This window comes from Leptidea sinapis, chromosome 42, assembly GCF_905404315.1.
Source record: "Leptidea sinapis chromosome 42, ilLepSina1.1, whole genome shotgun sequence".
NCBI lineage: Eukaryota > Metazoa > Arthropoda > Insecta > Lepidoptera > Pieridae > Leptidea > Leptidea sinapis.
In genome coordinates, this window is record NC_066306.1 from 333,505 (window position 1) to 405,593 (window position 72,089).

Consider the following 72,089-nt stretch of genomic DNA (forward strand, 5'->3'; position numbering starts at 1 on the left):
TTTTTTTACGACGCAATCGCCTCAGAATCGAGCTAGATTATTATATATTTAGCTTTGCATTTCTTAATGTTACTGCGGTTATTAACGATATTATTTAGAAATAGAGTATAATTATTCAAACTATTGAACACTATCAAATGAGGTTGTAGGTTTGCCAAAAACGGCTGCCTTTTTTTTAATGGAAAAGGAGGACAAACGAGGGTCACCTGGTGTTAAGGAGACACATTTTATAGAGAGAATTTTAAAAGAAGGTTAATTATTAGCTTTTGGCTGAATTACAATTTGACAATGGACATTCGAGTTTAAAGTATTTGCAAGCTTATTTCAAAATCGCTTTACCAGTGGGAGGCTCCTTTGCACAGGATACCGGCTAGATTATGATGCCGGTACCACAACGGCGCCTATTTCTTCCGTGAAGCAGTAATGTGTAAGCATTACTGTGTTTCGGTCTGAAGGGCACCGTAGCTAGTGAAATTACTGGGCAAATGAGACTTAACATCTTATGTCTCAAGGTGACGAGCGCAGTTGTAGTGCCGCTCGAAATTTTTGGGGGTTTTCAAGAATCCTGAGCGGCACTGCATTGTAATGAGCAGGGCATATCAATTACCATCAGCTGAACGTCCTGCTCGTCTCGTCCCTTATTTTGATAAAAAAAACATTACGGGAAAAAGGTACTAAAACTTTGGCACCTGCAAATTTACTAGAAAAATATAATAAACGTACCGATCGAGTTACTAAGCCCGTTACAAAAGTTTGTGATAAAAATTAATGTTTTATTCTCAGGGCTTCGTTGAGAGTGTCACTTAATCCTCGTACAGTGCAGCGGTAATTACCGACGCGGGCCGGTGTATAATAAACTCATCAGTAGTGGAGGTCTGGTGGAATATGGTCTAATGTGCTCCATTAGTTGAGGATCTGTCGAGTGACTCTCACAGATATAGAACCAAGTCATTAACAACTACATTATAGTAAGAAAACAATTTACCGAAGCTTTTAATAAAAATGTAATTGTAACCAATCAAATCAAAATCACTTTAATCATATTGTTCAAAGAAATGATAAATGAATGTTAAAAGTAATGTACATATTATTGTTATTATTTACCCACCATTTCGGGAAAGGTCGAGTTTTAATAAGTATAAGTGGCGGGAAGAAGTGAAAAATTTAAATCAAATCAAAATCACTTAATTCATGTAGGTCACGGAAACGACTCTGATGAATGTCAAAAAAAACCTTTTTCTTATTGAATCTACCACTACTTCGTAAAGGGTTGAGCTAATGAGAAGAAGTAGCAAGAAACTCATTGACACTCTTTTAAATCTACATTTACAGTTTCATCAATTTACAAATGATTTTAATTGCAATATAATATGTAAATTGATGCAACAAAAATACTCAAATTTAAATTACATTACGGTATTTTATTTAAATTTGTTTATTTTTCTTTTTTTTTTCATCTCATTTAGACTAACCCTTTGGATTACTGTTAAAATTCAAATACAAGTTTGAGAGTTTTACCGAAAGATTAACTCTATATTTCTCCGTTCGCCTATTATTCATAGAGGATGTAAATACTACGTCATATATTATCCACCAAAGAGGTCTGATCTCAGTTTACTAATTATTGACTGAGAAATTGGTTTATAATTAGTAAAAATATTATCAATACAGCTTTTGCTGGTTACTTTAGGAAGTTCTAAGAATATATATAACATGATAAATTATATGATTTTAAAAAAAGATCTGAATCTAATACGCGAACGATTATAAATATTATATTATATATTTGTATTTTAAATATACTAAAAAACTTTAACTTTAAAAAATAAAATAGAAAAATCACACTTCGCGAAACATTTAATTGATACAGGTCACTCACTCGGAAACAATAATAACTTTAATATTTTACATACATGTGAAAAAGGATTTCGCTTAAATGTGTAAGAGCAATTAGAAATAATAAAACACAAAAATAACAATATGTTTACATTGTTGAATGAACAAACAAGTTTAGTCCCATCACCTTTGTTACGTGTCTCTTCCGGGGGTAATACGTCACAACAGTCGACCAATCACAGCGCGTCATTTCATGGGACGAGGGTATAAAAGAGCGGCTTCCGGCTCATTTGATTCAGTCTCGTGCCAGATTTTGGCGAGACAACACGTCCTGAGGATGCCTCGTGTAGAGGCGAAACACGTGTCGAATTGTTTTAAAGACAAATATTGGCGGAATTAACACTAAAGAAAACTTAAATAATTTGTATAATTATGGATTTCCGCAAAGTAACGCCTAATTCAATAAATAAAATAGAGTTGCAGATGACAGCATCATACAAGTAGCACCCATGCAGCATGACGCATGGACCAACCATCGCCAACCTCTAGAACACATTTTCAGGTTTATCAATTTTTTGTATTGCATAACTTATCTATATATTACAGTACCGAGGTATTAAAAACTTACTAAATATTCAGTGTTATAGTAAAAAGTACTAAACCGACAACATAATAGTAAAGTAAGACAAAAAAGCAAAGTTAGCCTGTCCAAGTGTACCAATACTGCTAATATTTTGTAATTGTAATGTTTTGTATTAATTTCAATTTACTTTTTTGACTTCATCGTGTAAGGCATTTTGACGTTTGAGTATGTTTGTTGCATCACTTTACAAATAATTGAAATGATATGTAAAACAATGAAAATGTAAATCTTGATTTAAAAATGTGGCAAAGATTTTATTGCTACTTCTTCTCAGTAGCTCAACCCTTTACGAAGTAGCGGTAGATTCAATAAGAAAAACGCTTTTTTTGGACAACTATAAGTGTCATTTCCGTGACCTACATTTTGATTTGATTTGATATGAATGTTTTTCAATCTGAAAATTGTCATTTCAGCTTCAGTCCTGCCAACCTTACGTTAATCTGGTCCTATATTTATATACGATATTTCTTGAGTACCTAAATAAGGTCAAATAAAATCCAATATCTTTAAACGAGCAATTCTTGTATGTATATATTATAAATATAATCTGAATCTCGGAAACGTATCCAATGATTTTTATAAAATTTAGTATATAGGGGATTTCGGAGGCGATTTCAATTTAAAAAAAATATACTACTATAGCTACTATAACATTAGAATAAAAAGGTAAATTTCGCCACTATATACAAGACTATAATAGCTCAGATGGGGACATTGGGTGGTCCGGAAAGCAGAAGACCCCGGTTCGAATCCAGATGTCTTATAAGTTTTTTTTTTGTTCAAGCTTTGTACATTCTCAAAAATCCGAGCAAGGCTCGGTCGTATTAAGGTTTATCCATCAAAATATAGTTCTAGTATGTGTATAATTTTCTCAAATCATTCTTACTGTGATTTATTGAATCGATCATAATAGGTAACTAATTATCCAATATGGCTGAACACAGCTTCGTAAACAATGGGATCTAGGGATATCTAATAAATGAACCTCCAGATATAAATAGTTGTGAGCGCTGCAAGTGTACGATCGATAGTTCATACAGCTTTGTGGGTCACGGCTCATCCCCGACGGACTTGTCCAGCAATGGCAAACATTTTAACTCTACAAATATTAACGTCATTTACCACGGGAGGAACGCATTGACAGACACCTGTACACCTCATCGGTTATAGACTCTTCACATTTGATTAAAAATAGATCAAATAAGTCCTTGGTACTCAAATAAAATTTGAAAACAAAATTTTATGAACGATACGGGAATTGAACCCACGATCTCTCGCATTCCGTGTTTTATTTGTGTATTAATTCTGGCAGTGTGTAAAAACATAAAAAATTGTTTAGATTTGCTAGAGCGACATCTCAAGTCAATTTCCTAATATGCAAATATTGGTGTTGAGCAGGTTATCAACTGTAAAGTAGATCCTGTAGATGAAGCCACAACCTGAGAGTTGAACGAAGCATACAAGATTTTATGACGATATGTCACTCGAACGGTTAGCTCAGATGGAAGAGCACTAGCACGGAACGCGAGAGGTCGTTGGTTCGAGTCCCGCATCATTCACAAAATTATGTTTTCAAATTTTATTTGATTATTAATCCTAGATCTGAGGGTTATCACGTTAAAAACATAAGAAATTATTAAGTAATTGGTATTTAGAATTACCGTATTATCTTACTAGCACCATATAGAAAGTTACGTAAAAGCAAACACATCCGAAATACTGTTACTGATGTGTACAAGGGATATTTAACGTGAAACTCAAAGTGAGTTAATCTCAAAAAGCCTTGTTAAAACACATTTACACAATTTAGCACATTTCGATTTTATATATGTAAACAAAAACAAACTCTTTAGTATCTTTCTTATTATCTTGTAGCTTAGTGTCTTTATAACTGTAATCCTTAGACCATTTACGGCCGTTTTAATAACCTATCTATCCTTAGTTTAACTTACTAAAGGTAGACAAATCTATCCTTTTACGCTTACTTACATTTTAATAAGCTATCGACAGATAGCATTGGACTATAACTATATCAGATATATAGATAAGATATTGTCATTAAACCGTGATAACAATATATCCGTAACTGGAGATACGTTATTGAAAACGGCTGTTATACGTCTAGATAGACTATGATAGCTGTGAAAACATCGAAAAAAAAAATTAGTTTTGTATTAATTTCTATTTTGAGCAATGCACGAACACAAACACAAAATGACATACAAATCGCTAGTGTAAGACGTAGCTTGTCACGCACACTAAAGTATTAAACCTGGCCTGTCTTTATCAGTTGTCTAACAGCAAGAGACTCCATCTAGACGTTTAAATTGTCTATGCTATAACCAATCAAATTGCGAAACAAACTATTAGCTTTAAATAACTTTACAATATTGAGTCATATCTTTGCACTGACTTAAACAAATCCTTCCAAGAAGCATATGTGAGGCAGCATTCACTCAACTAGCAATCTTAGCAAATAAATGTGATGTTAACCGTCGAGGAAGCTCACATTGAGAATAAATACCAATATGCGAAGGTAGATGCGCTTGAAACCGTCCTATTTACAACTGGGAATAAGTTACAGTTACTGATACAAGCCCCGGAGTACAGTGACAAGGGAAGCGATTACAAGCTAGTAGATAAACAGCAAAGTTGGGCTTATTAGTTAAGAATCTCAATCTCAAGATAATTTTGCATGAATTGTGGTCATTATGTAACCATATAAAACACAATTTGTCAATAAATCGCCATACAAATATAAAATTTACAATACCAATACTTTTTACAATACATGTAACGACAAAGTATAAAAATTTTGCCAGCTTTCAAAGATTTCATTCTTATCCGTTTTTTCCGTTCCTCGTCTTGTTGTGAACTAAGTTGAAAAATAAAGCGATGCACAGAAACTTACATTATTTATACTTCTCGATAGATTGTGACAGTGTGTGAAAACGTCGAAAAAATTGAGGTTGACAGATAACCTGTATTTTGAGCAATGCACGCACACTTAACACAAAGTGACATGCAAGTCACGAGTGTAAGACGAAGCTTGTCACGCATACTAAAGTAAGAAACCTGGCCTGTTTTCAACGGCTCTATCTAGACGTATAAACTATCTAAGTACAGAATATAATTAGCAGCATAACTTGTTCAACCCGCTCCGCTCATCACTGTGCTCTCTGTGTAACGGTTTTATGAAGCAGATCGCAAATAGCGGCGGAGTTAGTGAGTGAGTTGCAGTTACGAGCTGGTACATACCTCCGGTATTAAGTTGGCACCGCGCGAGCTTTTTAACACCTCCTATGTGCTGTTTTATATGAGGTTCACAGTACTTTACGTTACATTGAAGGCAACGGTATTTTGATGTAGATCCACCCAAACTTATCTACGAGAAATGACGATTCTTAATGAAACAGTAAAGTATATGTACCTACCACCTAGCAACAAAATATATAGTATTGAATATTATTATTTTCCTCCAAACCGTTTAGATGTATACCAATCACTCAATACACACCAACAAGAAGCATTTATGTCAGGCAAAGCGACAAGAGAAGTTTTCTTTCCTAATCGACTTTCAAAAACGGGGAAGTCTATCAAATCGTGTGTATGTAGGTTTGTAAGCTCAGAACTACGTTGTTTACGGACCGGTCTAGAAATAATGATACAAGTCTTAGCAAAACCATTCAAATATTTTTACACATTAATTAAAGATTTTGGATTTTTTTCATGTACAAATAATTTGCACCATTTGATGAATATAAACTGACAGTAGATTACAAGTAGTGGGATAAGAGGAGGACATACAAGCTGATGTTAAGGATAGGCTGCGTGGCACGCACTCCAAAATGATTCCAGCTGATATGAGGGTGCGGCAGACCAGAGATGTCAGCAATACTCCATATTATGTGGCCGGACCTGCTCTTTGAAAAGCGCTAGAATATGGCCCAGCTTGAAGTATAACCGTGCTCTTTTTATAACACCCCGCTCCTTCGAAGCCAATGGCAAAGCTGCCTTCCGAGTGATCGCAGAGTTGGAAATCGCTCGAAATTTCGAGAATTCCCAGTATTAGACCCAGACCGATACAAGGCGAAGCATTAAGGGAAGTGTTGTCAAAGAGCGGTGATACGACAAATAGGTTTATTTTCATCTGTGATTCCTTTGAGTTTTATAAGTTTGTATGAGCGGCGGTTATCACTTACCATAAGGTGACCCCTATACCAGTGACAGGCTCCTTTGCACAGGATTCCAGCTAGATTATGGGTACCATAACGGCACCAAAGCAGTAATCTGTAAACATTGCTGTGTTTCGGTCTGAAGGGCGCTGTAGCTAGTGAAATTACTGCGCAAATGTGATTTAGCATCTTATGTCTCAAGGTGACGAGCGCAATTGTAGTTCCGCAGAAAATTTAAGGCATTACAAGAATCCGTGAGCGGCACTGCATTGTAATGGTCAGAGTGTATCAATAACCATCAGCTGAACGTCCAGCTAGTCTCGTTCCGTATTTTCATAAAAAAAACACTTTTTCGTCTTCCTATTCCATAAAACAGTTCTGTAAAATAAATTCTATTTCACAACCAATATGTAATAGAGATAAATTTGTTTCGTACATATTTATTTAACAATAATGCCTATATTTCAAGTTAACAGCTGATCGCATGCAAAATCAGTATTAAAATTACAAACCGCCACATTAAGCTTATTAGAGTTTAGGTAGAACTAGGCACCTAATTACGAGAGAACTAAAACGAAGCTAGACTACCTAACTCCTAGGTAATGAGGCGCACTCAAAGGAAGGCAGCTGGGGGGTTCCGCCCCCCCTCCCAGGGTCGGAGCGTCGCTAGTTATTTAACTGAGGCCCTGTTTGTATAACGTTCACAGTAATAGCGATAGGAATATTGCAAACGACTAATATTATAAATATTAGTTAGTTTGTTTGTTACACTTTCACACCTAAGCCACTGAACCGATTTTGATGAAATTTCATACAAAAATAGACATACGCCACGCTTAATTTATTAAGCTACCCCCGAATAAACAAATGGAGGGATTGAAATAGGAATGGAAGTTTGTATGGGAATTCGTCGTTTTCGGAGATAAAACCATAAACTTTGTATTTAATCACTTGATAAATAGTAATTTATAAACATTAAACATTGCATGGTGATGGAATAGGATATTAAGGTTCGTAGGGAAATACTATTAAAGAGACAGTCCACAATGGCAAGGGATATCCGCTGTATCATAGAAAAATGCTGCCAGCGGTGAAAACAGTAGTTTGTAGGTGTTTTAATTGAAAAGTATCCTAAAAAATTAAAATTCTACTTATAGTAAATATTCCACGTGGACAAAGTTGCGAGCAAAAGCTAGTTCTTAAATAATAATATCTTCAGTTTCTGTAATAATATCACTTTCCCCACTAGAAGACTTTATAAATATTCAACAGTAAGGCAGCTTCAAACTGAGACAGATATCACACCAAAAGCTTATAAATAAATACAAAGAGAGACTTGTAAACGACCTTTTTTTATGAAAATAATGGACGAGACGAGCATGACGTTCAGCTGATGGTAATTGATACACCATACATATTACAATACAGTGCCGCTCAGGATTCTTGAAGAACTCAAAAATTCTGAGCGGCACTACAATTCCGCTCGTACCTTGAGACATAACATGTTAAGTCTCATTTGCCCAGTAATTTTACTATCTATGGCGCCCTTCAGACCGAAAGACAGTAATGTTTACACTTTACTGCTTCGCGGCAGAAATAGGCGCTGTTGTGGTACCCATAATCTAGCAGGCTTCCTGAGCCGAGGAGCCTCCTACTGGTGAAATATAGCAGGTTTACTGTGGTTTGGTAAGTGATAGAGCAATGTAGGCGATACTAATACCATATTTATGATGCAGAAGAGGGCTATCCACACTTTTTATATCTTAAGTTCTAAAGAATCATTACTAGAAAAATTTTAACAATTTAACTCTCCTCTCAATATATTCTTGACAATGTAATATATGTATGTGGCAAAAAAAGGCAATTGAAAACTTAGATTAAATTATTCAGTTTAGTTCATAACATTTAATTTATTTTCAATAATATATTAATCAAACAAAAACACTATTTCAATAATGTACAGTTATAAAAATATTCACTGAAGATTTATGGCCCTATATAGGAGCCCCAGAGTGTCAGTACAGTCATCTAATTATGAAAGAAGATTGAGTGGCACCATAATGTCGCTGAGAGGTGTATTTTGAAGGCTTTCAGTAAAAGCTTTGTTGAAAATTCATATTAGCTGTTCACCGTGGAGCTTTCCGTAACAATAATGTCTCAATACCTATCTATGTCATGACGTGCGAATATATCAATGAAAATATAATGTAATTTCAAAGTAGAGTTTGAGTGACTCTACCTATGATTTTAATTAACAGTGTGAGTGAATTTTTAGTTTTTTTCAGTATGTTCTTAAATACAACTCATGTTTAGACATCTATATAGATGCTTTTAAATAATAATTAACAGATAATTAAGAATCAAATTGTTTTTACCAGTGAGGTTTATCATTTTAAAACTTTTGATTATTTTTTTAGTTACCTTAATGAAATTGAACTGGAAGTATTTTAAAAAGCTAGTACCCAGATAAAATGAATATAACAAGGTAATATACATAACCTGAGTACTCGTAGCCAGAAGGTCGCAGGGAGCGGCTCGGCGAGCGCTATATTTAGCACACCTTAAGAAAACATCAATCGTTTCAACACATGCGCACTATTTTTCTCGAGGCTCACTCCAGTGCGCTAATCACAGGCACCTGCAGCTCACACACGGCACGTCAGGTGCTCACCCGAACCAACCACAAATGTTGCTACACCTGCCGTTATCACAGGTGTATCCCTCGCGACCAATCATCGCGCATTTCACCTGCGCAGGTCAATAAAAAGGGCGTGGTTAGTACCTGTTACACCTGATTCGGACAGGTGAGCGGTGGTTGGTCGGAAGCCTTCCAATCGGTTGGTGGATTGTCCTCACCTGCCAGGTGAGAACAGGTATTGGTGGAGAAGTAGGTCACGCGAAGTAGGTCAGCTATGTAGCGCGCTGTATCTCCTATTGTGAGGAAATATGTGCTCGTTTTATTTACTGTCACTGCGAGTAAACGTGAATTATTACACTAGTGTGTGACACACGAATTCGTCTGGGAACAATAAAATTTTTACAGAAACTGTTTATATGAATCGTCAAAGCTATTTTACATCATTGTTGCTAAACATTATAATTTTTTAAGTAAATAATTGGTCAATTCGTATTTTATTCATTTCATATTCACTTTTTTTATATCTCAAATTGTTTGCACTCTTAAGCATAAGTTATCATTTAGAAGCCGTAAAACTTGCTCTTGATTCTCAATTTCATAAGTTTTTCTACAATTTTTGGATTCACAACTCTGAATATAAAACGAATACACATAATACCTGTATATAATGGCCGAACTATAGATGGATCGATGTTACATAGTAATCCATATTTTTATAAAATAAAGCCCGCTGAAGTTCTTGCGCCTATTCATCTCAGATCTTAGGCAGTCTATTTTGTATGGGTGGTAATTTTTGACGTACAATAAGTGATTTTGAATTAAAATATTTGAATTTAAATTTTAAGTTAAAAAATTAAAAATAGTTTCCTTTTAAACTTTATTTAAAACCTTTTTGCATGCCTTATGGGTTAGGATAAGAACACCTGTTAATCATAAACATATAAATAAATAGTTTTTAACGTATAAAAAATAAATAAATAAGTAGTTTTTCTTTTGTTTTCGTCTCCATTATTTGAATTAATATGTTTAATTTATAATTTGTACTTTCATTTTTTATTTTGTTTTTATTATAGTATTCAAGTTCACCATAATTGTCGTATACTTTAGAAGTACTAATTGTAACATAAGATTAAGAAAATTGGATTGTAAATAATGTGGTGTGCTTTAATGAATAAATAAATAAATAAATAAATAAACCAACAACACCTTATTATTACCTTATCTTGCAAATAAAGATGATTTGATTTGATGATTTCATTTTTAGTTTTGAGGTTGAAAAAACTTAATTAACTGTTGCTTTGAATTACAACTCAATATGTCGTGGACGTCGTAATGTGTTTAGGTCTCAATAAGCCCTGAATCCAGGCAGCAGCCACCTTGCTCGACCCTCCTCCGGCGGCCACGGTGGTGCATTCACCTCGGCCCGCGCTGATTGTGACGAGGGAGGAAGGGAATACTCTCTCTGTGATAGGGTGGGGGGGAGGCGAGATGTGAAAAATGGCGGTGGCTTATCTTGACTTATTTTGAAGAAGGTGATTATTTTTACGAATTACTTATCGTATTTTATGAGCAGTTCACTGCGAAACATGTAAAATTTGACGTTTGTTTCCAGTGAACTCCTAAGCTTATAGACAGATTTTAATGGGGATTACTTCATGGAGTGCAGTTTAGTCCAATATGAGAGATAGGATACTTATTATTTCGATTTGGGACCCATAATTATTTTGATTTCCAATATTTATTTTGTACGGACACATTTCATTATAACAATAGGGAGCATATTTGACGAAATAATTGACAAATTCATAAGAAACGGTGTATTGTTTATTCTATTTTACAGAACAACGTCTGTCGGGTCAGCTAGTATACATCTAATATATAAAATTCTCATGTCGCGGTGTTTGTAGTTAAACTCCTCCGAAACGGCTTGACCGATTCTCATGAAAATTTGAGTGCATATTGGGTAGGTCTGAGAATCGGAATACATCTATTTTTAATCCCCCTAAATGTTAAGGGTGGTCCACGCCAAATATTTTTTTTAATTTTTTTGACATTTTTTTTTAAATTTGTTTATGAGTCAGCATTAAAAAATTCATACACATTCAAATTTTCACCCATCTACGATCAACAGTTACTTTCGTATCGCGATTTAAATATCGGCATTACGTTTGCTGGGTCAGCTAGTATTATATAATATTAGATTAACATGATAACAGGTAATGTTGGTTAATTTCAACCAATTCTGTTTCTACTGATTAATACGTGGTATAACAATAATGATTCTGTTCTTATTCAAACGCACCGTGAAAAATGGTTGATAAACTAATTCTATGGTCTTATTTTATGGCATAACATGACAGATAATAGGAAACCGATATTAAAATCTGTACCTCAGAGTCTCTACTGATTAATACTTAATGATTTATTTATTTATGAAAATAAGCCATGACATAATAATAATAATACCGGAAGACGCAGTGTAGGTAGGGCCCCCACAAGATGGGCTAACGATCTGGTCAAGATCGCCGTAATACGTTGGATGAGGGCAGCTCAGGAGCGATCATCGTGGAAAACTTTAGGGGAGGCCTTTGTCCAGCACTGGACGTCTTCCAGCTGATGATTTAGATAAAGCCATTACAGGGCAATAAACTAACTCGCCAGGATTATCTTCACACTACACCTCTTATGCAAACCTTTACCTTTAATATTAATAAAATACTATTATTTGTATGTGCTACATATTTTCTTATTTTTTTCTTCTTTTTTCAGATGATTTTTTTAAGGAATTATATATGGTTATTACTTTATTTTAATTGGCAGGTTATCTTGATGTTAATAAGTTTATAGTGCAAGTTAAGTTATAGGCCTGCTATAAGCTTGTATGTATCCGTGTTGAAGATAAAAATATATTCGATCTGTGGGTGTTCAACTGATCGCCAACCAAATAATGCCCGATGCAAACTATATTAGTTAAGTTTCCGCACTCATGTGTAAGTAACAGCTGCATCACACCTCCAAGTTCAGTTGTTATAAGTTTAAAGTAACATCAGTCCAGAAAGTTGGAAGGTAAACAAGAGACAGTTGGCAACTTATAACAAGCGTCGCGGACGAGAGCTTGTAATATACAGACGGAACTAGCCACCACATATAGGTACAGTTCAGGATAAATACTATAAAAACGAACATCCAAGTAAGATACATCATCATAATTACATCAGAATACGTCCACTGCTGCACAAAAGCTTCTCCTACAGATTTCCACGACGATCGGTCCTGCGCTGCCCTCATCCAACGTATTCCAGCGATCTTGACCAGATTGTCGGTCCATGTTGTGGCCTACCAACACTGTGTCTTCCGGTACGTGGTCGCCATTGGAGGACTGTACAGCCCCAACGGCCATCCATCGAAATATGTGCACTACCAACTGCCACCTCGGTTTCGCAATCATTTGGGTTATGTAGGTGACTTTCGTAGTAAGAATAATTGTAGTAATTCCTGTTTATTATTCTACTTAATATATTTAAATCGGCTTATTCACGATTCATCAGTGTTGGTACTGACTAGTTTCAGATCATTTGGAGGTTTGTCCATGAGTCTTATGAGCTCGCGGTGTCGTCCCATCTATCACTACCAATTTGCGATCCTACACAGGACGGGGGGCGCGGGGTGCGCCGGCAAGATATAGAGAAGGATGAACATAATGTGGTCATGATAATTTCACATTTATTATTACATTTATTAAGTATTAACATTGTAATTTGCTCGTATTTCCCAAATTATTTAAAAAAGAATTAAGTTGTTCATATTATCAACGTTCAAGGTGTCGGTCTAGCTTTTAACTATGGCACTGTTAAGGCTATTGATATTTAGGAATTATAACCCTGTCTCATTTTTGTCTGGGTACAATCTTTTTTTTTATGGAATAGGAGGACAAACGAGCGTATGCGCGTCACCTGGTGTTAAGTGATCACCGCTGCCCACATTCTCTTGCAACACCAGAGGAATCACAAGAGCGTTGCCGGCCTTTAATCTATCGTCCCGGAAACACCGCACAAGGAAGCTCATTCCACAGCTTTGTAAATCGTGGAAGAAAGCTCCTTGAAAACCGCACTGTGGAGGACCACCACACATCTAGATGGTGGGGATGATATCCTAACTTGTTTCGTGTCGAGGTGGAATCTAATTAAAAATGATCGCATTTAAAGCCCGGTAAAAGTATTGCAATCTATTTGCTTAGCGGAATTCCATTTTCTCTGATAGCTAGGTATGACATCACGATCACTAAATACACAGTTTAATATTGACTATTTAATACAATATTATCAGTTATGAAGTAGTTTTAGGCGCCTTCTATTGCACTCCTATCTCTATGAATAACTTTAATCCTTATGAAAATATTCTTGATACTTACTAACCCGTACATGCATGTTATTATGATGGGTGACTTCAATAGAATTCATGACCTTTAAAATAATTTTCGTAAATAAAAACTGAACTCTATTGAAATTTCTGGAAGTTCCATGCCTTATGCTTGCAACGTTAGCAGGATTCCGACTCTATTTGATACAAACTTTATTTTATACTAACACCATGTTGCAAAGCGTGGACAATGACAAGCTGAAGTCTTTTTGAAGATATACTTATTTAGGCGCGTAATGAAAAAATGATGAGAGTGAAATTTTAAGATGCGCGCACATCAATGTAACACAAAAGTAACAGGGTCAAGTTGGTTTATTTTTTTTTTGGTTTCTTCGTCCATTATTAGGACAGGTAAAGTGTTCAAGCCCATACAACCGTATTCGTTATTTAATAATTAATTGTCAGAGCCATCTTTGCAAGATTTTCACAAATGTAGAATAGCAGGAGGAATAAATAATTTTAAGAATTTTTAAGGATTAGTTTGCAAGTTGTACTAAAAATATGGATGTAATCTCATGGATGCATCCGAAATGATGATTATTCACTGACCAGTTATGGAGATAACGTTTAACTTTAATACATTGACATTAATTGCACTCATTGTTCGAGACTGGCTACAGTATGCCTACTTGGGCGTAGTATTAGTTGCCGCACTTTGCGACTACGCCTGCTGTATCTAGTTGGAGCGCAGCGGAGACGAATCCTTAATTCTAGTTTATCACAATATTGTTATCATATAGATAGTATTATGTGTGCTTCAAGTTAGATATTTGTACTTAAGTTGTAGTTACTCAACAATAAAAAAACAATTGTAATAATAACATCAGAATCGTACAAAATCCTATTTACCTCGAATACAAAACTTTGACATTTTCCGAGTTTTTCAAAACTCCTCGCTGAGCCCTGAATTCATTTGGAAGTCTGTGAAAAAATGTCGCGCAGTTTTTTCATCGCTGCCGACTGAATATGAAATTCGTCGGAAAGTTAGTGTCGTCCAACTGTGGCCGTAATCACGACCAGTGGGGGCTGCAGAGGTGGACTCGAATGTATTCAAATTAAAACGTTTGTGAGTGAGATATTCACAATGTACACTTTTAATCAAATAAAGTGTGTTATAAAAATAGCCTTCTAGGGATGGTTTATAGTACTGACTTTTAGCTTAACTTGGATTTTAATCCAATTAAGAGGCTGAGTTTCTAATAGTAAGTTTTTTGACTAAATTGATTAATACCTCTAGTTAAGGTAGTGTCTTGCGTCCGTTCTTCTCTGCTCTAAAGGCGTATTTTCATAAGGGTGATAAATTTAAATAAACATTTTCATATTTTTTTTTATTAAGTGCAGGCGTTGTTTTTGACAATATTAAAGGTAATGTAAACATAAATATGTATTATATTACACAAATTAAATTTATGAACGATGCGGGATTCCAACCCGCGATCTCTCGCGTTCCGTCGGAGCGCTCTTCCGCTGAGCCAACCGTCCGAGTGACGCCACGTTTAGAAATCTTGACATGTCTTTGTTCAACTCTATTGTATATTTGTTTTGTATAGTTTTCTTCAAAATAATAAGAAAAAACTACAAATGTGTTAAAAACACTAACATGAAAAATATTTATGGAATGATATGAAGATTGAACTCTTACCAAAATGGAAGTTTTACATATTTGACAATATAGAAGAAAATGGAGATGAGTACCTAGAATAAGTTATGTATTACAACACACCATCCTAATTTTTCAAACAAACAAACAAAAATATTTTTATTTCGTAGGTAAATTGCATTACAATTGTAATATGTCATTTTTTCTTACAGCTCGTTCGGAAGACAGATTGCTCTTTTCAAAACAGAATGGTATTACAGATTCTTATTTTCAATTTTATTTTACAAATCGTTTCAATTACAATATATGCAAAATGATGCAATAAAATACACAATCGTCTGTTACTAAATGCCTTACACGAGTAAGGAAAAAAAATGATAAATTAATAAGTAAAATCATAGTTATAGTTATTGAGTACATACTTAAAGTAAAATACTGTAGATGCATCAATCCACACGTACCGTAAATTAATTTATATTAAAAAAATATAATTAAAAAAAAGACATAAATCAGATTTCCCGGTGGATGCATAATATATCCGGAGACTAAAAGTGAGCAGTTGGTATTCCCTGCGGGCAGGAGACTATCTGCGCGAGACAATCCGGAAAATTAGCCATAGCTCACACGGCTAACAAGCTACCGACCTGAGTGTAGTCTTTGTTGTTCTGTTTTGTTTGGTATTCTTTTTAGATTCAGTAAACTTGTCATTTAAACTCGGTGGGTTTGCAGTAAACATAGTTGAATTAGTGTTTTATTTAAATAATAATCCACCATCACGTGTCGCTGTAAGTTTTTTAAGTAAATTAGCTCTTTAATACGAACTATCTTACATATATGTTAGAAACAAACTTATTCTATATAAGTTGACATAATTAATAAACTTACAGACTGAAGCAGACATCCAGTGCGCTTTGAATGCGCTGTCCTGTCTGTCGGCTATCACCTTCAAAATAATATTGGGACTCCTCTCCAACATATTTTTGACGGAGGCGATTCCTTTCCGTATGATTGCGGAGAAACCATCTACACGGTTCTCCACAAACATACCGAAGGTACAATACCGTGGCAGTCCCAACATTATCCTGAAGATGTTATTATATTGGACACGGAGAGCATTAATAGATTTTTGGGTATAGTCAACCCACAAACTGCACGTGTAAAACCTCTGACAGAATGACTTGAATAACGTGATCTTTACATCTTTTGTGCATCGTGCAAATCTGCGAGCTAACATATTCCCTCTAACCGCCAACGCCCTCCGCTCGCTATCAATGTCACAATTATCCTTCATGTCTGCTGTAACCACATGACCCAAGTATGTGAACTTGTGCACCCTCACCAGCTCTGCAGCGTACAAGCTCACTGGAGGTACATAGCTTGGAGAAATTCCGCCTGCCGCAAAGACCATGAGCATGCTTTTTTTCAGATAATATTTAAGTCCATACTTTTCTGCATAGTCTTCACACACACGCAGCAAATCTCCCAGCAGACCGATGGGCTCAGCAGCACCAGGTACCGAATAGTTTCGGACCATTCGGAGGTCTTTCATCAGGGTGAGTGTGGTGGGTTCGCGATAACGTCCCACCTCTTACTTCTTCTGTAAACGTACTAAAACGTAAATAAATAACGTACTATCTTTCTAACTTGGTTGAGTGCTGATTGTTAATAATAGCAGAATGAAATAGGATGGATACGAAACACCTTTTTTTCATATTAAGTTAACTTTTAAAGGTGTTAAACTTATTAAAATACTGTTTCTCAGAACAAGTTACTAGTGTAAGTTTATAGCGACCATTAACCTATAGGTTACCTGGAAAAGATCACTGAATAAGTCTTTTGTGGGGCGATGTATATGCTTTTACAACAAGATCCCAGAAAATGTTCAAAACAAAAGTATTACGTTATTCAAAAGAATTGTTAAAAAACGTTTGTGTTGTAAAGGTTACTATAACATAAATGACTTTCTTAATGATATCACAGATTGGGAATGGAGTGACCGCCGTCAGGCTAATAAATAATAAGTTTAATTGTACAATAATACCACAGTTATTACTTTGTAAACAAATTTTTTCGATGAATAAAAAAGCCCACTGAGTTTGTTGCGCCCGTTCTTCTCAGGTCTGACTCATTCATTTTGGAATGGGTGGTAGTTTTTGACTTTCAATAAGTGATTTCACATCCTATTTTGAATAAAAATATTTGAATTTGAATAGCGATAGCGTCGCGTCATTGTGCTACCATAACTCGTATTATACATTGTAACATTATTTTAGTGCAATTGATAAATTTCATTCATTTATTCATGGGTTGCGGTGGTCACTTACTATCAGAAGAACCACTTGATCATAAGCCCACCTACTCCACCTACCTTTAATAAACTTGTCACTATATAGCGTCACAAAGTATTGAACCCGCGACTAGCCATTGGCAGTCCTCCTGTGACAGCGAGCTTGCCAATACGTTACGAGTAGGTTCGTAAGTTACAAATATTATTTACGAGTGGTAACAATGTGTAACTTCACCGCTCAGTGCAAAGTGCAATAAAATTGTTAGAATATAATATGACGCGGGCGGGAGATTGGAAAACTTAGTTCGTTTACGACTTGTAGAACTTTTAGCGATTTGTTAGAGTGTCACTACCGCCAGTCACTACCGCCGCGAGCCGCTGGCGTCGTCACCAACACTATCTAATATTTAATAGGTATAATATTAAATTATTAAAACATTCGTGAAGGGTTTTTTTATGGAAATACGGGACAAGATGTACAGGACGTTCAAATGATGGTAATGGATACGCCCTGCCCAATGCAGTGCCGCGCAAGATTCTTGAAAACCTTCAAAAATTCTGAGCGGCACTACAAATGCGCTTGTCACCCTAGACATAGGATGTTAAGTCTCATTTTCCCAGTAATTTTACTAGCTACGACGTCCTTTACACCGAAACACAGTACTGTTTACACATTACTGCTTTACGGCAGAAATAAGCGCCGTTGTGGTACCCATAATCTAGCCGGCATACTGTGCGAAGGAGCGTCCCACCGGTTAGTCAGTTGCATTCCTTGAAAACCGCACTGTAGATGAACGCCACACATCCAGATTATGAAGATGACATTTAAGTTTAGTATAGGTTGACATAGGCGGCTAGTTTCCTCTTTCCATCAAGTGAGTCACTTGCCCTTACCTTTTCTTAATTAAGAAAAAAATATTGTGTTTCTATAAAGATCGATCAATGAGTAATAGATAGCCGCGCCTGTACAGATCGCCTGCATGTCTGTTACCCATGCGGGGTGCTCGTGCAATAAGCAATAAGTGTGAGATCAAGAACGGACCGAGCGAGGTATGGTTCGCACGTGTGTCCGCACAAAAAACACGCCTTAATAAAACGATGCCGCGGGGGGCGGCGCGGGATGTGCTACTCCTGTCTATGTTGTCGATAATTTAGATAGATAGGCTTGAAGAACATTTATTTTGTAAATATATGAATTGTTACTTACATGAGAACAATAATTCTGTATAATCCTTAAATTGTCCTGTTGCACTTTCGAAAAGTATTAGTTTATCAAGCTTAATTTAGGCATTATAATACACCATTACAATTTAGTACATTAAAAGAACGCTTATTACATTGTTTATAAATAATTATGTGTTTTGCAAAGTCGTAGTACATTATTTTATTCCATCATCGTTATAGTTTTCGCAGCGCACGTGATGTAAGAATATTTTATATAATTTTTTAACACCTTGGGCTTCACTCAGGAGTTTTAGTAAGGATCCCTACTTTTTTAAATATAATAATGTCACCCGGGGACAGTGTAGCATCCCAACAGTGAAGATTTTTTTCAAAATTAGTATAAATAGCAAAGTGAAAATCATGGTACAGGTAGATATCACTGCGTGCTTTGTTGAGCGAAGCTGATCGGAGCTCCCACCGGATTTGAACAGAATTATGAATTTTGACTTGATTTTGTTTTTGTACACAGACTTAGTTTAACTCACTTCGATCAAATATACGGCGCAGCGAAGCGGTACGACGAGCGACTGTGGCATCCTAGTTTAATATCGATTATGTTACATCATCCATAAAGTAATTGCTATAAATCATAGCATCATTAAACCGATAAAAAAAACTTATGTTTGTAATTAAATTGAACAATGTAAGCAAGAAAAAAGTAAAATACATTTTCAACAGTCAGACTGATTGCACCGGATCTTGCAAATAACACAGGTCACATTCCGCGATATTTGAACTTTACTATCAATTAAGGCACGAGAGATAAAATAACGTATAAATAGTGACTGATAAAAATATCGATAACAGTGAGTACAACACTGACGCCCTCCAACGGGTTTAATTACACGTCGCGGGCGACAGGTTGTCGCGTGACGTCATCGCTGCATGTGTGACTCTGTCCCGAGGTGTACCACACACTAACACACACACACACATGCTTCTCACTTCTCAGATAAATGAATCAGTTTTTGTGTCGTCTAGTTGACTTGTTGTTAATTTATAGTCATTTCGTACATAATACGTTCACACACGAGATGATCTTGGTTATTAGTGATGTGGAATCATGAAAAACGTACTTTAAATAGGAGTAGAAAAGAAAAATGTGTATAAGTAAGTGCAAAAGGTTAAAAAACACTGGGAAAAAAATTAAAGATACCTATCTTATTCTAATTAGAACCAAATGCGACACAGAGCAGAATTCAAACCCGTGTTAGTCAAAGTAATTTAAAAAACCTTAAGAAGATAATTTAGTGAATGCATGTAAGCATTCAAAACATTCAAAGCTAACTTGCAATCTTAACTTGCTCAATTGTAATAAACGTTTCACTTAAACTCTAAACATAAGTTTTACGATTGGCTCCAGAATGAAAGTTTTTCTACCACTAATGATTACTTCATGCATAATTCTGAATTGATACATTAATTTTAACGGGTAGACAACTTACATATAAAACTTAAAATATTTTATATCAATATTTAATAAAATGGAATTTTATTTTATAAACTTAGACTTAATATTAAAGATTATTCACTTATAAAATATAAATATGTGTTGTTATTGTCAGTCAGTAATTAAGATTTTAGTGTGATTATTTCATCACTATATTTTGTAAGAAATCACTAATTTGCATGTTGATAAACGAATTGGCTCAATATTTAGGTAGGTACGATACGTAATACCATTTTTACACCTATATTTTTACCATGTTAATTCTATTGCATTATTTCTACTATATATCAACGACCTACCAAATATTACAGTAAATAATGTGTGTTATATGCTGAGGACATTACAATTATCCCTGACACAAACTCAAAAAGACTATACGACTCGGTCATATATGATGAAATCATTGAAATCGGCAAATGGTTAGAAAGTAACAATTCAAATATTAATATAATAAAAACATAACTTATACAATTTAAAAATTATAATACCATTTATCCAACCCTTAGAAACATAACATACAATGAAATTAAAATTGATGAGGTTGAAGAAAATACCAAATTCTTACCTACCATCATGTAAATTGAAAATATACCTTAGTAAAAACTGCTTATGTTCATTAGACGAATATTTTCAACTAAAAACTTGACTATATACTATATAATACTGCTGCTAATCTTTTGTTAAATTTATATTATTGTTACTAATGATTTAGAAATGTATTTTATAAAATTTGCACATCATAAATGTGGCAAACATGTACTTTATAATATTTATGTAACATCAATCTAACATGTTTATGCAAATAAAAACTTTGACAATGACTTAATGTTACACGCTAATAAATAATTATGAATTATGTATATATTTTATTGATGTTCGAAATAGTTTCCATATTATTATTCAACAAGTGATCGTATTTTTAGTATAATTTATTATATTTTTAAGATTTCTTATTAGTAAAGATTGGTCTAAGGAATTTATTTACTATGTAATGTTACATACATCACATAATATATTAAATCTACACAATTAAAATTAAAAAAAATGTATGTTATAATTGCATGTGGTCGTTGCCTGTCAGTGCAAATAGCACCAAGATTTAGATGTATTTAGAATATATAAAATTCTCATGTCGCGGTGTTTGTAGTTAAACTCCTTCGAAACGGCTTGATCGATTCTCATGAAATTTTGAGTGCATTATGGGTGGTCCACGCCAATATTTTTTTTTGACATTTTTCTTTAAATTTGTTTAATTATGAGTCAGCATTAAAAAATACATACAATTTAAAATTTTCACTCATCTACGATCAACAGTTACTTTTGTATCGCGATTTTAATATCGGCAATACAACGTTTGCTGGGTCAGCTGGTTATATATTTAATTAGTGATTATTTTGTTGGCCATAATAATCTCTCACTTTTAATAATTTCCTTTATAAATATTAGAATGTATTTTCACAATATTAAAATTTAGATCATTTCCATACATACATAAAAAATAAATGGCTTGAGGTATTGTGATCTTTTCATAAATAATTTACTTTTCTAGTAACTTTAGTAGCTAGGTAAAGTAAATTATTTTAAGTATTGTAGCTTTAAAAACGCGCGAATTTACGAACTCTTATAAGAATTACATTGAAATCGAATTATTTTATGTTTCTCAATTTAGATTCATAATGTTTGAATGAACTTTTTACCTCTAAGCCCTCAATATTAACAAGTCGTAGTTAGTTTTAATATCATATCAGTGGTGCGTTATCTGGAGGTCACGACCGGTGTGGCGGGAGGTGCCTCACTCCTCACTAAACATAGTTTTTGTCGTATTAATCGTATATCACCGACAAGGAACGAGAACCGATAAAATGTTAGATATTGACGTGTTTATTGGACGATATGTTGGTTCCTAAATATCGTTAATTTTTTGTTGGTGTTTTGTTGCTTACCGTGGGTTTTACCGCTCAGTGGCAACGTTTAGAACATTCGGTCGCAATAGCTGGTCAAATCACATCAATTTTTTTTTAAATGCTTTGGCATTGGCTTCATAATGCCAATAAAAGTGCAGGCGTTGGGTTTACTTCGTCATTTATTATCATCTTCCTACAAAGCTGTGGAATGAGCTTCCTTGTGCGGTGTTTCCGGGACGATACGACATGGGTACCCTCAAAAAAAGCGCGTACACCTTCCTTAAAGGCCGATAACGCTTCTCTGGTGTTGCAAGAGAATGACTACCTCCTCACATCAAATCAATTACTCACTTAACATTTCCTTCATATTAAACACCACCATCTTACAAATACACAATAAGATATAATAAGGTGGCCATTACTGCATCTCCAAATTTCAATGTTCTTACCAATTTCATCTTTATATATATGTGCCAGTAGTGTCAAAATCACCGTTTTAAGATAAATCCCACACATGGCCTCACCTACTCAGGTAACAGTGGTCACATTGATACAATATCTGCAACTATAAATTACCTGTATCGAGCCTTAATACAACTAGTTAAGAATTAAAATTCCATAACAAAATCACTTTAAGCTTAGTACAGACATCTGTTCGATGAGACAAATTTTAAAACACTTATTCAAATAAGGTTAAGTGCTATTTTTGTTTGTCTGTCGGTATTTCTTGACGAGAAGGTTAAATAAATAATATAAAAGCGTTTTGTCCTGTCCATATGTGTTTCGTGGAATCGTCTACCTTGTTAATGATTAGAACAGGGAAAAATATGTGAATAACAAACGTTGTTCTTATACAATTTAATAACTTTAGTTTGTATGAATGCGAAGTTTATATTTGGTTATCATGTTAGACCGGCTACCGGATATAGCTGTCGGTATCCTACTACTGTGGTAGTATGAATTCGTCAACTTTATGATAATAATTATCAGCATCATCAGCTGTAAGACGTCCAGTGCTAGACAAAGGCCTCCTCCAAAGAATTACACGACGATCGCTCCTGCGCTGCCCTCATCCAACGTATTCCGGCGATCTTGACCAAATTGTCGGTCCATCTTGTGGGGGGCCTACCAACACTGCGTCTTCCGATACGTGGTCGCCATTCTAGGACTTTACTGCCCTAATGGCCATCTGTCCCTCGAACTATGTGCCCTGCCCACTGCCACTTCACTTTCGCAATCATTTGAAGTATGTCGGTAACTTTGGTTCTCCTATGGACCTCCTCATTTCTGATTCGATCTTGGAGGGAAACTCCGAGCGTAGCCCTCTCCATTGCCCTCTGAGCGACCATGAGTTTTCTCATAAGGCCCATAGTTAGCGACCACATCTGCGTACCGTAAGGTATCACTGGCAACACACACTGGTTGAAAATCTTCGTCTTCAGACACTATGGTATTTATACATGCGTCATACATACACATATTCTCAATATCCTTTGAAGCAAAAATATTTGTAAGGTTTTTACAACACAATTCCAGAAAGTGTCTTACAAAACTCAATGAATTGTTAAAAAAACGTGGTAAAAGATATATAAATCATAAACGACTTTCTTAATGATACCACAGATTGCGAATGGAGCGACCGCCATCGGGCTATTTATTTATTAAATTTATTATAAAGAAATTCGATTTAAAATAAGAAGCCCGCTGAGCTCTCGCCCGTTCTTTTGATTGTATTTTCGAATGGATCGTAGTAGATTTAGACGTTTAATAAATGATTTAAAATACTACTTTTAATAAAAATATCAGGTAACAATTTTACAAATCCCAGTCAAAATAAGGCAAAATACATTTTTTAGCATACAATGGCTGTGCAGATTTATCTCTCTATCTTATATTTTTACTGTGGCCAACATACATCAAATGTTGTTATTTTTCATCATCATCATCAGCCGGAAGACGTCCACGGACAAGGGTCTCCCCCAAAGATTTCCACGTCCTGCACTGCCCACATCCAACGTATTCCGGTGATCTTACCCAGATCGTCGGTCCATCTTGTGGGGGCCTAACAACAATGCGTCTTCCAGTACGTGGTCGCCATTCGAGGACTTTACTGCCCCAACTTCCATCTGTCCTTCGAATTATTTGCTCTGCCCACTGCCACTTCAGTTTCGCAACATTTGGACTATGTCGGTAACTTTGATTCTCCTACGGATCTGCTCATTTCTAATTCGATCATATTATGTTATTTTTACTGTGTGTAAATTCTACCTTAAAATATATATTTCTAACGTTTCCAACACCAACTGTCGGTTTGCCTATTATTTACAGATCAAGCCCAACTATGAATAAATTAATACTTATATGTTTTTTTACCTAAAAAGTTTGATCATAAATAACTTAAAACTGTCATTATTTTTACAGATATTTCGACGTTGTTTCTCTACAGGTTTTAAGTAACTGCAATTAAAGTGATCACAAGCTGTGTTAATTCTTTTAGATAAATAAAAACACAAACTGAGTCATACAGTATATTAAAAGTGATGCATAGTAACGTATTGTAAAATTTATATGTGAAAATAAATGAATAAATTACCTGTAATTGAATAATAAATAAATGTATCCATATTCACAGGAAACAAACACCCACGGTAACAAATTCCAATTCAGTGTACAATACACTATACTATTGTTTAAGCATTTCCATTATATTTGCTTTTTCAGACATACACGCTTTTTGTTTTTAATGGGTGCCACATAATATGGGAGAACTATCATTCTACTAGATAGTATTTAGAGCTATCATATTCAAGACAAGTCCATCGCTTATATAACATTTCTACATTAAGTTATGACAATTTAAACGCTCTTATAGGATAGCATAACAAGTTTAAAAGCATCATGATATTTATTTATTTGAGTGTAATAAAATTGAATGTTAGAATCGCAATAGAGATTTACTACAGAGTATTTTAGTCTCTCATTACCACTAGCGCCATCTTGTATCAAGTAGATGTTCTAATCACACTCACTTTATGTTTACAATTTCGATGCGAATTTATTTTTTGATTTTAATTTATATTTTGAATGTATCTCAGTCTATAAAATAGTTGATTAAAGCATGATATCAGATAAATTCATATAATTAGATTGTTTATTTTAAGATAATTAAGTAGATTGTTTACTATAAGAAACAAAATAACAATTATATTGTATTTTATGGACCATAGTTATATTAAAATTGTGTTCAAAGAAACGACGATATTATCACTATATTTTATATGAGTTCTTGACGCTCTGGAAAATGAAAAAAAAAATGAAAAAATCTTTGGGTTGTCAATAGGGTTGACAACTTTTATTATAAAAAAATAGAGTATATCTGATTTCAAAGGAGGGAAATAAAGAGTACGGACTCCAAAACGAGTATAATTGGTATTTTATATTTTTAAAAGATATTTTTTACTTTATGCAACACATAACAAATTTTCATGGTTTTTAAAGGAATAGTGTAAGAGAGTATCTTAGCATGATGTGATAGATTAATGAGTAAACCTACAAGAAATAGTACAATGCTATATTTTGACGATACTCGTTTGAGAATTTTTTTAGGTATATTTTATGCCTATTGTATATTAAGAATATTTCATTTAAGATTAGCTAACCTGGCAAACGATGTTTTGCCATATAAATTATATATATAAACCTTCCTTGAGCTTTAACAAATCTATTACAAAAGATTTAATTGAGATCGGTCGAATAGTTTAGGAGTTACTAGAGAACATACAAACATACATTCTCTTTTATATATATAGATAACTATTTAGTAGCAGTAGAACCAGCTGTAAGTTAACGAACAATGAACTGAATAATATTTTCGTTTAATGTAAATAAATTTTATAAACTTTCTGTATATTTTATTGGGGTTTGCTGGGTGTATATCAAACATAACATCTGGAGTGTCAGGTTGACGGGACAGTGTGATGTGTTTGGAGTGGTATCGCATTTCGCTACTCTCCATATGATTGTGGTGAGTCATGATTTAGATCATACTATCACTGGTATATAGAATATGATACTGCTTAACTCCAAGTAGATCTGACTGTAACGGTAACTCAGATTTTTTTTAAGTTTTTTTTTATAAACAATTTGCTATGTGTTTTTAAAGTGATAACCCTCACTTCTAGGATTAATACACAAATTAAATTTGAAAACAAAGTTTATGAACGATGTGGGACATGAACCCACGACCTGAGGCGTTCCGTGCCAGTGCTCTGCCAACTCATATCGTCATAAAATCTTGTATGCCTTGTTCAACTTTCAGTTTTTTTTATTTTAGAAAATATTCGTCGTTGGACGTGACATAACCATAATAACCTAAGATATTATAATATAACCTGATTGTTGGTCCAAGCGTCATACTCGGGATCGAGCGCTATTTCAGGTCAATTTGATCGCGAACTCTACATTTGCTGGTAACAAGAGTCAGACTTAATATAATACGCAAAAAATAGTAAAAATATTGTTATAATGTTCAACACCTACCTATTTTACAGTTTGTAAAGGTTGATTTTATTTGTTACTAGTGAAAATATACAGTGAAAATATACAGCTACTTATCTCATAACTCTCAGGTTTGTTTTTTTCAACATTTCATAACTTACTCAAGTTCGTCGAAAATTTAAAATTTTCAATTGCAAATACTTCAACCTCAAACATGCACTCCTGAAGTGGTTAAAAGAGTGTTTAACTTTTAGATTCTACATTAATATAATTTATGTTATGTTATGTTAAATTTATATCTTGTTATTGGTATCTACTAATGGCACGCACAGAACTATCAACCTACCGACTCCTAGATCCAATATTGGGTTTCGCGCGACTCTTATTAGAGTGTGTTCTTCATTGGATTCTTACATTAATGTCGACCTGTTTTCACACTCCTCTACTGCGTCATTTAAGAATAAGTTAATGGCCGTCTTCAATAACGTATCTCTAGTTACGGATACATTGCTATCACCGTTTTATGACAAGATCTTATCAATCCATAGTTATGTCCAATATAGTTTACGGCCGTTTTCAATAACGTATTTCTAGTTACGGATACGTTATTCAAAAGAATTGTTAAAAACGTTTGTGTGGTAAAGGTTACTATAACATAAATTACTTTCTTAATGATACCACAGATAGGGAATGGAATGAACGCCCTCAGGCTATTAAATAATAAGTTTAATTGTACAATATTACTTTGCAAACATATTTATTCGATGAAAAAAAAAGCCCGCTGAGTTTGTTGCGCCCATTCTTCTCAGGTCTGAGGCATTCATTTTGGAATGGGTATGGTAGTTTTTTGACTTTTAATAAGTGATGTCACATTCTATTTTGAATAAAAATATTTGAATTTGAATTGTTGTCACCGTTTAATGACAAGATCTTATCTTTCCATAGTTATGTCCAATATAGTTATAGTCCAATGCTTTATGTCGATAGGTTATTTAAATGTAAGTAAGCGTAAAAGGATAGATTTGTGTACCTCTAGTAAGTTAAACTAGGGATAGATAGGTTATTGAAAACGGCTTTAAAACAACAATTACTGTCCTTACCTTAAACCTTGTATCTTTATTCATTATAATATTCACTAGTATGTCTGTCTGTGTCTTGATTAATTATATACTTACCTAATATTGTGTATTCGCCTAAATATTGTATTGTTTAATAATCTTAACAGAACGCATTATTTTGTGTTCTCAGTGAAACTATTCTAGGATATATCCAATAATGTAATTTTTATATTTTATTTAACTTCATTTTTTACTATAGAGAAGTATCTGTTTGTTTCCATTATAAATAAATGATGAGGAGAGATTCAGTCACCTACCCTACTCTCTATACACTGTGTTATTGAGTAATTACTAATTATGATGAGCAATTCAATACGAGTGCTAAGTATTAAGTTATTTCCACACAATGTAACGTGATCCTGGCGTGTCAGACGCGTCCGGTGCGAACGGATGTCGTATGAAAGAGCCTTTATACCTCGTACCAACTTTTAATACTAATTACTTATTAAATTGTGATTTTTTTAGGGCAGGCAGTTATACATATACATAGACACCGATTGGATCGCTAATGTTTCTGAAGCGGTGGTATTGTTAGAAATGACATAAAATTTTGAGAAAATAAATGCCTTTTTATGTATCATATCAACTTTCAATATAACGGACCGAACCGCTATTTAGTTAATATTGAAAATGATAAAACATTACCATCTCAATAAACAATTATTTTTCCTATATAATATCGTTATTTTTCATTAATACTACATTAATTTAAAATTGGTTATGGACTGTTGTTGCTGTCTGCAATAAAACATTTTAATTTAATTATTTTATTATTATTTCAAATGTGACTTATTTGAAAAAATCATGCAAAATAATGTTGCACACGTTACAATACTTAATACATTATTCATCAATTATATATGGACTGATGAAAGGAGAGTGAATATACAATAATGTCCAAGATGAAAAAAAGAGTTTTTCGAATAAGCTCTGCTCTAATTTCTCCAGTTCCAAGATAAACACCGAGTCAGAAATTATCTCATCTACCTCAAGTTAGTAAGGTTAAAGCTATTTCTTTATTTAAAAAACTCGCTATAAGTTTAACCTATTTGTTATTGTAATCTTAATATATATAAATCCAATGTCCTGATGTTTATTTCCAGTGAACTCCTAAGCTAATGAACCAATTTTAATGGGTATTACTTCATGGGGTGCAGTTTAGTCCAACTTGAGAGATATGATAGATTTTATTTCGATTTGAGACCCATAATTATTTTTATTTCCAATATTTGTTTTGTATGGACATACTCATTGTGAGAGAATTTATCGATGCACGGTTTAACAGTCCTGCTGTGAAACAATTTCATTATATTATAATGTATCTCATACACGATGTATGCTGGACAATTCTTAATTGTATATCCTACGACCTGTATAGCCGAGTGGTTAGCTATCCTACCTACTAAGCTAGAGGTCCCGGGTTCGAATCCAGGTAGGTGCAAGCATTTATATGATGAATATGGATGTTTGTTTCCGAGTCATGGATGTTTAAATGTATTCATGTATGTTTATATGAATTTATGTATGTTTAAGTAAGTATATTGTATTAAATATATCATTGTCTTGTAACCTATAACACAGGCTATATATGCTTAACTTGGGGCAAGATAATTTGTGTAAAAAGTGTGTCAATATTATTATTATAATACAGGGAGCATATTTTACGAAATAATTCTTGGTGTTATGAAATATTATTGACAAATTCATAAAAATTGTATCTTATTTATTATGTACAGAACAACGAACGAACAACTCCAATTATTTGGCCGATGAGCTGCACGAATTGTTGGGTATGCTGTATTTTAGTGAACTTCTAGATTTATTTCGGCCGTTCCCAAAATACTATCTACAGATAGATTTTAATTACTACCTTCTGTACTTACTGTCAGTAATTATCTGTCAATAATCTGAAGCTGTCCCAATATACCCGATAAGTCATTCTTATCGTCTTATATTGGGACGCGTGAATTGACATTTCCATACAAACTTCTATCGCTGGTAAGCTATACGTCGTCCCATTGACAGACAGCGTGTACGGATAAGGTGAGTTACCGTCGATAAGTTTATTGGGACAGAAAAGTCAAAGATAGTTATGATTTTTATCTCAAGTAAGAGAATGGCTGAATATTGGAAACGGGCATTAATCTCTCTCCTATTCTATTGCTCGAACCCGAAGCCCGTGAATGCTGGAGTGCCCCAAGGCTGTGTGCTGTCTCCCACGCTTTTTCTTCTGCATATCAATGATATGTTGGACACCTCCAATATTCATTGCTATGCAGACGACAGCACTGGTGATGCCATATACACGGGCCATGCAGGTCTCTCTCGGGAAATCGTCGACCAGTGCCGGGAGAAACTTGTGTCTTCTATCAAGTCCTCTCTTGAGAAGGTCGCGGAATGGGGAAAATTGAACCTTGTCCAATTTAACCCCCAGAAGACTCAAGTTTGCGCGTTTACCACTAAAAAACCCCCCATTTGTCGTATCACCGCTCTTCGACAACACTTCCCTCAAAGCCTCGCCTAGTATCGGAATACTGGGTCTCGAAATCTCGAGCGATTGCCAATTTCGTGCTCATCTGGAAGGCAAGCCAAATTGGCTTCAAAGAAACTGGGCGTCATTAATAGAGCACGGCAATACTTCAAGCCGACCCACATACTAGCGCTCTACAAAGCGCAGGTCCGGCCACACATCGAGTATTGCTGTCATCTCTGGTCTGGCGCACCCCAGTATCAGCTCGATCCATTTGACCGCGTGCAACGCAGAGCAGCTCGAATTGTCGGGGACCCTGTGCTCTGTGAACGGCTGGATCACTTGGCATTGCGTAGAGACGTCGCTTCATTGTGTGTTTTCTACCGCATTTATCACGGGGAGTGTTCCGAAGAGCTGTTTAACCTGATTCCTGCCGCCGAATTCCACCTTCGCACGACACGCCACAAGTTAGGATATCATCCTCACCATCTGGATGTGTGGCGGTACTCCACAGTGCGGTTTTCCAGGAGCTTTCTTCCACGTACTACAAAGCTGTGGAATGAGCTTCCTTGTGCGGTGTTTCAGGGACGATACAACATGGGTACCTTCAAAAAAAGCGCGTACACCTTCCTTAAAGGTCGGCAACGCTCCTGTGATTCCTCTGGTGTTGCAAGAGATTGTGGGCGGCGGTGATCACTTAACAACAGGTGACCCGTACGCTCGTTTGTCCTCCTATGCCATAAAAAAAAATCTATCTATATTCTGTATCCGGAAGTATAGTTAGTATGTAAAATCTACGAGAAAGACATAAAATTCTTTAAATTTTATCAGTTTACCTACCTATTTAAAGTGAAGCTAAATTATTGTCATCCGAGTCTTAAAAGTGAAATACATTTGACAAGTGACGTGTATAACGAACGATCGCGATATTAATCTATCTAACAGTAAAAGTCTGTGGGATTAATGGCGTTAATTGTGAGCAAGCGTGCTCTGGCGAGCTGACAGACTCTCAGACTATTTACATTCATTGAGAGTTCATTAAAACTGTTGCTGATATTATATTGTTTACTAGCTGACCCAGCAAACGTTGTATTGCTATATAAAGTAATAAAAAAAAATATATAGATGTCGATGGATTCTCAGACCTACCAAATATATCGTACATAAAATTTATCATGCTACAATAATCATTGTATTCGATTGCCATCTGCAACTCTATTGCGTATCTGTAGATGAAATAGAATAATAATATTAAAATCGCGATACAAAAATAGGTGTTGATCGTAGACGGGTGAAAATTTTTGTGTATTTTTAAATACTGAATCATTATAAAATAAAAATAAAAAAATTGTCAAAAAATAACAACAAATTTTAGGGGTGGGTGGACCCTTATCATTTAGTGGTATGAAAAATAGATGGTGGCCGATTCTCAGACCTATACATACACACAAATTTTAGAACAAATTGGTTTAGCCGTTTCGGAGGAGTTTGGTAACAAATACCGGAACACGAGAATTTTATGTAGAAGATATCTTGAAATGCAAATATGATGAATCTGATGTACTGATTAAAAGACCAACAATGTTTAACGGAATTTTTGAAGGGTATTTCGTGAGTCGCGATAATTCGCTGAAGCGAAACAAAATAGCAAATCAAATAATGAAAATTCGGTAAATGTGGTAGTAAAGCCGAAACAGGCATCGGAACCTTCCAATTAAAAAAACGTATCCTATCTGTTCTGGGGTTTATAAGTATAAGAGCGCTCGCTCTAAAAATTCCTTTTCTAAAGATTTTCATTACTTGTCCTTGAGTTATTTATGTCTGGACTCAATTGTTTATCTATGACTTGAAAGTATTAGTATATAAAAAATAGCATAAAACATTCTTAAAATAAGTGATCACATAAAAATATATATTCCTCACAACATAAAATTGCTGAAGAATTTTTATTAGTTTTTCATTCAATTTCTCATTCATTAAGACTCACACTTAAACATGTAAGAATATCATATCATAATTCTTATTTTTAAAATGTCGCTAACTAAATTTAACTTGAACATTATTTCGTAAGTGTTATGAGAATTTGTAATTGCATTGCTTTTATTATATTTATAGATGATTATGAAGGTTACTTTAACATTTAAATACAAATCAATTAAAAAAAAATACAATTTTTTTTATATTTATTAAGTACACTTTTAACTTATTGACATATCTTGCCTAACTTTAACATTTTTTGTTCAAGTTATTGCGCTTAAAAAACATTTAATTATGTGTCCATACTTAACTACTACTTACTTTAAACTAAACATTATTAGAATTATTACTATTATAAAAAAAAACTATTTACATAAGCTATCCTAAATTACCATGTAGCATTGTTGAGTACCACTGAACAACAGTTAGTCAGAGTTATTTAATGCTATTCAAAAGCGCATTTATCATTTTTAAATTTAACGCCATTTTTTTTTAGTTTGGGAACACTCGTCAGCCACGCTATCTCGTTGTATATGACTGGCACCACATATTCATTTAATCTTTTGTCCTAGTTATTTTTAATCTTTGGAACCATTAACTTTCCGTCCCTCCTCTCCTCTCCTAATATTTATTTCTTATAGGAACTTTCAAATTATCATTAAAATAAAAATCTATTGCTATTTGGTATTTCGTTTTTAAATCAACAGGTTTTATTAAGACCTTTGCGTAAACAATGAGCTTCCTTGTGCGGTGTTTCCGGGACGATACGACATGGGTACCTTCAAAAAAAGCGCGTACACCTTCCTTAAAGGCCGGCAACGCTCTTGTGATTCCTCTGGTGTTGCAAGAGAATGTGGGCGGCGATGATCACTTAACACCAGGTGACCCGTACGCTCGTTTGTCCTCATATTCCATAAAAAAAAACAAAACTAAATCTCTCTCTAAATGCGGAATCGATACAAAATAAAATTTGTTAGGCTGCTTATTATATTTGCTATTTAATACAAAACTGAACACTTATCAAAACGTCCAACCAAAAAATATAAAAATCAATTAGAAGCGATGATAAACGACCAACAAATACACGTTAATACAGAAATAGAGGCGATTTCCTGAGAAGGTGAAATGAATGTGAGGACATTACTCACGCCTCACGGGCGCGGGCTCTCGCTACAACTATTAATTAATACTATTTAGTATTTATCATGTGAGGTGCATTAGCAGCTTGGACTACCTGGAACCGTAATTATAAACGACTTGCACCAATATAATCTTGTTTTATATATCTACAATTTAATGTTGCTTCACACTGCGATAATCTCGATGAATTTCGGTGTCTTAAAATGCCACGGAGACGGCATAAGCTCAGATTCAAATTCAAAGTCATTCCTTCAATCTGATCAGTGATCAATGATCAATGATCAATGATCTCAAGTTTCTAAATTTTTAATTTTATCGTTTACCATCATTTATTCTGTGCTCTTAAGAAATATAGGTACCTACTATTGGGTGATGAACGACAGGTCTGCAACAAATACATTATGTTATATGCAGCATCGATGAGAGGGCAGCTCAAATAATATCTTTATTTAGCAGTAAAGGCATATTATGCGATCGGGCTGCAATTAAAAATTCTAAACACAACCTAATGTAAAATATAAAAGTCGTCGTGCTACAACGCTATCTAGTGGCGAGTAACGAAAAGCTAATAGCATTGAAACTATCTCCATTTAAAACCAAATTTCAAATACAACGTTAGTAGGTCGCAAATACACGGATTTTTTTTTAATAAATTTAATAAAAAAATTGCTATTACTATAATGATAAGCTAATTTCGTGAGAGACCTACATCTTGTTTGGCTTTGAAGAGTGAAAAGGATCACGCAAGTAGGATAACAAGATGCGCGTAGTTTAAGATGAAAAGCAATTGGCTGTTAAAACTATTTAAATCTCACATCATAAATTATATTTTCTGTTTTCTGCGCCAAAGATTCTGCGATTCAGAATTAACATAGGAATTATTATTTGATTTTTATCACCTGAAGACATTAACAAATTAGAGTGACGGTGTTAGGCGCCAAAATAATTTACAGTGTTCCAAGTGTCGTAAATCAAAGCAAAGTAGTCAGTAGGTGTTTCATAGAATAGTATTTTTATGACAATACTTTCTTCCTCAGTATAAAACGACAAAATATTTTTAAACGTTGAATATCGGTACTTAAATTTTATTGTGTGTTTAATTAATTTATTTATAACAAACATTATTAGTACAGCACGCCTTGAGGTTGCATTGGCTAAATTTTATTAAGCTTACCAGTGGGAGGCTTTTTGCATAGCGCGGCGCATTTTTCTGCCGTGAAGCAGTAATGAGTAAGCATTACTATGTTTCGGTCGCCGTACGTAGTGAAATTACTAAGCAAATGAGACAATCTTGACATCTTATGTCTCAAAGTCACGAGCGGAGTTGTAGTACCACTTAGATTTTTTTGATTTTTCAATGATTCTGAGCTGCATTGTAATGGGCAGGGCGTATCAAGTACCATCAGCTGAACATCCTGCTCGTCTCTTACCTTATTTGAATTTAAAAAAAAGTAAGCACAAGTGACAACTTTCGCTGTGCTAATGTATATGTTCTTCTTAATCATAATACTCTTGTCAGAATTATCGTGGTCGTTACTTCCGGAGCTTGCTTCAAAATTATTCACCTCATACCGCTGCTCTCCTGGTATATTCGTAGAGCGGTCTGCTATTTTGAATTTCTGTTTTGAATGCTATTATTACTTGGTCTGTCCATCTCATCTCATCTACCTCATGATAGTCTGCCTTTAGTAAGAGTAAACCCACATCACACACATAACACTGTGTGTGTTTAGTTTTAGTATTCTTTTATTGTATTTCATTTATTATAGCTTAAGCATAATCAAAATTGTCTGGAGTCTGGGCGCTGATATCTGCGACACAGTCCGAGAGACTAATGCGGCTGTCGACGTTATAATTTTAATAATTTATGCTTATTACATAATATACATTGCTTAAATAAAGATTTATTATTATTATTATTTAGCCCTTGCATGAAAAGCAATCAATAGTAAACCTATAGGTATGTGTTGGAACTAGTTCGAAAAAAGAGGGGATACGAGATCATACGGATGATAGACGCTGTTTGATGTGGAGTTCTTGGAGTGTGGAGAGGACAGTACTCTCGAATCGTATCTACAGCACAACGGTCATGTTAAAAATATATGTTTTTCGGGTAAAATTGTCTCGAATTGCGAAACTCAATGTGTAAACATAGTTGTATTTCGTATTATTGATCTTGATTAAATCTTCGCTTCTGCCGTGAACTGTGGTCATCACACAAAAACAAACTGGCCGATACCACCCATCACTTATTCCCATAAATATAAATCATATTTTTAAATATATTTTATTTATATAAAACACTTTTTAGGGGTTTAAGACGCGTGTAACTGTGCTTTTACATTAGATTTTGCGTAAAATTTCAACTGCAATCCCCCTGAAAACGTGATCTGGACATGTCTCGTCGGGTTGTCTAAAATAATAATAAACAAATTACTTTTATGCAAAATTGACGTAAAGATACAGTTACAATTATACGTGTATTAATCTTTTAAGAAGTGTTTTAATGAAATGTGTAACACTCGCGTTAACCAAAGAAAATATTATATATTTTATGATAAAACCTTATAAAATAAGCATAATATTAGATAGATCAACTGCTCCTAAGATGGAACACTTATAATACTAAAATATGTTCCTATATCGGAGTATATTACAAGAATTGCAGGCAGAAGGCTCCCTGATTTATTGTGAAGGTTTTTTCACATACTGTCTTAGAGAGCAATAACTTTAAGTACATCTGATAAATGCTTCGGCTAATAAACGCTAAGACACAATATATCTTTTTAGCGGGGCGTGATAACTGCTGCGGCCACAGTACAGCAAAAACAGTGTATCGGAAATATTGAATATGACAATTTTAGTCTTTTCTATTATCGAGTGAATTTATTTTATTCTTGTTCCAGTTAATTTGAATAATAATTAATAGAATAATATATAAAAAAAAACAGAATCACATGATTGTTCCTGACTTTTAAGGTGGTAAAGATTTTTTCAGATAATTCCAATACCCTACGTATTACCATTTTCTGGGATTTTTATTTTTAATTTTACAACTTTAGAAAACTTACAGCTAGATACATATTAAAAATTAATTTATTATACAGCAGATAGCTATTTACAAGTTTTCACAAATAATAACAATTTATTGTGTATAGTCGTTTACCTACATTTAATATAATATTATATAACCTACCTTGCTTTATATAAAAAAAAGTTTTTATTTACTTGACTTCTAATTGAAATGGTGTTGTCTTGAATAAGTCAAGATCGTATTCACTATTAACTTCATTATAAAGTTTGCATGCTCTTATAAGAAAAGTGTTCTGTCTATAATTACATTTTGCTGATTGTATTTCTAGTAGGTTGCCCCGCCTTTTGGAGCTGACAGTGGTTCGTAAGCCAATCTGCTCTAGCAGTTCTGCACAGTTAACTCTACCGTTTGCTATATTTAGTATATAAGTAATGTCTGCAACACGTCTTCTTTCTTGGAGAGGCAAAAATGAAATTTTTGACAGCGTGACATGTAATTATGGTAATAGTTTTTTGTACGGAATTGTAAGTAACGTATGAATCTTTTCTGTATTGATTCAATGCGGTTAATGTACACATTATAAACTGGATTCCATACTTGAGATGCGTATTCTAGATAGCTACGAACGTAAGCACAGTATAATATTTTCACCAGTTTAATTGATGTTAGTTCCGAACACATCCTTATGATATACCCTAATGTTTTATTAGCCTTAATGATTATATTGTTTATGTGTAGATCAAATAGAAGGTTTGAATCAAATATGACTCCAAGATCTTTAATGGATGATACTCATGTTATTGATGATCCAGATATTGAGTAATTTTCATGTATGATATTCTGTTTTCTAGTATATGTACTAATAAAGCATTTTGAAATATTGAGATCTTATTTGTGTTCTGCAGAATAACTAACAAATTTATCTAGATCAGTTTGTAAAAGTTCAGCGTCTCTAACACAATTAACCGGGCAAAGTATTTCATATCGTCGGCGTATAGTATTATTTTGGAATGTTTAAAATTAGAGGATATGTCATTTACGAAAATATTGAATAAGAGGGGGCCCAGAATGAATCCTTGTGGGACTCCTGAAGGAATATACATAGTAGCAGATTTAAAACCATTTAGAACAACGACTTGACATCTATTGGCGATATAAGCTGAAAACCATCGATATAAGTTGCCTCGAATCCCTATTTGTAGTAATTGTCAAGAAGAATAGAATGGTCAATTCTATCAAATGCTTTCTTTAAGTCAGTGTATATGACATCTACTTGGGAAGGCTCCGACATATACTTTGACAGTGTTTCAGTGCAAAGAAGCAAATTCGATGTGGTTGATCTTCCATGAAGAAAGCCATGTTGATTTTCACTAAATATGTGTTTTAGGGCAAATTGAATTTGCTTTTGCACTATTTTTTCTAGAACTTTGGCAAAAACACATAGTTTAGAAATTGGTCTATAGTTTTCAACTCGGTCTTTAGGGCCACTTTTATGAATTGGTGTGATAAAGGCTTTATTCCAGATATCAGCTAAAATGCATTCATTTATGGAACGTCTATAAAGAAGTGTCATGGGAGTACAGAGATTATCGGCGCACCTGATGATCAGTAAGGGTGGAATGTTATCGGGACCAGCAGACTTGTATGGATCCAAGCCTTTGAATAGTTTAAGAACTTCTTCTTCACTTATTTCTATATAGGAAATATCACTGAGCGAGTTATTGATGACTATTTTTTCTTTATTATTGACGGAAACTGTGTTGTTGAGAAAGTTTGACTGAAAAAATCTCCGAACATATTACAAATCTCCTCACCATTACTTGAGTATCGGCCCAAGTGTGTAAATACAGCGGGGTAGTTGTTTGAACCCTTCTTCGACTTCACATACGACCAGAATGACCTATGATTTTTGTTTATGTTCGTCTCAATTTTTTTAATATATTCATCAAACATTTCACGCTCCATTCTAACAGCACGATCTCTTAAAGTGACGTATGAATTAAAATCGGAAAAATTGCCATAATTTTTGAATTTTTTGCGAAATTTGTATTTTTCCTTTAAGATTTTGATAAGAGGCAATTTATACCACTGGGGATATTTGCGGTTATTGTAAATTTGTTTAGATGGTATATACTCGTCTCTTAATTTCTATAATGTATCATAAACAAAACTTACAGCTTCCTCAAAAGTTTTATTATTAATATGGTATATCCAATCAACCTCATCAAGTTTCTGTTTAATATTATCGTAATCTCCTAAGTTATACTGGTACTTTAAATGTAGAACACTTTCCAATGAATGTAGTTCAACAAATTCAGCATAAATTGTTAATGCTTTATGGTGGGCATCCTCAGGCACTAGAGTGCTGGTTGACTGAGAGACGGAAACCTCATTATTCGATAGTACAAGATCTAATATTTTATTGAATGATCTTGTTCTAAAAGCATATACAACGCCCCACAAAAGACTTATTAACTCGACTAAGCCGCGTAGTAGGCATTGTAAGTTTATGTTTGTTCCTGTTGTTAACATTATGGTTATGACAGTATCTAGCAAATATTTAATTATGTACCCATGCACATACATAATATATCTTTATATTTTGCTCTTAATGATTTTTTAGTTTGTTTTTAAATAGCGCGAATTGCTCTCTTCTGCAGCACAAAGATGGTATTAATATCGGCTGCACTGCCCCATAACAATATACCAAAGGACATAATACTACAAAAAATAACTAAAGTCACCTAGGCGCGCCGAATCTACGTCAGTTAATTGTCTAATCTCTTTAACCGCATGTGCTGCAAAACTAAGTCTATTAGCCAATCTTTCAATATCCAGCAGATTCCACTGGTTTTATCACGTCTCCATTTAACAAAACACTCGCATTTATATTTTTGATATTTGGTACTGGTGGTATTTGGTATTTTTTTTATATATATTTCGTTTTCATGCTTTTTAACACTAGGTCAGATAGAATATCGTTTACATCATGATATTATATAACATGGTTTCTTTTCACTTTCAATATGAGTGAAGTGTCATCTGCAAACAATACTTATGTTTTTTTCTCTAATAAAATATATAACTTTAACAATAAACAATAATGATGACTAATTCCCGCATGCATAATACTCAAATAGATTGTGTGCATTTATTTCTCTATTTTTTTACTCTGTGTCAGGATACGCGTAAAAATGAAGCCTAGAGGCAAATAGATTTTCCTACATGAAATATTGTGGCTTGTTGTATCGCGTATCGTTCAGTTAATAACTGTGCTTGCTGTAAATCTATTGCTGCCCCCACTTTCAGATATATTACACTTGCTATTATCATTATTTTGACTCAATACTGAAATATTCATAGAGCAGTTCAATGTTAATCTCCCATCTACAACTATTTTGAACTATTGTCTTGGTCCTGTTAAAGCAAGGACTCTTTAAGTTCAGCGATGATTATTGTAAGAAAAAAATATGGAAAATTTTTGACCTCTTTTAGCTCAAAGAGTTAGCTGTTCTGTTTTTAATAGTTAAGTATATCACTATATATTTTTAACAGTAATTACTTTTGAATGAATAAACCGAGTTTCACGCAGTTTTCAGTCGATCGGTAAAGCCGTTTAAAAACGACTCCAAAAAACCACATTTAGAATTTTTTTCGTAGTTGCTTTGAGAATCCACAACAATTACTCGTCTGAATCATTCTTACATACAGATGTACGGACACCATCGCGGGAATAGTCAGGGAAGCTTCCTAGGACCTTAAAATGTCGAGATCTGATGAAAACTCGATTTTCTCGGGGTAAAACCAATAACTTTCTGATTTTTGAAAATTTTCAAGCAGGATGTTAAAAAATTGTGGAACGTGATTTTATTTCTTAAAGTACTGAGAGGTTATGTTTCAATGTTGTTAAAATTATAAATATCGTTAGCGCTAGAAGTTTTAGCTTGCTAACATAAAATGCTTGTGTATAGAAGACCATGTCAGAATGATGGCATGTTAGCCCTATCCATTCCATTATAATGCTTGATCATAGGCCAATTATAGGCCAGGAATATGCTCGTCAGACCTTTTACTGTACCTACAGCTGTTGGTAGCTGATTGATTGATCAGCTATGATAAATGAGTATTTTTAAGTTAACTCCGCGCATAGCAACATACTTTCTCCAAGTAAATTACACAGATTCTCATGTTCAAAGCGAGAAGATGTAATTGTTAAGTCTACAAAGTTTCTCCTACATCCGTTTACAGCTAGCTTGACATTTACACTATTCAGTTCCAATATATCTTTCCGCGAAAGATATTATTATCAATTAAAAATCAAATAAAGCGAAATATCATCGTGTATAAGTAGATATTAAATGTCAGACATGTTCTGCGACCGAAAATAAATAAAGAACTTGTGTATGAGTGTTAGGAGGTGCCGATGACGGGCTAACGAGCGAGTCGTACCACGTACCTCGCACCCCGCGCCCCTCAGTCTCCTTGTGGACGTGCATCGCGCGCACAGACTAACGCTATACAGATCAATCAATTAAAAAATTACCTGTGGGAGACTCCTTTGCAGAGGAAGCCGTCTAGATTATGGGAACAACAACGGCGCCTATTTCTGCCGTGTAGCAGTAATGTGTAAACATTACTGTATTTCAGTCTGAAGGGCGCCGTAGCTAGTAAAATGGCTGCGCAAATGAGACTTGACATCTTATGTCTCAAGGTGACGAGCACAGTTGTAGTACCGCTCAGAATTTTTGGGTTTTTCAAGAATCCTGAGCGGCACTGCATTGTAATGGATAGGGCGTAGCATTTACCATCAGCTGAACGTCCTGCTCGTCTTGTCCCTTATTTTCATAAAAAAAAAAGAAAAGAAAAAAGAATCGCATGAAAACAAGGTTTACTTGTCGTCTTAAATTCTCCGCCTCCTCCTCCAAAATTATAGGTAAAAGGATTTTTATTTAATAAGTATAGATACTTGGGTTTACATAATTAAATACTATTTTTGAACTTTATTCAATTTGAAGAATTTAATGGTATTTTTGTTAATTGACACACAATATTTTTTTTATGAAAACAATGCAGTGCCGCTCAAGATTATTAAAAACCCAAAAATTCTGAGCGGTACTACAACTGTGCTCGTCACCTTGAGACATAAGATGTAAAGTCTAATTTGCCCAGTAATTTCACTAGCTTTTCACGGGACCCGTATTACTGTTGAAAAAGGCGCCGTTGTAGTACCAATAATCTAGCCGGCATCCTGTGCAAAGGAGCCTCCCACTTAGAAAATGTCAAAAATACGACAGTGATAAGTAACAAGAAACGAGCATAGTTCAAATCAATAAAACTTATTAAATTTAGCAAATAATATATCAATAGAGACAAATTTTGTATATCTTGTAAAGATTTTATTAAGAAAGGGTAATTGTAAGTCTATAGACCTACTAAAACTCTGTAATATTATAAGTAGTTCAAGTTGCCTCTATATAATTTTGATCTATATGAAAGTATTTCTCAAGAAAAATGTTTAGATTATCATCAAAGTTATCGATACGTCTTGCTGAAGCGATTTTTGAGTGATCCACTTGGTTTTGATGAACGATCGGACCTGGCAACCCGCCATCTGTGGATATCGACACCAAGTTTAATTTACTCTTAGTGAAATATATTTGTTTAATTTTAAAAAATGCTTTCAGTATCCATTTGAGCAATGAGTGAGTAATTATGCTGATAATTCATATTATGAATGCGAATGCAGACTAGGGAGATAAGTTACTTAAAGTAGAACGAGAGATACTTTAAAAGCTACCTTAAGCCATATCTTAATATATATATATGTAGTATACCAGTAGGACACACAATATGTTATTGAATGTCCCAGCCAAGAAGACAGATTATAATAAAATGAATCCAAAAAAAACAGCCTATGAATTAAATTATGCGTTTAAACAATTTGCTATTTTTTTAATAGTGATAACCCGAACTTTTAATATTTATAATTACACAAATTGTGGATTCATCTACATCCTGTACTACTATCTACTTTATTAGCTAGCAGATCCTGCAGATGAAGCCACAGCCTGAGAGTTGAACAAGACATAACAAGATTTGTGAAGGTGACGTCACTCGAACGGTTGGCTCTGCAGAGGTCGCGTTTTCCAGACCCGCATCGTTCACAAATTTTGTTTTCAAATTGAATTTGGGTGCTTTTAAATTTAAACCAATTTTGATTCCAAAATTCGCCAATCTTTGTCAATAATTAAGTAAACGTAGGGTCTAATGTGAATACATTTCAAATGTTTTCTAATATTATGACTTGTAGATTCAGATGCGCTTTCAGAGCATCAGACAAACACGTACACGTGAAAGTAATGACATTTACAAGCAGCCGTGGGGAAGTACAAGCAGTTTGCGTAATCCTTATTACAATGAGATAAGGTTTTAAATTAGGTCGTAAAATTAATGTTAAAATATTTTTGTTTTGCCGAGCGCGGCAGTGACAGACATGTGAAAGATGCTGGAACTGGTTCTCAGGGGAGTGACACAGAGGTTAAAGTTATCTACAGGTCGTTGATTTGTTACAAGGATTACATCGTTTTTGAATACAATATATTAACTATCGGCTGTTTTCAATAACGTATCACTAGTTACGGATACATTGCTATCACCGTTTAATGACAAGATCTTATCTATACATAGTTACGTCAAATTTAGTTATATTATTAGTTATAGTCCAATGCTATTTGTCGATAAGTTATTGAAATGTAAGTAAGCGTAAAAGGATAGATTTGTCTACCTCTAGTAAGTTTTGTTTGTTCTCCTCCAGTAAGTTAAACTAAGGATAGATTCTCCTCTAGTAAGTTAAACTAAGGATAGATTGGTTATTGAAAGCGGCTGTAAGCCAACAGTCTTTATAGTTATAATTGATCTTTACGACAATGCCATTGTTTTACGGTTAAATGACATCCAGTTTTATACGATACTAGTAGCTAAGGCCCCCGACTTCATCCGTGTAGAGAAAGGTCTTTTAAAAATAATAAGCATGTTTGGAATTTAAATTTATCTCATTCCCTATTCCAGTTACGGTTTCCATTTTTGCTCCCGTTCCCAACATATTATCTATATGAATTTTATTTTGAAGAAGCTCACTGAAGTGAATTTCAGTTTTTAACAAATCCCGCCAGAACCATGGATTATTCCAGGATAAAATGTTGCCTATGTCCTTTTACAATCTCTAGTCTATCGCTGCACCAAATTTCATCAAAATCAGTTCAGTCGCTCCAGCGTAAAAGCGTAACAAACAAAACTTACATTCACATTTATTTCCATTTGGAATTCATTTTTTTATGCAACTAGAACCAAGTTGTGCCCGTTGGTCTGAGTGGCCAATTTGACGTGGAAGTCGGCGTGCATCAAGGTTCAGCTCTCGGCCCAATACTTGTCAACTTAGAAATTAATCACATAACAGCTGACCTACAGAAAAATACCCCGTGAACATCTTGTACGCAGAAGACATAGTCCTCATTAGTGAAGAGGTGGAGGAGCTACAGACCACACACGAACAATGGCGCAGAGCTTTGGAAAATGATGGCAGGAGTTTCTGCAGACAGAAGACTGAGTATATGCACTGTAAGTTCTCCAACTCAACGCATGGCACCATACACCTGCAGAACACCCCACTCAAAAGGGTTTAAAGTAAAGGGTTTAAAGTTTATTAAATACGTTTGCTCTATTCTGACAAGTGACGGGAATCTAAAGTTCGACTTCTCCAACCGCATTAACACTGACTGGATGAAGTAGAGGGAGGTAACAGGTGTGTCCTAAGCGCAAGTTCAACTAATCTCAATACATCAAACAGCACATTTCAATTATGTTAGACGATTGCATAGTTCAAAATGCAGAAAAGATAGTCAGTAAGTTAAATAACTCTTAATCATCTGGTGTTACACCTGTACTTTTACACCAGTTTTAACTGTGTGCTACCTCTAATATAAATGCGTTCTTATATCATACTATGACAGCTGCCAGGTCATACTGTCTTGCGGAATAAGACTCATATGAGACTATAAGACTCCTACTTCTCCAACTTTCCAACAATCATCCTTATTAAAACTAGAACAAAGAAGTAAGAGAGAAAGCTTAGTTAAGTTATGATAATGAAATAATAAAAAGACTAGGTGTTCCCACCCGCTTTGCTGGGCGAATTTTAAAAGGAAGGAACGTTGGAATTCGAAAAATAAGAAGCTATAAACCATTTACGACAAATTTCGCATCAAATGGTGGTAGTTTCATTTCGATACGCTTAGGCGTGAAAGAGCGTCAAACAAAGACCATTTATATTATATATATAGAAGAATTAGAGTTATCTTATTAAACTATTGAATGTTCTGTTTAAGTAGATGCAGGTTATCCCTAAAATACTCGATAGACTGCACATAAACCGGCAATGTAATATGCAAATGAAATATAAAAAAGCGAGTTAAGTCGCACATGTCGCCACGTGAGAGCGGAGAGTCGGAGAAAGACGAGCACGATCGGGCCGGCCGCGGGTCTGGCGTCCGTTTTATTACTTTTATTGGATTGCCCATTTTGGCCCACCTTCCTCAAGCAGCAGTTTAAAATTGGATGTCTCATTTTCTTTTTATGATAGCCTTTATGGTAAATATTTGTGGGATCATGGAATCTGTTAAATTTGTGCGGGTGTATTGTTATGCAAAGTGGTATTAAGGTTTTATAAGAGTATGTTTTTCGGGATTTTTAATATTGAGCTGTACATTATGTAACACGATAGAAGGGAATGCTTGTATGGAAATAGTTTTATTTTGTGAAGTTGCCTGTTTATATGTTACATACATTTGATGTTGGTTTAACTATTGTCAGATTTCTCCCTTCAAACTAATGCATACTTCCTTTGAATGGAAGGAAATGTCGCAGATATCATCAAATGCCACTGCTGAAGACGTCCATTGGCCTCCCCCAAAGATTTCTACGACGATCATTCCTGTGATGCCCTCATCCAACGATCTTGACCAGATCGTCGGTACATCTTGTGGGGGGGCCTACCAACACTGCGTATTCCGGTATATATTATGAAGATGTATATTATCCGTCACAGATATACTGCAAAGTAAATGTAAGGTTTTCATGAAAATTATGTATGATATAAGGTGATTTTTTTAGCAAATACGAGTCGAAAATATCTGATTGACTTGGACAGTTCCTTGCTTCAGGGTTTGGGTTTGAGATTAAAACTGTGATCTAAGAAATGTTATATTAAAGTCGTAATCCAGCTAAATGGCTCTAATGTTATGGATGAGAATGATCACTATTAATATATTTGGAATTTTCCATTTTATTTTTATCTTTAAAACAAGTAAAAAACATATTCTTGTTTCTTTATGTCTTTATTCACCTGGTCGAGTCGTATAAAAGTGTAGATGTACACAAGAATAGTACGGTGCCTGTGGGTAATATCCCTGGAGTGGTCACTTATTAAATCGCAAGGTGTTACGACAGGGGGCTCGTAAACCGGACAACCGCTGCGCCGAATCACGTCTTCAGGACTCCTCTAATAATATCTATACTATGCACGTCCCATGTCTTTGTCTTTAACCAACAATAACTTTTATTAAAATACTACTTATATTTTGTATGCAATCTATCAGACATGTCTAAGAAAGTTTTTTAATCTCTTTCGATCTCCAAAGCCATCACATAGTTTATCTGTTACCTGCGACGTAAATTTGTTTTCGTAATAAATAATTCGATTTTAACATTACGCGTTGCTCGCTTGTAAGTAAATGGAAAATATCATTTATAAAAAATATCAAATAAATATAATCAAACTATCATTAAGGGGAAGCGTATTAAGAATATTGGCAGCATTTCTGCTTTGGATAGCTAGACTGATCCGTTGTCTGAAATAGCTGCCAGCGCTTGGGTTTTCAGTAGCCTTATTGGGCCCCACGGGCCAAGTGTCTCGACACCAAACGGCACAAAGATGTATGACACAAATACATAAAAATACTGTTATATATAATATACCAAGTTAGTTATATATAACAGGGGGCAAACGGGTAAGAAAATCACGTGATGGTAGTTGGGGGGCAACCGCAAAACCAGAGGTCAAGGAAGAGGAAGGATGCTCTATGCTTCAAAGTCTCTAAGTCGTATTTGTTCGGTAAATTTGCTCCCGGTACTTGATTCTACTAAGTGGCTGTGTGAGCCAAGAATTCCGCGCTAAGCGCACGATTGTAGAATGCCTTTCAAATTTCTCTTTTTGACGTAGTGTCCGGTGGTGGGTCTCGGCTGCTGGTACTTCCGAATACCTCTTCTGAGTACTCTCCGCGATATATGTTCAAAAGATGCAGCGGGAACCCACATCTCTACGCAATTAATTAATAGTTTTTTTTTATAAATTTATTTATTTACTAATAATACAACATAGTATTTAAAAGGTCTGTGTGTGTGTTCAGGTGTAGGTGAGAAAGAGTGTTTTCGTGTTCATATTATACAATTTTAGTTTTGCGTGAACTAAATATTGAGAATTCGTGTAAAAAGCGTAGCTTACACATCGCAAAAAGTCAGCTATTATATAAGTATGTTAAACGTTTAAAAATTCTGTTCTGACCATAATTGGTAGTTACTTGGGGGACAATTCACTAAATATCAATTATGCGAAAGCAATTGTTGTACCAGTGGAAGGCTCCTTTGCACAGGAAGCCGGCTAGATTATGGGTACTACAACGGCGCCTATTTCTGCCGTTAAGCAGTAATATGTAAACATTACTGTGTTTCGGTATGAAGGGCGCCGTAGCTAGTGAAATTACTGGGCAAATGAGACTTAACATCAGCTGAGCGTCCTGCTCGTCTCGTCCCTAATTTTCATAAAAAAAAAAATTGTGTCACTTAAGATTTCCAAAAAATGATATATATATGTTTTATGTAAATCTGGTGTAACCTTTATTTTAAAGCTTCAACCTTCTTGGAATAAGTTAGAATAATAAATGTGTTTGGGCGGGCGGGGCATCGCGTCTGAGGGTTCGAGGCTGAGGGAGAACGGGAGGGGGGAGTTAAGATGAAACGTAAAATATATAAAGTTTGACCGCGGGCGGACAGTGACGTGTCTACCTACGATAAAGGTGGGCTTACATTTGGCCTTAATCATTTTGTTGTCAATCAGACAGTAAAGTAAAATGTGCTTTGTAAAATCGTGCTGATACTGTCAAGACTAAGGTTGCAAGCTTAACCATAAATAGCCACGTTAATATTTATTATAATATTATTTTCTAATATGGTGTCAGATGCCATTATAGGAGTACAGAAACGTTTTGGTGATTTTTAAGAAATTTTCTATCAAATCTGTATCTTCAATACTCTGGTAGAAAATCTTTCAAGTCGGTATTCAAGAGAATGAGAACGCTAGGGACATTTCTTCATCATAAGCTCTATCTTTTTATGTATCTTTAGGGACAATTATTTTGATATAAATAAATATTATATTTAAATCTGTTTATGTAATATTTAATTGGAATTATTTATAATATAATTTGACTAATAATATTATTTTCTATTTATAATCAGTAATTGGTTAAAAGATTATTTAAGTTTTATTTTATTATTTTTTATTCACAATTAATTGTCATTATTAATTTATTAAATAAATATTATAAATATATGAAGTCAGTATAGTGGAAATGCAAAACAAACCTATTTGTATGAACAAGTCAGTTTCAAAATTTTGTTTTTCTTAAATTAGAAATCAGATGAGTGCAAGTTTGATTTACTAACAGTACTGTACTGATGAAATTATTATTAAAAACATTAAATTAAACAATACTATGTAGAAAAAGTAGTTAAGCAATTACTTATTTATTTGAATTTAGTGGTTCCGGGACGATATGATATAAGTAAAAAAAGCGCGTACACCTTCCTTAAGGGCCGGCAACGCTCCTGTGATTCCTTTAGTATTGCAATAAAATGTGAGCGGCGGTGATCACTTAACACCAGGTGACCCGTACGCTCCTTTGTCCTCCTTTTCCATAAAAAAAAAATGGGTGCCTAGAATTATTGTTTCTTGCCAGGCGCCGTCATGTAAGTCGAACTTTATCACAGCAATATTGTATCAGAGCGTGTAGTGACCACGTGTTTGTATGAAAAATATTCCAATTTAATCCGCGCGGTGAGGTTGCGGGAAGAGGAGGGGGAGGTGATTGTGACAAGATGGCCCTCAGATCTTCACTCCTCATGACGCTTGTGGCGATTGAGTAAGGATTTGCTTGTTCTGTTCCGTAGTACTATGTCTTATATAAAACTATTAATCAATTCAATATGCAATAAAAATCCTTCAAGTTTTTTGTAAATCACCTTCTGATACAAATAAATATAATGTCAAGTCGATCTCATCACAATTTTGTAATTAAATCTTTTTATCTGTTTCTTGCCTAGACTAAGAAATGGGAAATCATTGTTATGGCATCCACCATAATGTGAAAAAATGGATCTACTGATGCGTTAGTTACATACAATTTTACTTAATAAAATAAGTATATTTTATTTATTTTATAAATATTTTTGCTCTAGTATATAAGTATATACCATAAAAACTGTCGCAGAGCACTGTCGCCTAAACAAGCACCTCAGTGAGGTCGTAATAATAAACGATAAAACTTGCGAATTTTGCCTTGAGGCTGTTTAAACGCTTCTTCATCTACTCTGTGATTGCTGCCCACTAATGCATAAGCGTAACACCATCCTTTGAGACTACACCTTGCTCCCAGGTGATGTTTGTAATACTAGCGTCAAGAAGACACTGCGGTTAGTAAAAGCAGCAGAGCTTGATGAGTGGCGAACACAATAGTTTAACTCTGGACGTGGTGGTACTAGGACGTTTTAGGACTACACAAATAGCCACCCTCTTCAAATAATGATAATTATAAAAACCAGTAGGTACATGAGGTCAACTCCAGATCGGCTATGGATAAATTAAGGAAAATATGGAAGGATCGCAATATCACCAAAACCACCAAAATACGACTTGTAAGGGCTCTCATATTCCCCATATTCCTCTACGCTGCTGAGACATGGACCCTACGAGAAAGTGAAAAGAAAAAAATCAATGCTCTTGAGATGTGGTGCTGGAGAAAAATGCTCGGTATATCGTGGACGGAATTCCGAACCAATGAGTCGATTCTTCGGGAGCTCGGCATCAAACAGAGACTGTCTACTACCGTACAAGCTCGCGACGTGGAAGTGACTCCATAGAACGCTTAATAGTGCAGGGTAAAGTCGAGGGCACTAGACCAAGTGGCAGATCCCTGATGAGGTGGACGGACCAAGTGAGGCAAGCTGTCGACGGTACTCTGCATGAATGCACGAGAAGAGCAGCAGTTCGCGACGAGTGGCGTCGCATTGTGAAACAGGCCACTAACCTCGACGTGACGACCACAACCACTCTGACAAGAGTGTGACGCCGAAGAAGAAGAACATATGGTATTTCACGTGATAGTGATGTATAGATAGACCTGATCACCTCTCTTGTAACACCAGAGGAATCATAAAAGCTTTATTACCTTATAAAGCGTCGAACATTCGAACATAATATGAATTTGAAAACCGAAAACACATAGGTACGTCACGGGCGAGTATCGAACCGGGGACTTCGTGGGGAAAGTACCGGTTCTACCTACTTCGCCACTAAACAACAAAATATTACTTTACTAGTTTTAGAATTAGTATGTACCTTAAAATCAAATATTAAATTATTGCCGCCAAATTGTTCACTTCTGCAGTTCAGTAATATCGAATTAAATAACATAATTATGAATATAACAAAGAATATATTATGTTTCCGATATGAATAGCCTTATTTATTATAGCATCGCCAACACTATAATCACTAACTAATTACCATAAATATTATTCTAAAAAGTCTTAATCTAAGTGTTAATACAGACAACGACCAAACGCAAGTATAACATAGGTAGTACAAAATTTTTGATTTTTAATTGTTCAACATAAGCACTAACACAAAGATATAATATATAATTCAATACAATTATATATTTAGTTAGGTTTAAATAACTTTATTCTCATTAAGACCTATTGTCACTTACATGAGAAATTAATATTTTAACAATTAAAGTAGGTACTTAACAACAATGATTTTGGTAGGTACAGAATGCCATTCAATGTTAGGCAAACAGATAAGATATAAAAAAACCTACATATTATGTTATTGAAACATTTTATAATTATTGAGTATATTCCTTTGAAGGGTCGCTTTAAAAGAAGTCAATGTTTTGGCATTTCTTATTTCTGAGGGCAGGTTGTTATATATCTGAACTCCCTCAAAGGTTATTGTCTGTTTTCCATAATTACTTCTCACCATTGGCAGCTCAATATGACGAGTTTCTATAAAGTGAAAATTAATTAAAATGAACAAAACCTATTTTTTAGCTACATTTAAATTTCCGAAGTTTATACCCAAAAAAAGAGAGCTTATCATTAAAAATGTCTATCTACTAACTTTCGGAAGGCTATTGTAAGTGCGAACATTTCTTTTAATAGTACTTTTAATATAGTAAGGAGAACTATAGAGGTGCTATTAAATTTACTAAATGGCGATAGTCAGATATTATTCTGTAAATTGCGATGAGTGAGCGAGTGTAAACAGAGAGATATAATCTGATGTATGATAATAGCGAGGTGACGTCCGGCCGGAAGTGAGGCGGGCTCGCAGCCGACGCCAGGGGGCGCTCGTGTCTTAATTTCCGGTCACGGTCAGATCTTACGATTCCCACTTTTATCCTGGATATCGTGTGTTTATCCCTGCACTTTGACCTCGAGGTGGAATGTTATCGGATGTCAGGCGAGGGTTGTTTGCTTATATTTATTTATATATTCATCACATCTACACTTATTTTATTAATATTATTTATATATAAATAGACTATAATTATAAAAATATTAAACGCTTATTCTATAGAAAGTTACATAGACAGTTTAAGTTGTTACAATTGGATAGGAGACTCAATTTTCAACGGTGTGCTATTTCTTAAAGTTTTTACCCTCACTTCTGGGATTAAGTACACACATTAAACTTAAAAACAAAATTAATGATCAATGCGGGAACCCACGATCTCTCGCGTTCCGTGTGAGCGCTCATCCACTCATCCGCTCATCCATTGAGTGACCGAAAGTTAATAAATCTTCATATGTCTTTGTTCAACTCTCAGGTTGTGACTTCATCTGTAGGATCTACTTTACAGTTGATAACCTGCTCCACCCCAATATTTGCATATTAGGAAATCGACATAAGATTAAGAAGCTCTTTCAAATCTAATACTAGGATAGAAGTTAGAAAGTGAAAAAAAAAATTTAATGTATACTAAAACTAAAATTAAAATCAAAGAATCAAATTAATGCAAAGTTACAAGCATTTAAGCTTTTGTAGTAGGTGTCTTCTATCCTTTTCTCGTAAAGCTATAATCTGTATAGAGCTATTGCTCATAACTTTACGTGAAATCTACGAGAAAATTACGGCAAAACTAAAGATTAACATCACATTTCACTATGGCTAAAGATGTCTTTTTTTTAAGACAATAAGGGACTAGACGAACAGGACGTTCAGCTGATAAAGCAGGTCAGGATTATTTATAAACCCAAAAATTCTGAACGGCACTATAATTACGCTCGTCACCTTGAGACATATGATTGTTAAGTCTCATTTTCCAAATAATTTCACTAGCTATGGCGCCCTTCACACCGAAAGACAATAATGCTTACACATTACTGCTTCACGGCAGAAATAGGCGCCGTTGTGATACCCATAATCTAGCCGGCATCCTGTGCGAAGGAGCCTCCCACTGGTAAATTATTGTATACTGAGCTTCAGTTTGTCGCCTATATCATAAAGCCATTTTATGCACTGCATCGAAAAAAAAACAGAGTCCCGCAAATACTGATGAACTTGATGAAAATGAAAAAAACAAAATGATCTTAGGTAAATCACCAAGTAGTAAACAGTCGGGAGCACTTCTATGGATGAATTGCTGCTTATATTTCCTCTTAATCACATTTATGTCCTAGTTGGGTCATTACCACACACCAGATAGTTTACTGCAACGTGTTTGCACAAACTTTTTGTTAATATTTTTTACATAACTAACCGAAGAAAGACATGATGAAAATGCTTGTTTATCGTTCTTTTGTTAGTTATTTGTTACAATATAACTGGTTGATTAAATTATGATAGGTAGTTATTTTTATTATGACAATAAGGGATGAGACGAGTAGACCGTTCAGCTGATGGAAATAATACGCCCTATCCATTACAATGCAGTGCCGTTCAGGATTTTTTACAAAACCCAAAAATTCTGAGCGGCACTACAATTTCGATCGTCCCCTTGAGACGTAAGATGTTAAGTCTCATTTGCCCAGTCATTTCACTAGCTACGACGCCGTTCAGACCGATATACTACGTGGGTAACACTGAAAATGCTTAGAACTGGCCAGTTAGAAACATTGCTAATGAAAACTTTTTTTTTAATTTCAATTTTAGAACTCTTTGGTAACCTTATGTAGTATATTGCATTCATTTGTCATTTATTTTTGTGAATTGGTGGCAAATCTTAAACTCTTGTTACATGTGAAAATGAACCTAACGCAAAAAAAAATTCGGTCAAGGATTTATTATGACTTTCGTTGTGGGCTTACTCAACAACAAAGCTATGATGATAGGTTGCGATTAGAATTTCCTAATGAACCCTCATCTCGTGCCACTATTTACATTTGGTTAAACGAGTTTAAGCATGGACGTAGTAATCTCAATGATGATCCGCGTGAGGGACGTCCTTTAGCAGCGACTACTGAAGATAACATCAGTGCTGTGCGACGCATGATAGAGGAGATAAGAGAGTGACCTACCAGCAGATACGGGCAGGCCTAGGCAATGATATGAGTCAAGTTCAAAAAATATTACACGAACATTTAGGTTTCAGGAGGTTTTGTACCAGATGGATTCCCTATACCTTAACCTACGACCAGAAACACCTTCGCATGGGCTGGTGTCGCCTGCCAAATGTTAGATAAGTTCAACCGCGGCGACTCAAGTGTATTTGACATCGTCACAGGTGATGAAATCTGGATATATTGCTACGAACCCAAAACCAAAAGACAATCAGCTCAGTGGGTGTTTCCTTTCGAGGATCGGCCAACTAAGGTAAAGAAAGGAAGGAGTCAAGGAAAAAAGATAATTGTCTTATTCTTTGGTCGGAAAGGTCATTTTCGTCAGTAGTATGCAGTATGTCAATTGCCTCTTGTCTTGGAAAAAATTCGACAGCAGTGCCCTCGAAACAGGATCCTCCTTCACCACGACAATGCTTCAGCGAACTCCGCAAAACGGACTGTTGAATTTTTGACTATGGCAGGTGTCGAGATAATGAGTCAACCACCATACAGTCCTGAACCAGCGCCCTGCTACTTTTATTTATTCCCAAGAAATAAACATAAAATTCGAGGTATTCGCTTTACGAGCCCTGAAGATGCGGTGAAAGCGTACGAAAATGCCATAGAAGAGACCTCTAAGGAAGAATGGGCCCACTGCTTTTCTCAGTGGTTCCATCGAATGCAACGATGTGTAGAGAGGAACGGAGATTACTTCGAAAAACAATAAAAAGTGGCAACTTTCTACATTAAGCCGTTTTTCATTTAATTTTCAAACATTTCAGTTCATTTCAGTGTTACCTAGGTATAATGCCTACACATAACTGCTTCACAGCAGAAAAAGACGCCGTTGTGGTACCCACAATCTAGCGGGCATCACGTGCCAAGGAACCTCCCACTGGTAAATTCCTTTAGTCACCTCTTACGACATCCTTAGGCCTGGGACTTTACTATTATTTTCATGCCCCTAGAAAGCACAGGGAAATTTGTTGAAAATCTTTCAAGCAACATATAAAAACAGCATTCAAGATCAAATGAGCGACCATTTCTTACTACTCGTCTGATTGTCTCTCCGAAAAAAATGCAGTTAAACTACATATGCTCTAAATTGATAGACGCACACAGTAATTACTGGATATTGCTTACTTCTATACACTGACACAGTTTTGTAGCCTCTAAGGCTTTTAAATTAAGAAGCATTTCAGAATGCAGGTACACAGCGATACAACGTTTTGTGTTTAAAGTCCAATTGTGTCGCGGATGGCAACCGGACACCGGGAGATGAAAGCAACAATAAAAGGTAGACCTGTTGTTGATTGGTACAGTCGAGCAGTAAAATTATATTATATGAATCCCTGTAAACTTTATATTAATAAGAAGTTACATTAATTTATATCACCTTTTATACAGACCAATAACACAAACAAAAGATAACAGTGAATATGTAAACATTAGGTAAAGGACCTTACGACATTAGCTCTATTTATTCGTCTGAGAACTTGTATACTCTACATAAATCATAGAACTCGTATAGTTATTAATTATGCAACTGTTGTGTAATAAGGGGTATTAAACCACGAATGTGGGTGATAATAGTGTCACATGAGTGTTTTAATACCTAATTATCAACAGTAGCATACAAGACTTTATATACACCCATAATATGAATCCTCTATTAAAGGTTCTGTAACAGTTACTGCTAACATTAAAAAAACCAGTCCTAGTTACCATAATATCATCCAAAGGAGTGTTAGTATGAAAACGGATGATATAATGTTGTACTGAATTTCATTACAACATTCGTTTGGATGATGTAATGGTTATTAGGACATTGGGTGCTTGTTATTGGCAATAAGCTAACTGTTTTAGAATCTTTAATAGGGGATTTAACGCTTCATATTACGATTGCTTGGCACAATTATTACGTACAGTATTTACATCCTCTTTGGTCACAAATACTATGCACCTAGTCTGGCCATAAAATATAATGTCATAACTTAAAAACTTTTGATGTTTAGAGTTTCGTAGCCATATGGCAAACAATGGAACCCTTATGGATTCGTCATGTCTGTCTGTCTGTCCGTCCGTATGTCATAGCCACTTTTTTACGAAACTGTAAAACTATACTGTTGAAACTTGGTAAGTAGATGTATTCGATGAACCGCATTAATGTTTTCACACAAAAATAGAAAAGTAAACAGTAAATTTTGGGGGTTCTCCATACTGAAACTCAAAAATTTTTTTTCATCAAACCCATACGTGTGAGGTATCTATGGATAGGTCTTCAAAAATGTTAAATTTTCAAAAAAATATATGATGTACCATACAACTTCCACCAAAACTTGGTTTGAACGAGATCTAGTAATTATTTTTTTTCAATACGCCATAAATCGTAAACCACAATTTACCTTTCCTTCAATCAACTCAAATATAAAAAGAAAACCTTTTAAATTAAATAATTTAAAAAATATAAGAACTTTTATACTATGTTCCTTTCTGCTATAGGACCCTTCATGGGCGAATCCGACTCGCACTTGGCCCCTTTTTTTGAATTCATATTAGAAGCTCGATCATTTTCCTGTTGGTATTTTTTTCTAGGTCAATATTATTAGCTCACAATAATCGAAAAAAAAGTTAAAAATAAAATGTTAAATAAATGGAACTTGAATACCCGAAGTTACCTTCATCCCCACCATCTGGATGTGTGGCGGTCCTCCACAGTGCGGTTTTCAAGGAGCTTTCTCCCTCGTACTACAAAGCTGTGGAATGAGCTTCCTTCTGCGGTGTTTCCGGGACGATACGACATGGGTACCTTCAAAAAAAGCGCGTACACCTTCCTTAAAGGCCGGCAACGCTCTTGTGATTCCTCTGGTGTTGCAAGAGAATGTGGGCGGTGGTGATCACTTAACACCAGGTGACCCGTACGCTCGTTTCTCCTCCTATTCCATAAAAAAAGCTAATCCTGTAAGAAACATTTTCGTACACGACAATATTTAAAAAGAAAGCATAGTTATATATTAACTTGTGCATAGCCCTTGCGTAGGTATGAGTAGAATTTGTTTCAGAGCGGTTTTTTTATCCATTCATACTATATATAGGTATTTATGAATAAGCAACGAAATCATGACCAATTAATTTCTATTGATTACTAGCTGACCCAGCAAACGTTGTATTACCATCATAGTTAACAACTGTAGTTAATCTACCTAGTATAGGTAGCTAAAATAAAGTTTGTTTTTAACCTCCTGAGAAAGTTAGAAAGATACAAAGATTCTAATTATTTATTCATTTTAAACTATTCTTTCAATTTGGTTTCTGAACTACGGGGGACACATGAAAAGAATAACAAAATTGTTATTTTTGTTCAATTCCGAAAATTTTCATTTTTATTCACCTTTGAAACCTTCTCTGGTCTTCCACAAATAATTCAAGACCAAAATTAGCCAAATCGGTGCAGCCGTTCTGGAGTTTTAGCGAGACTAACGAACAGCAATTCATTTTTATGTATATAAAGATAATAATGGCATTGAAAAGTTATAATTTATTATCTTGTGTCGTTATAAATAACATTATCGTATGATTGATAGAGGCACGCTGTATATTAAGTTCAAGGCGGGTCGTAAGGTAAATGCACCTTTATTGCACCACAATTGGCCATATCCGCAGAGTTCTCTGAACTCACACACACAAACACAGGTTTTTATTGTAGCAATGCTATACCTTTATTATCGGTTTTATTTTTAAACTTTTCGTGTAAAATGTCAACTTAAGTGTAATAGTTTTGAATGTGACAACTTTACTGTAAAGAAATGTAAAGAAATGGTGACAGTTTATAATGACTAATATCAATTCTTATATATAAAATTCTCGTGTCCCGGTGTTTGTTACCAAACTCCTTCGAAACGGCTGAAGCTATGAATATGTGTGCATATCGGGTAGGTTTGAGAATCGGCCAACATCTATTTTTCGTACTTACCCCTAAATTATAAGGGTGATCCGCAATAAATAGATTTTTTTTTAACAATTTTTTTATTTTTATTTTATTATGATTCAGCATTAAAAAATACATTTAACTTCAAATTTTCGCCCTTCTACGATCTACAACTATGTTTGTATCGAGATTTTTATGCAAGATAGCTATCGGATACAATAATTGTAGTACGATATATTTGCTTGGTCTAAGAATGGGTCGTCATCTATTTTTTATACCCCAAAAATTTTATATATTGATATTTTTTTATGATTACTTTATATGGTAATACAACGTTTGCTAGGTCAGCTAGTATTTATATAAATTTGTCCACATTTTTGTATCCTTTAGCACCATTTGTTTCCGAAGCTGTGGTAGTGAATGTATTGACATAGTTTTTAAGAAAACCATTTTAAAGCATATTTGACTTTTATTTTAACAATGAATATCAGAGCACATTACTATATGAGTCTGATAGATTATAGAATAAGTCTAACGGCCGTTCCCAATATTCAGTCTATCTCCGGTTGTGGCTTACCTGAGATAAAACATCCTAACTATCGTTGACTTTTCTGTCCCAATAAATATATCGATGGTAACTAACCTTATCCGTACACGCTGTCTGTCAATGAGACGACGTATAGCTTACCAGCGATAGAAGTTTGTATGGAAATTGCAATTCACGCGTTGGGTATATTGGGACAGCTTCAGATTATTGACAGCTAATTACTGACAGTAGAAGGTAATAAATTATCTCTATCTGTAGATAGTACATTGGAAACGCCGTATGAGATGCGTTGCTGACATTTGTGCAGAGAGTATTTTCTAAGCTTAAAAGTCCCTAAGTCTTATCAGTTCTTGAAAATTCTTATAATTCTAGAAGATGCTGTGCAAGGCAAGATTGTGGTGTAAATGGTGAAATTCCACTGCTGGCAATAACCTGAATCCAAATAATGACACACCATATCTCTATGTCACCATCTCACCGTCATCTCTATGTTTCTATGTGTCGCCAAGTATAAGTGTACAAGTAGGTACATTTGAGTTTCGGTTTGAAGGGCGCCATAGCTAGTGGAATTAGGTACTTGCTGTGATAGCATCTTATGTCTTTTAATTCGAATGTTTGTAAAATATTCAATCAACAACATGAAGTAATTTAAAAGAATGTAATTTTTAAATTTCAAATTCAAAATGTGACATTACTTATTGAAAGTCAAAAACTACCACCCATTCCAAAACGAATGCCTCAGACTTGAGGAGAATGGGCGCAACAAACTCAGCGGGCTTTTTTTCCATCAAAAAATATGTTTACAAAGTAATATTGTACAATTAAACCGATTATTTAATAGCCACCAATCTGTGGAATCATTAATAAAGTCATTTATGTTATTGTATCCTTTACCACACAAATGTTGTTTAACAATTCTTTTGAATACCGCAATAGTTTTATTTTGGACATATTCTGGGATATACATCGCCCCACAAAAGACTTAGTAACTCGACTTAGCCGAGCAGTAGGCATTATAAGTTTAAGTCTGTTAACTGTCTGGAAATATTAACAATAACTAACTCGTCCAAGATGTACGCACGGTCACCTAGCTCCGGTGAGCGCGTACATCAACAATTGCTACCAATCAGCGTCAATTTATGTACTCCTGCCCCCGCCTCACCCCGCACCAATCAGCTGTGCTTTCACTTCTCACCGGTACATACGTGTCGAAAAGTGTTATAATATTTTATCATAGTATAAAATTACTTTATTAATATAATATATTTTTTTTATATCAACTATGTACGTGGAGCTTTGTAGATGGTAGATTACTGCGCTGTCAATTATTTTACCTATAACTATGGAATCGAGTTAGATTTACATAATTAGCATAAATAAATTTCGGATATAGGCCCATTTATAAGTATATGTAAATCCTACTACCCCACAGCTGAATATCTACATGTAAGTGATCCGACAGCCTGGGAATAGCAATGACAGTACAATATTGTATATTTTATTAAAAAGCGCGCAAAAAAAAAATGCTTGGTGAGTTTCTTGCGCCGCTTCTTCTCTCTCTGAGTGCCATTAGTATACGAAGGGGTAGTATCTAGTATATAAGAAATGACATGAAAAAGAATTCTAAAATAATCAATTTTGAGAGAAAAATTTATGACTTTTATTCATTTTATGCCTTTTTATGCCACACGACAGCTATAATTTACATTTTCACATCTTCATAATCTTAAGATACATAGCGTTACTAAAATATACATTTCGATCCATCTTTAGTAATCTCAATGCAAAGTCGGGTCGTATACCAATAGAATGAAGGGAAAGATTCATTATATTATTACCTGTAGTGTGTGTGATAAATATAAGATAATTTTAAGTTATACATCCCGGAATGTAATATACATTATAGCAGCCGTGTGTCAAGCCCTTAAATATTAAAAAACTTGCTAACGCACACATTACACAAATCCAAATTCACATTCACGTATTATCGGCCTGTCAGGTCATCTATACGCTATTTTAGGTCTTGATTTTGGTCATCCTGGCGAAACTCCCTGGAGAAAAGCTGAGATTTGACAAAAGTTTGAAATAGTAGTAATTACAGTATGGCGATTGGCGACGAAGTATAATCCGGCTAACTTTGGAAGCGACCAGTTGCTTAGAACGTAGTGGATTTCGTCTTTCTCCATTTTTACATGATTATAGCCGTCATCTGTCAATCTATCAATGACTGCACGTTTCATACAATCGAGTGAATCGCTTTTTTCTTAGAGACTTTCGCATGGCTGATTCACCTCTACATGTTGTCTCAAAATGACTAAATTGCGATCCGTTTCAAAATTTTAGGTTCAATCAATAATCTTGAGCGGCTCTGCACTGGATTGAGCAGTGCGTATCACTTTCCATCAGATTTTAAAATGTACATAAAGTTTATACAATCTTTTATATTTTGCATTGCGATAGTTTACGTAAATCGTATCTGAACACGTGTGGCGAATAAAATGATGCTGTACAAACAGACAGACGACGGGACTTGTTTATTATTTGTTTCAAATTATACGAGTAATATAAATGTGGCTAAGATTGATCGGCGCTTAGCAACGGGTTCTATTTTATTACTTTTTCTTAGATGAGTTATACGTCTTGATAGACTATGACAGCTGTGAAAACGTCGAAAATAATTGAGGTTGACTGATTACCTCTATTTTGAGCGATGCACGCACACTAATACAAGGTGTCATACAACTCGCGAGTGTAAGACGTAGCTTGTTACGCACACTAAACTACTATTCCTAACCAGATTTTATCGGCTGTCTAACAGCAAAAGACTCTATCTAGAGTTATATATTATCTCAGTACTTTTTAATGTTAATTACGATCAATTTGATAGCAACACTTTCATTTTCCTTTTTCTTGTGATAGCTAAATACACATTCAAATTTAAGTTTGAATTTTAACTCATAATACAATATTTTATTTAGAACTAAGCTATATATTTAAAACCATTGCTTCTCTCTTGCAGCAATTGAATGTATATTATATGTAATTGTGTGTATAAGGTAGAAGGTACTCCTTCCTTTTTTAGATTTCTATGGTATTCCTAGTAATAAATGATATATATACCCGCGCAAAGCAAGTCGGTTACAGGTGAGAGCGATAGAAAAAGCGAAAACAAAAAAGCGAAGAACGCAACTCTACCAATCAAAACCAAACATTTCGCCAGTTGGTTGGTTTTTAACTAAATTGATGTGTTTTGTATATAAAATATATGGTGATCATATTTTATGATATGATCTTTAGTTTATTCCTATTGCCTTCATTTTGCACACCATTGCTGCATTAAATAAATATCTGGAGCGTTGCGCAAAGTATACGCAGTAATGTAATGTAAGTATGTATAGGTGACAGTCGTTCCTCGAGGAATTAACACATAGAATATTTCCTTTAACCTACTGTTTAGATTTTTTATGACTACCTCATGTCCTACCCATTACAATCCAGTGCCGTCCAGGATTCTAGAAAAATCCAAAAACTCTGAGCGGTACTACAATTGCGCTTGTCACCTTGAGACATTGCTTGTTAAGTCTAATTTACCTAGTAATTTCACTAGCTACGGCGCCTTTCAGACTGGAGCCCAATATTGCCTACACATTGCTGCTTCACGGAAGAAATAGGCGCTGTTGTGATAACCATAATCTGGCCGGCATTCTGTGCAAAGAAACCTTCGACTAGAAGTTCAAATTTCAAAAAATAGAATATACATGTAGTCTTCCTTATAACGCGTTAGAGTGGTTCCGCGTTATAGGGTTTTACTATGTATAACGCGTTTTTTTGCCCTCGTAATTTGTAATAATAATAATGGTTTTTAAAATACTGATGTTATAATAATTTTATTTTGCAATAACACATTATTGGCACACGCGCAAAGGTACGCGAAGCTAATTATGAACTGTACAAATCATTATAAATTTCACACTACAGAAATATGTATACGGGAAATCCCCGTGTTATATATATTTCCTGTCAACACTGCCTTAAAATTTAAATTTGATTTTTTATTATATTTTTATCAATATTTGTTATTTACACTTGTATAAAATCAATGTTCTAATAAGCATTAATGTATTACAAGAGACTTGATCCTGCAGACAAACTGTCCAAACAGTTTTGCGGGACTATGTTAGCTTTTAAGATTCTTTCTGTAAATGATTAATAGTATAAATAAATAATAAAATATGAGCACATATCCGTTTTACACGGACAATTGAAATCGCGCTTTATCCAATTGCGTTATAAAATGACTACGTTATAGGTGGACTGTAGTTCAGATATGATTTAATGGTCATATTATTAAAACCATACAATTGATCTCGTATAAATATTATACAAAGATTGTAATTTATTAAGACGAAACACATATTATTCAGTGTTAAGATAACTAAAAAATAATAAAGTTATTTACCAACAGTGTACAACATCTATACATTCGAACACTAGTTTATTTATATTGCATGGTAGTTGATAGCTCCATCTATATGTCAAAAGCACAGTAGTAATTGCTCAAAAGATTGCGGTTGTTAGTTTAGTTGAAGCCTGACCACGGATCTCTAAAACACAGTCTTATATCCACATATTGCGTATCGCAGCCAAATATTTATGTTATACAAGTTACTCGTTTCCATACTCATTACCTTGTATTTTTCTGTTAGAAATATATAACATTGATAACTCATCATTCAACTGTAACAAATAAGAAAAAAAGTCGCCTCTGAAATAGAAAGATCATTGTTGATCTCTGAAAAAAAAAAGTTTCACACTTTTTTTAAAATAACCATGATAATATTATAGTTCTAGGAAATAAGATCAAAAGGGGTTTTTTTTATAACAAATTTTAATACCTACCTGACTAAAAATCACAAACAAGCTGACATCTAATGATCTTCATGATTCCCCGTGCGGGAGAAAGGGTCTCAATATATTTGTGATGGCCATAGTTGTGGTGTCGTCTGCCGCCACGTCTTCTGATCGTGAGGTGGCTCTGGATCGCTGCTTTCTGGGCGCAACAACTCTTCGTAGTTATTGCGGATATCTTCAAAAAACCCACTGTGGGTAGTTTCATATTCCTCGACTTGTAGGTTGGAGGGGCGGCGTGGAAGCGGCGTCATACCTCTTCGGGTGGCTGCTGTCTGTATACAACAACTCTTGGTTGTTGCACGTGGCTTCTTCTGTGTCGACGCTAGGGAGACATCGCCTTTTATAGACATCTTCACCCTGTCCACCTGTCACAGTCAACAATATATAAATTAGTATGTACTTTTCGATGCATTAATACAAAAAATATATAATAAATTCATCATTATATAATAAAAACAACAATAATGCCTTTTAATTTCAAATTTAAACAATTGTTATTAAAGTGGGACTTAAATTTGTTATCAAAATTTTTATTGACGAAATTTTTGATAGAAATTTAATTTGTATTCCCAGAAGGGATATCACCTTAAAAAAAATAACAAATTGTTGATATTTGAAAGAGCAACATCTTAAGTCAATGTCCTAATAGGTCATTATCAGGGTTGAGCAGGTTAGGTAAGTTATAGTAACCTGAGAGATGAACAAGACATACCAAGGTTTACGTTCCATGCGCCACTCAGACGGTTGGCTCAGTTGGTAAGAGCGCTCGGACGGAACACGAGAGGCGCGGATACGAGAGGCGCGGATTCAAGTCCCGCATCGTTCGTAGAAAAATTGGTAACAAATTTAATTTGTATTAGTTGATATTGGTAATGTAGGTACATACAGATGTTGTTACTTAATGCTAGTTAATATTTTAATTAAGATGATTGATTGATGGTACAAGTTATTATACGTGGGTGACACTGAAAGTTTTTAGAACTGGCCAGTTAGAAACATTGCAATTTTTTTTTTGAATTTCAATTTAAGAACTCTTTGGTAAGCTAATAAAGTATATTGTATTCATTTGTCATTTGTTTTTGTGAATTGGCGGTAAATCTAAAACTCTTGTTACACGTGAAAATGAACCTAACGTGAGAAAATTTTCGGTCAATGATTTATTATGATTTTCGTTGTGGGCTTACTCATCAAAAAAGCTATGATAGGCTGCGATTAGCATTTTTTAATGAAGCCCCATCTCGTGCCACTATTTACAATCGGCTTAACGAGTTTAAGCGTGGACGTAGCAAACTCAATGATGATCCGCGTGAGGCACGTCCTTTAACAGAGACTACTGAAGATAACATCAGTGCTGTGCGACGCATGATAGAGGAAGATAAGAGAGTGACCTAGCAGCAGATACGGGCAACCCTTGGCATTGGTATGAGTCAAGTTCAAAAAATATTACACGAACATTTAGGCGTCAGTAAGCTTTGTACCAGATGGTTATCCGGTACTTTAACCGACCACCAGAAACACCGTCGCATGGCATTCGCCAAATGTTAGATAAGTTCAACGGAGGTGACTCAAATGCTGTATTTTGACATCGTTATCGAAAGCTGGATATATTGCTACAAACCTGAAACCAAAAGACAATCAGCTCAGTGGGCGTTTCCTTTCGAGGATCGGCCAACTAAGGTAAAGAAAGGAAGAAATCAAGGAAAAAAGGTGATTGCCTCATTCTTTGGTCGGAAAAAACATTTCGTGACAGTTCAGCTAGAAGATGGAAGGACAGTTACTGCAGACTGGTATGTCAATCACTGTTTGCCGGTTGTCTTGGAAAAAATTCGACAGCAGTGCCCTCCAAGCAGGATCCTCCATCACAACGACAATTATTCAGCGCACTCCGCAAAACGGACTGTTGAATTTTTGACTATGGCAGGAGTCGAGATTATGAGTTTATTCCCAAGCACTAAATATACAATTTGAGGTATTCGCTTTACGAGCCCTGAAAATGCGGTGAAAGCGTACGAAAATGCCATAGAAGAGACCCCTAAGGAAGAATGGGCCCAATGCTTTTCTCAGTGGTTCCATCAAATGCGACGATGTGTAGAGAGGAACGGAGATTACTTTGAAAAACAATAAAAGTTTGAGAACTTTCTACATTAAGCCCTTTTTCATTTTCTGTACATTTTACATAAATATTGGACATCCTTATATATTTCTTTCATGATTTGTTTCTCGAGGAGGATAAACGACTGTACAACAAGATGGTAAATGATCATCGCAGTACCCTCTTGTTACACTAGAGGAAACACAAGAGTGTCACGAAAATTATAAAGTTTCCAATAAACACACAAAATTATGAATTCCAAATTCGAAATCAATTTAGTACATGGCTAGGACAGGACTACCGTGTTGAGAGCCAATTGCGCCAACGACGCGTTTTGTTTATTTTGTATTTCTGAACTAAATATTATTACTTGGCAATCACAATTAGCTTAAATCTGTAATCTCATGCCAAACCAAGTTATTTGTTTTAGTATCTATTAAAATTTATATGATATGACCTATTTAAAGTAAAAAACTCAGCGAGCTTCTTTTTTTCATTAAAATATGGTTACAATGTAATATCGTACGATAAAATTTATTACTAAATAGGCTGAGGACGATCGCTCAGTTACCAAACTGTGGCTACACCATACCTTTACCAAATAGGCGTTTCAAACAATTGATAAATTAAAACGAAAATTTAAATCTGATCGCATTTTTTTTGTTCACTATACTGCTACTACGTGGCGTTTTTTTTTGTAAATAATATAAATTAGAAGGTCAATGTGAATGGCACAAGATCTCCTGGGACTCCTCTCGGTATGAGCATACCACAACGGTCTGTTCTTGAACCATTTCTCTTCCTAATTTACATTTATGATCTACCTAGCCTCGTAGAAAAAAAACACAAAGTGCTATTGTTTGCGGATCACACTTCACTCATATTCAAAGTGAAAAGATTCCAAGTTTTATATGACGAAGTAAACAATGCTCCATCTGACATCGTGTACTGGTTTAGCACCAATAAACCTATCAGTAAATAGTAAATAAATAAATAAAGATGCGAATGTCTTATTAAATGGAGTGATTAAATTATTTGGTGTGACAGTGACTCCGATTCAGGTGACTCAACTTTAAAAACATTTGTACTTGCTAAAAACAATCAAGTATTCCCAGTACCGATATTCCATCCCACACGTTTTTATCACTTATTTCCTCAACTGGAAAAGCAAATGCAAAATTTCTTGAGTGGGTACTTATAAGATAATATATTCGTCGTTATAATAACAAAAGGTGAGTAAGAACAACATTAGGGATGGATCGGCATATTAAACCGAGGCCATTGTTCACGCGGAGGTATGTTTCATTCGCGCCACCTTTCAGCCGTGCCTTGTTTCGCCAAAGATTAGACTAATTTGAAGATACGTCATTCTAATAATGTTGCATCCAATATAATGATAGTATTATTTCACCAAAATTTAATCTGATTGTAAACAATTTGTTATTTTTTACCGTGATTACAAATTAAATTTGAAATAAAATTAACGAACGATGCGGTAATCTAACCCGCGACTTCTCGCGTCCCGTGTGAGCGCTCTTCCTCTGAGCCATCTGTTCAACTGACGTATCGTTGATAAATCTTGTATGTTACGTTCAAATCTCAGGTTGTGGCTTCATCTACAGTGTATTTATTAATTTATACCAATTAATTATTAAGTAACTAATTAATATACGTAGTTAGAACCTAACTGGGAAGGACCCCACATGACAGTAAACACATCTTGCCCGATCCTTTAATATGTGGTAAGCTTTTGGGCAATTATAGAGGCGCGATCCCGGCACAAGTCAGTGCCAACACATTCCACCTGCTACAACAATATACTATAGTTACATTAAGGCTTATGGTAATTATAAAATCACATTGAATTTAGTTATTATTACATAACATTCATTGTTGAATTTTCAAAAGTAACGCACAGTAAGAAAGTTTTGTTTGATTAACGTTTGTTATGCATAAAATAGTCAGAACAGATAAAGGGAAAACATTATAGTAATTTGAATTATTTAAAAATGTATTGAAGTGAATCTTTACAAATTGAATGTATATGGGTTGCCGGCTCTGCGTTCCCGCACAATATAATCTATGACAACAGTAACCAACAAAGAGCGCTTGTTTTGACCACTCTGTATTGTCCATTCCCTCTATTCCTTTGTTATTCTGACAATCCCCGTCACACTGTACAATTCTCAGCACCAGATTTGATTCGGGGATCTTTAGGCTCTAAGATATTATTGTTGTTATGACTTTATTTAACTTCAGGCGTTCACGATATTATTAAAGTTACAGTCATTTTTTTATTCTTTTCGTCTGATTTCATGCTAGGAATATGATTCTTAAGCCTTTAGGTATCTTATTTAGGTATTAAATTTATAGCATGGCTTTCTTTTCATTGATTCATTTGGTAAATCTTAAGATATAATAATATAACATATTATTCCTATTACTTTACCTGTCTGTTTAGCAATGAATTAATTCTCGATTAATATAAGTGGTACAATAATCATATATCTTTTTATCAATATAATATATAGTATGTAAATTGTTAAAAAGGTACTTCCATACAAATAAAATTTAATCCATGCGTTTACTCGTGAACGGGCGCTGCTTGTGGTGACAGGTATAGTAAATAAATCATTGTATTTGTTGGATACAATTACTAATTGTGACAGTAATCACGGCCATCATGTTCACGAAGCATCTTAGCTCTAAAGGTTGATGCTTCCAATTAATAATAATTTATATTTATACAGTTAATTCTTTATAACTTTTTATGAAATAGTTTATATCATTTAAAGAGTACTCATACATTGTACGTAGCACCTTACAAACTAATTTGTTATGTATATTACAGCCATTGTAAATTACTCTATTTGATTGAAAAAAGTGGCCGTTGAGTTTCTTATATTATATTCTTCTCACGAGCTCAACTTTTTACGAACATATGGTAACTCAGTAATTTAAAATAAATATTTGTAGTGAAGATTCAAAAGAGGTTAGTTTAAGCCTAATTGAATAAAGTTTATTTGATTTTGACTTTGAAATAGAGTGCCCAAAGAACAAATTAAACTTGATAGTCCTATTGGCATCGTCCAAGTCGTTTCGCGAAACGGTAGCCCAGGGGAACTGAGACATACGTGAAACCACTCAACCTGACTGAAAACATTTAAATACAAACACCAAGTGGGAGGCTCCTTTGCACAAGATGCCGGCTAGATTATGGGTAAAGAGCAGTAAAGTGTAAGCATTACTGTGTTTCGGCCTGGAGGTCGCCGTAGCTAGTGAAATTACTGGGCAAATGATACTTAACATCTTATGTCTCAAGGTGACGAGCGCAGTTGTGGTGCCATTCAGAATTTCTGGGGTTTTTCAAGAATCCTGAGCGGCACTGCATTGTAGTCGCTGCTCGTCTATTTTCATAAAAAAACAAACAAATAAAGCTACGTAGCACAACAATGGTGTGTCTGCGGATACTGCATGAGATACCTATATCGGTATGTTAACTTCATTGATATGCTACATGAGACGTACATATTCTAGATTCTCAGAAATAATTATTATATTAATACAAAGTAGTGAATTAGGTTTACGAGTGTCGTTTAGTTACACAAATTCAGATGACAGGAAACTCCTGGGCAGTGAGTGAAGTTATTGCTCATAGTTCAACATCTAATCCCTCTGTCATTCCGCCCGCGGATATCATAAATACTAACAAGTAATCTTTTGTGTCGCGGTCTTTTTTTTTAAATACCATAGGCTGGAAACAGTTATTGGCCAAATGAGAAATATATACTGTATTGTAAGGGTGATTAGAACATTTCTTGCGTTTTGATTCGACTCAGTTCGAGGTCTTTAATGTTAGTGTATTATTTCAATGTAAATTTACTATACACTAGTGTTATACAATTATGTACACCAAAGGACGTCAGTACTTTAAAATATGAATACAATTCTTATTAAGTAATTTTAAACGAGAATAACTTAAAATTTACAAAACAAATTGATTAAATTCAAAACACGATCATGAACTAGTCAATTATAGGAAAATTATTTTCGAAATTTTAATCCAAATTTGGTGTTACGATGTAGTGAGAGTGTACGAGGCTATTATTAACAAGTGCAGTTCCATTGCTCCCTTTGTTCCGTAGAAAACAAGAACAATGAAATCAAAAGATTCAATCTCATACAAATTGTTTTCATTTATCGGATCGTACATCTTAGTTATCACTTACTGCAACATAAGCTTACTCAATATGTGTCACGAATTACTAAGCGTCATGAAACAAATATATGAGAGTTGTTTTATAATTTGAATATTTAGAGATTTAGATGAAATTTACTACCGGTTTTGCACTGCACTAGGATTTGCTGAGACCTATAGAGTGATCTTAGATTTTACTTTTTTTACCATGGCCTAGTATTATTGTTGATACAGTAGTAGTCGGCCGTGACTGTAGTCAATAGCTCTAGTTTTTACGTATTAATTTACATTTTTTTTGAGTATTTGAAGTTTGAGTATTATTGCTGCATCACTTTACATATATTGTAACTGAAATGATTTGTGAGTGAGTAATTGTCACAAAGAGTTTCTTGCCACTTCTTCTTATTAAATCTCAACCCTCAAAGGAGGTGGATATAAAAAAGATTACTGTTAAGCTTTTGATTACTGTTAGTAAAAATATAATATTAAAATATAATATTAATTACAAGTTTAAGCAAAATTGTCAAATTGTAAGTAGAGGTATTGTGTGAGTATTGCATGATATGTAGATTGGGATTATTTTATTGTTGTTTCCTTGAGTTCTCGTAACAGGTTTCGTTATGCTCGCTTATATACCGCCGCAAGCAGTGACATTTAATGTCACTGCTTGTGGCGGTGACATGGGACGGGTCGTCCCCTTCCCTAAAATATGGTTGAGGGAGGCGATGTCTGGCTCATGCGTCATGCTCGTGAACGGGCGCTGCTTGTGGTGGCAGGATGAACCTGTTGCCGGAGACTAGGTTTCATATTCTTTAAAGTTATTGTGTGTATATATATGTATGGATATGTACATATTTATTTATTTATAATCGCTTATAAAATGCTCACAGAATACCTTTATTTATTTATGGTGTATGTGGATGATGCAGCTACTGTACTCAATAACTTTTGTATTAGTTTACATTTACTTTTTTGACTTACTCGTGTAAGACATTGACTATTTGACGTTTGAGCGTGTTTGTTGCATCATTTTACATATTATATTGTAATTGAAATGATTTGTAAATCGATGTAAATTTAAATCTTGATATAAAAGAGTGGCAATGAGTTTCTTGCTACTTCTTCTCATTAGCTTTACGAAGTAGCGGTAGATTCAATAAGAAAAAAAATTTTTTTTTGACATTCATAAGTGTCATTTCCGTGCCCTACGTGAATAAACTAATTTTGATTTGATATGATTTGATTATAAAAACGTAATCAAAGATTACGCTGACCTTAAAATCAGCTAAGTTTTACGTAAGTAAAGTCTGAGCAAAGTCTCAGTACGCTCTATCTGATTCCACAGATTGGGAATGGAGCGACCACGCTCAGGCTATTAAATAATAAGTTTAATAGTACAATATTACATTGTTAACATATATTTTTGATGAAAAAAAAATCCCGCTGAGATTGTTGCGGCCATTCTGCTCAAGTCTGAGGCATTCTTTTTGGAATGGGTGGTAGTTTTTTGTTTTTATGTTCTTTCAATAAGTGATGTCACATCCTATTTTGAATAAAAATATTTGAATTTGAATATACTCGTATATTTCAGCCTTAGACATGTGCAATAAATCAAGTTGATTTCGTCGTCGGGCCTCGTCTACTTAGCAACAGATACATAAATCTAGAGCGCGTAGACACAGGTGGTATGTCTGCTCAGTCCACTTGATCCTAGTTTGTGAAGACATGCGATCAAAGAGGACACTATTTACGAACGACCGCGGGCTTCTAATGCACTACTTTTAATTAATAACTTATTGCCTACGGTTTAGTCCAAGTGAGAAGTGTCGAACAATTCATTTTATTTTATCTGATATCTTCAAACGAGCAATTCTTGTAAGAGTATATATTTTTTTTAATGAAAATCAGAGACGATACGAGCAGGACGTTCAGCTGTTGGTAATTGATACACTCTGCCCATTACAATGCAGTGCCGCTCACTATTATTGAAAAACCCAAAAATTCTGAGCGGCAATAGAACTGCGATCGCCATCTTGAGACGTAAGTTGTCAAGTCATAATATTTAATTAGATGCGATATATTTAAAAAAAGCCACTGAGATTTTTGCCCCGGTCCTTCGCAGATCTGAAGACAATCTTTTCTGATGATATTCATAGTGATACAAAAATCCAATAGTAAAAATAATACCGCAACCTTTTATATGGCTTTTTACCAGTGGGAGGCTCCTTTGCATAGGATGCCGGCTAGATTATGGGTACCACAACGGTGCCTATTTCTGCCGTGTAGCAGTAAAGCATGTGTAAGCATTACTGTGTTTCAGTCTGAAAGGCGCCGTAGCTAGTGAAATCACTGGGCAAATGAGACTTAACAGTTTATGTCTCAAGGTGACGAGCGCAGTTGTAGTGCCATTTATATAGTATAACCAGGATAACTTATTAACACTATCCGGCCTTCACATTTATGGACTATTTTTAGTAATTGAATCCAATAAAATCTCGTTTATACGCTTTATATTAAGCTTCACCTGTATGTTTGTATGTTTGTAACTGACTTCTTTGGGCGCGATTTTGACCCACTTTAAACGGCTAGATTTCGTTCAAACTTTGTAGATTTATCGAGGACCGATGACATTACAAAATAAATTTAAATTGAAAATAGTGTAAAAAAATATATTTTATTAAGTATAAAAAAAAGCGTGGGGTGCTCTTTAAGATATTATTAATTTAATATTACACTATTTTACACTATTTTCAATTTAAATTTATTTTCTATTTTTAAGTTGAATTTTATATAAAGCGTGCTTTTTAGTTTTTCTTAACTATTATTTTTACTCTATTCTTTCACTCTACATTGCGAACACATAATGCGCGACAAGTAGTTTATCATGTTAACATTACCTACACTTAAATCAGCTTTAATAATAGCTCAACAGGAGGAGCGAAATGCTTCTCAAAATAAACTCTAAGTGTCCAACAATGAAGTATCAATCCCAGCAAGGTCTTCATTACCGCGCAACAAAGTAACCGATGCGCGGCGACCACTTTGATGTTTGCCGACGCCTCGCCT